Source organism: Sarcophilus harrisii, chromosome 1 (genome assembly GCF_902635505.1).
Source record: "Sarcophilus harrisii chromosome 1, mSarHar1.11, whole genome shotgun sequence".
Classification (NCBI taxonomy): Eukaryota; Metazoa; Chordata; class Mammalia; order Dasyuromorphia; family Dasyuridae; genus Sarcophilus; species Sarcophilus harrisii.
In genome coordinates this window covers 168,383,098-168,455,186 of record NC_045426.1, presented here as the reverse complement: position 1 = coordinate 168,455,186, position 72,089 = coordinate 168,383,098, and the positions used below count along the sequence as shown (strand labels likewise).

The 72,089-nt window shown below is 35.8% G+C and overlaps 1 long non-coding RNA gene across 1 annotated transcript; it reads right to left on the bottom strand.

Annotated features, from left to right (window-relative positions):
• Window positions 1-45,188: 45,188 nt before the first annotated feature.
• LOC116423336 lies at window positions 45,189-60,593 on the bottom strand. The gene is made up of 4 exons (XR_004233905.1): window positions 60,229-60,593; window positions 47,976-48,052; window positions 47,313-47,434; window positions 45,189-45,670 (listed from the first exon to the last, which is right to left on the bottom strand). It is a non-coding gene; the product is annotated as an uncharacterized LOC116423336 (long non-coding RNA).
• Between the last annotated feature and the right edge of the window lie 11,496 nt (window positions 60,594-72,089).

The window sequence follows — 72,089 nt, the reverse complement described above, 5'->3', positions numbered from 1 at the left end:
ATTTAATTTCTCTGAGGCATTTCTTTAAGACTTATCTGCTTGGGTTGATGCCATTTGAGGTTTTCTTGAAAGATATACTGGACTAGTTTCCATTTCCTTCTCCAAATTCATTTCACAGATGAGGAAACTGAGACAAACAGCATTAAGTGGCTTGCCCAGGATCACACAATTAGTGTCTGAGAACAGATTTGAATTTAGGAAGATAAGTGAGTCTTTTAAACTTCTGATTCAGCACTATATCCACTGCGCCACTTAGAGAATATTTTAGACATTATATTTTTCAACCCCCTCTTCCTACTTCATCATATAGGTGAGGAAACTGAAATCTAGAAAAAGCAATCAACTTATCTAGGATCATGCTCTTAGCTAGTGGCAGAATCAAGCTGGCTTTTATTCTACACAGTAGTGTGCCCTTTCCATTATATCACACTGCCAATCAATTTAAGAGTACATCAGTCTGTACTGATACATTAAGTCTTTCAAAATTAATTGGTACTCTATAAATGTGAGATTTTTGTCCAGTGACCAAAAGAATTACCTAAGTTGAGAGAAATGAACTACCTCCAAATCAGCAGTGAAATCAGGAGCAAAAGGCAGTTGCAATTAAATGGAAGACTTGCTCATAGGTTCTTATTGGAGAAGAAAAAATAGGCATTTGAAGAGTTGGCTTCCTTGTGTATCCAAAAACACCAAGAAATACCATTTTGGGAGATTGTTGATCATCCCACATCTAGCCTTATAGCATGTGTAAGCAAAAAGACCACCAAGGAGATAATTGCAGCTTTGCACCAACATCTGGTTTAGAAGATGAAGAGCTAGAGAAAATCAACAAAGAACTTAACCAGATTCTCCAAAATAGAGGGAAGGCAATTCATGGAAGGAAAGTCCTTCTGCAGAGGGTAGGATTTGAGTTGAAATTTGAAAGAAGCCAGAAGAAAATTAGAAGACACTAGTCAGAAATGAAAATGACTATAATTCAGAGGTAAGAAACAATTGGCAATTTATTGATGGAGCAGTCATATCAATTGTTGGTGTGCTGTCAGGCACATTATCTTACATTATATTAGATAGAGTAAAAGTCATCAATTTACAAGAAAGGCTAAAGATGAGAAGAAAATGATTTTAAAAATTTAACAATTCTAATCTGATATGTTTTAAGGAGCCATTAATCTGGAAAAGTAGGAATGGGAAAAAAAGACAACTTGAGCTGTGTTATCACCATTTCCTGTACAGTTTTAATTGATATAAATATAGCCATGGTAAGGAGGTCAAATGATCACAGAAATTGCTTTAGCCATCAAATACTGGATCTTTTGCCAAGTAAAGAAGAAGCATGGTAGCCAAGGACACAATTCATTAGAATCCAAATTGATTGATAAAATAATACAAAGGAGGATGGCAAAAGTTTATAAACAGTATCACCTCACAAACCAGTGAAAATCAAAAGAAACAAAAACAATTCTACTGAAAGCAAGTTTGCCAGTGTGAGACACCAATGGGTTTAATTAGCCCCAAGCATTCATAGATGAATGGCAGGTGACACAGTGGAAAGAAGGCTGTCTCTGAAGTCAGGAAGGCCTGAGTTCAATCCTGACTTCAAATATTTACCAGATGTGTGACCCTGTGCAAGTCATTTAATCCTATTTTCTTCAGTTTCTTTATCTGTAAAATGAGCTGGAGAAGAAAATGCCAAAGTACTCCAGTATCTCTGCCAAGAAAACCCCTAATGGTCATGAAGAGTCAGACACAGTTGAAAAATGACCAAACAACAGCAATCATGAGGACAACAAAGAGATTTAAAGTGGGTGAAATTTGTCTTTATTTCTCTAAAAATCTGTTTTCATCAACAGTGACAGTACATGAACTGATGCTGAGTGAAGTGAGCAGAATCGGGAGAACATTGTACATAGTAATAGCAATACTGTACAATGATCAACTATGAGACACTTGGCTGTTCTCAGCAATGCAATTATCCAAGAGAATTCCAATAGACTTAGGGTAAAAAATGTCATCTATATCCAGAGAAAGAACACTTTGGAAAGTGAATATGGATCAATGCATAGTATTTTCACCTTACTTTGTTGTTGTTTGCTTTTGGGGGTGTTTTTTTCTTTCACCTTTTGATCTGACTTTTTTTTTAATTAAATATTTTTATTTCCTGAATGTAAACTGTTTGCATGTTTGTTTTTTCTTCCCGGGTTATTTTTACCTTCTGAATCCAATTCTTCCTGTGCAACAAGAGAACTGTTTGGTTCTGCACACATAGATTGTATCTAGGAGATACTGTGACATATTTAACACGTATAGGACTGCTTGCCATCTGGGGGAGGGGGTGGAGGGAGGGAGGGGAAAAATCGGAACAAAAGTGAGTGCAAGGGATAATGTTGTAAAAAATTACCCTGGCATGAGTTCTGTCAATAAAAAGTTATAATTATTTAAAAAAGATTTTTATTTCCAAAACATATGCAAGGATAATTTTTCAACATTAACCCTTGCAAAACCTTGTGTTCCAATTTTCTCTCCCTTTCCCTCACCCTCTCCCCTATTTGGCAAGTAATCCAATATATGTTAAACATGATAGAAATATATCTGAAATCCAATGTATGCATACATATTTATATAATTATCTTGCTGCACAAAAAAAAAATCAAATCAAACAGGAAAAAAAGCGAGAAAGAAAATAAAATGCAAGCAAACAACAATAAAAAGAGTGAAAATGCTACATTCTGAACCACATTCAGTTCCCACTGTTCTCTCTCTGCATGTAAATGGCTCTCTTCATCACAAGATCATTGGAACTGGTCTGAATCATCTCATTGTTGAAGAGAGCCATGTCCATCAGAATTGATCATTGTATAATCTTGTGGCCATGTACAATTATCTCCTGATTCTTCTCATTTCACTTATCATCAGTTCATGTAAGTCATGTAAGTAGCTTCTCTAAAATCATCCTGACAATCCTTTCTTATAGAAAAATAATATTCCATAACATTTATATACCATAACTTATTCAGCTTTTCTCCAAATGATGGGTATCCACTCAGTTTCCAGTTTTTTGCCACCACAAAAAGGGCTGCCACAAATATTTTTGCACATGTGGGTCCCTTTCCCTCCTTTAAGAGCTCTTTGGGACACAAACCCAGTAGAAATACTGCTGGATCAAAAGGTATGCACAGTTTTATAACTCTTTGAGCATAATTCCAAATTGCTCTCCAGAATGGTTGGATCAGTTAATAATTCCACCAATAATGTATTAGTGTCCTAGTTTTCCCACATTCCCTCCAGCATTCATCATTATCTTTTCCTGTCATCTTAGCCAATGTGAGAGGTGTGTAGTGGTATCTCAGAGTTGTCTTAATTTGCATTTCTCTGATCAATAGTGATTTAAAGCACCTTTTTTATATGACTAGAAATGGCCCCAATTTCTTCATCTGAAAATTGTCTGTTTATATCCTTTGACCATTTACCAATTGAAGAATGGCTTGAATTCTTATAAATTTGAGTCAATTCTTTATATATGACTTTTCTTGTGCAGCATGACGAATATGGAAATATGTTTAGAAGAATTGAACATGTCTAACCTATATTGGATTGCTTGGTGTATATGAGAGTGGGTGGGGGGAAAGAGGGAGAAAAAGTAGGAATGCAAACTTTTGCAAAGGTGAATGTTGAAAATTATCTTTACATGTATTTGGTCAAATAAAAAGCGTTTTAAAGAGAAATGAAAAGAAAAAAAAAAGAAAAAAAAAGTTCTGAAAGACTGTCTAGACCCAACCAAGGATATACCAACAAAATTTATGCTGGAGGCAACAAAATAGAGACCTTTGAGGAAGCACCTCAGTGGAGAAAAGATACCCAAAGAATGGGGAACATTATTAACAATATTTACAACCAGAAAGGGTAAGAGAAAATTAACAACTTCCAACACATATGCTATTATCTAATCTTTATATAATGATTTTTGAGAATGAGCCTCATGTGTTTTGAGAGTATTCTTGATGAAAAAATGAAAAAGGAATAGAAGATTTTACACACAGTTCTCTCTAGCATATTGCATCTTTATAATGACACAATTGACTTCAAGATGCATGAAATACAGTCTCTTAATGTTGTTGGGTTATTTAATTATAAAAAAGCCTTTGATATGGGGAAAATATAATTCTAAAGGCTCTTTTCTCATAGTTTTTTAAGGTTATTCACAATTCCATGACAATTTTCCCTAGTGATAACCCTGTTCAATGAAATCTTACAATTACTGTCAACTACAGCATTAAAAAAAAAAAAAGGTAGTTGTCTAATTGCAAAACATGTTTGACACTGTCATGGAGTCCAATTGAAAAGAAGATTGTAAATAAATGGTGAGGTTCTCAAATGCTTCTCTTTGAAGATGAAATTGTATTAGTGGTATCAAGCCCTACCTTCTCTTCTGCCAAGGAATCTCACATCACCAAGTGACAGTGGGCATGTCAAATAGCTGTCCTGTAAGCATTTCAAACTCATTATGTTCAAAAAAGGATTAAACATCTTTCCCCTTTCCAATTTTCTCTAGTTTCTAATTTTTCTGTCTCTGTTGAGATCATCTCTATCCTTCCAGTCATCCAGGTTTGCAAACTTGGAGTCATCCTTGACTCCTCCTTGAACCTCATCTTCATATTCAATCAGTTGTTAAGTCTTGTTAATTCAACTTTCACTGCAGCTCTTGGATGGGTCCTCTTTTCTCCACATGTATAGTCATTATTCTAGACCAAGCCATCAACACTTGTCATTTGGATTATTTCAATAGCCTCCTAATTGGTTTGCCTATCTCCAGTATCTCCTCTTTTCCATTTAGTCTCCACCCAACCTCCAATTGATACATTCTTTTAAAAGCACAGGTTTGATCACTTTATTCCACTGGCTTTTTAATACCAATGAAATAAAGTGATCATACCTGTATTTGATCACTTCCTCTTGTCCTTAGGACAAGTAGCTTCCTCTTGTCCTTAGGATAAAATAAAAATTTCTCTTTTGGGCATTTCTAGCCTTTTCCAATCTGTTTCCAGACATATTGCACCTTACTTCCCTTCATCCATTCAATATTCCAGTCAAAATGGCTTTCTTTATGTTGTTCTTCATCTTCACATTTCAAAACTCCTGTCTCTTATTCTATTTCCCACGTTGTTTCTCATGCCTAAAATGCACTCCCTCTTCTGACTTTAAAAATTCCTATCTCATTAAAGAAGGGAAAGGGGCCCGCATGTACAAAAATGTTTGTGGCAGCCCTTTTCATAGTGGCTAGAAACTGGAAATTGAATGGATGCCCATCAATTGGAGAATGGCTGAGTGAGTTATGGTATATGAATTCTATGGGATATTATTGTTCTGTAAGAAATGACCAACAGGATGAATAGAAAGGCTTGGAGAGACTTACGTGAACTGATGCTGAGTGAAATGAGCAGAATCAGGAGATCATTATACACTTCAACAACAATGCTATATGAGGACTAGTTCTGATGGACGTGGCTATCTTTGGCAATGAGAGGATCCAATTCAATTCCAATTGATCAGTGATGAACAAAACCAGTTACATACAGTGAAAGAACACTGGGAAATGAGTGTGAACTACTTGCATTTTTGTTTTTCTTCCTAGGTTATTTTTACCTTTCTAAATCTGATTTTTCTTGTGCAATAAGAGAACTGTATAAATATGTACACATATATTGTATTTAACATATACTTTAACATATTTAACATGTATAGGACTACCTGCCATCTAGGGGAGGGGGTGGAAGGAAGGAAAGGAAAAGTTGGAACAGAAGTGTTTGCAAGGGTCATTGTTGGAAAAATTACCCATGCAAATGTTCTGCTAATAAAAAGCTATAATAATAATAATAATAATTCCTATCCTCCATTCAAACCTAAGTGCTACCTCCTTCCATTGGCTTTTTCTGATCTCTCACTCCCACCTCAGTGTTCTTTGGGAATCACCTTGTATTTATTTATAGTTTGCATTTACTTATCTGTGTACATGTTGTTTCCCTTCAATAGAATGTAAATTTTTTAAAAGCAAAAAATATTTGTCCCTTTTACATTGTATTCCCCAATGCTTATCACATTATAGGTATATAATCAATGCTAGTTGAATGGATAAATGAATGAATGAACATTATAGAGCCTCCTGAAAGAAATCGATGAGTATTCAGAAGGGATAAACCTAGCAATCTATAGTGGAAAATTAAATAAATGAAAAGTGCTCATTGTAGCATTAATAATATGTAATCAGATGGTCAGTCCATTGAGTTAGTACATAAATATCTATATCTGGAAAATAGATTACATATAGACCTAGAACTGGATGAGAGGAAGAGTAAACTGTATTGTATTTGGAGAATAGCACAGTGATTTTGAAGATGTCAAGCTACACTCTGGTGCAATGATTTATTTTCTCATCACAAACATTCTCTCAGAGGGGACATATGATTGTGAATCTTAGAACATCATAATCTTAGGAATTTTAGAGTAGATATAGAGAGGACTTGATGTGAGTCCCAGTCCAATCCTTTAAGTTTATGTATCAGTTAATTAAAGCTTAGAAAAGTTAAGAATTTTGCCCAAGTCACACAAGTAGTAAGCCAAGTAAACATATTGGTGACCCAAGAACACTTGCAAAGTGCAAATAAAATACAACATATTTCTTATGATGATCTATTATAGATAAGATGTTGTTTATAATAACACATAAGATGTTATTTAAAAGATATGATTGAAAAAGGAATGTGATATGCATCAGTGAATGGACTATACACATCAGCAATGTCTGAGATCTACTGAATTATTACAAAATTTTCATTTGTGTAAGAAAAAAATTTACTCCTTGTTAAATGGGTTTTAACATACAGGTCAAAGAGATAATCTGGGGAGCAGATGGTGCTGGGGGCTGAGAGGCATATTTTTCATTTTCATCAGCTTCTCTTATGATCCAAAATGAGTCCCTTAACTCAAAGCTTCTTATAGGGTCATGTAACTGAATGTGGGGGTCACGAAAAATTTGGCAAGAGTAACGAGTTTCTGAATTCTCTGTGTCCTGCAGTATCAAATATTCTAGCAAGATTTAATTCTTTATGTAAAAATAAACAAATACATTCATTTCATTAGTATGCAAATTTGCTTTTGTCTTTAATAAATGTTAACATATGCATAACAAAGAATTGTTTCAGAATAAATTTCTTATGATTTGTTATCAGTAAACGTTTGATTTATTATATATATATTATATGCTTATATGCCCAGGGTCAAGTACAAATTTCTGGGCAAAAAGGAATCATGAGTGGAGAAAAACTAATTCAAAATTACTTCAAAAGTAGATGCTTATCATTTGAGGGATGACTGAATAAGTTATGGTATATGAAAATAATGGAATATTACTGTTCCATATGGAATGAAGAGCAAGCTGATTTCAGAAAAACCTAGAAAGCCGCTATATAAACTGAGTTAAGTGAGCACAACCAGGAGAACATTGTACATAGTTATACAAGATTATGTGATGACTAACTGTCATGGACTTGGCTCTTCTCAACAATGTGGTGATTGAAGGCAATTCCAATAGACTTGGGATGGAAAATACCATCTGCCTCCAGAATGTGAATTGAAGCATAGTATTTTCACCTTTTTGTTTATTTGTTTGTTTTTCATGGTTTTTTTTCCCCTTTTGGTCTGGTTTTCTTGCACAACATAAAAAATTTGGAAATATGTTTAAAAGAATTGCACATATTCAACCTACATTAGATTGTTTGCTCTCTTGGGGAGGAAATGATAAGAGAGGGAGAGAGAAAAATATAGAACACAAAGTTTTACAAAATGAATTTTTAAAACTATTTTTATGTGTATTTGAAAATAATATAATTTTTAAGAAGATTTAAAATAACCAAAATCAATTTAAGATCAAATTTAATTGAAGATCAATTCCTGCTCTCCCTTCTTTCTTCATCAATATTCCTGATTAATATCAAAATTTCATATTTTTGATTTTCTGAAATATTTGGCATTATTTTAATTGCTATCAAATGATATTTTCATTCTGGAATTCCTCCCATTAAATGTCATAAAACACATCCCTAGGTCTTTGCTGAATTTTTGACTCTGGATGAACTTTCTGACAATGAGTAGGCTTGAAACAGGTCTCCATCATTGGAAATGTCACTATTCATGAACAAGTAGAAAAAGAATGGACACGCTGAAGAGAGATACATCCCTTTGCAACAAGAGGATTTTTATTTCCTGACCTTCTCAACTGGCAGCCTTTTTAGTAACACTTTGGTTTAAAATTTGCCTTCAGCATTATTCTTCTATTTTCTTTCCTATGTGCCACTAAGAAATTTTCCTTTTCTGAAGGAAGCCATATGCACGTAAAGCTGTCAGACACTGATCCTTCCAGAGCCACAGAGATTTTTGTTCAAAAGCCCTCACCCTTAAGTCTGATCAAATCTACTTCTTGTCACATAATTCAGGGCATCCTAATATTGAAAAGATCTCATGTTCTCCCAAATGGGTCCCAAAATTTGGAGGGTATTCAAAAAGGCTTAGGGCAGTTTCAAGCTTGAAACTTGATTAGATAGCTGATAAATAGACAGACAGATAGACAAATAGATAGACAGATGGGGCTTCCATATTCTTTACAGCAACAACAAAGCCAGGTAGATAGTGCAGGCATTAGAATCCCCATTTGACAGATTAAAAAAACAGAGGCTCAGACCAGATAAATAACTTGCTTAGGATCATATAGCTACTTAAGCAAGTTCTCCTATTTCCAAGGTTAATACTATTTTTTCTACTTTCAACTAATCCACTTTAAACAAGAGGGAGAGGTGGGGAAAGGGATGGACTGAGTCACTCAAAATGTGAAAAGACCTTGTTAAGACAATTAGCAGGAGGCATTTCTGATGTTTTCCTGGACTCCCAAAGTGCAAATTCAGTGTGTTAGAACCTGTTAAGTGGTACAGTAGATAGAATGCTGAATCTAGAATCAAAAAGACACGAGTTCAAATTCAGCCTACTGCTGTGAGACCCTGAATCAATCATTTAAACTGTGTTTATCTGAGTTTCCTAATCTGTAGAAGTGGGATAATAATAGCACGTATCTCCCTAAGTTGTTACAAGGGAAAAATGAGATAATATTTGTAAAGTACTTTGTAGCCCTTAAAATACCATATTAATTTTAGCTATTATTATTATTACAAAACAAAGTCATGATTGTGCTTATATTATGAGTTTAGATTAGATGGTGTTTAAAGTGGACTTTTTTTAGTAGTGAATTCTACTAATAACTTTAACATTTTTGTTTTTGTTTTTGTTTCCATTCCATAAAACCAGAATCTGGTTTTAACTATAATGGTTGTTAGACATTCTTTGTAACCCTTTCTTACTTCCTACTTATACAAGAATAGGGAAGAACAAACATCATTGAAGGTGTTTTCCCCATGAGAATCAGCCTGTCATCTTTTTCAAAGCATGAGGGGTGTAGAAGACTGACACTTCTTGGCACTTCTATATGTAGTCTAGGGATCTCTGTACATACTTTTCAACTTGGAGTTTGTTAAAAGTATTCTGTGGACAGGCTAACTTTCTTTGTCTCATACTTGGAGCTGCTTCATTGACCCTAAAACAGGAGCTAAAAGAAACAGGATGAGGACATTAAGAGTAGTTTCTCTGCCTTACTGAAATGAAGTTTTCATGTCGATATCAACACTTGCCCAGAGGAGATTCCTTCACTCCAGAAATTCTGAATGCTTTCTACATAAGTAGCACGCTAGGGGGACCATTTTCCTACTATTTTTTTTTTTTATAGTTGAAAGATGTTATTATGAAAATTTGTTCTCTAATTATTTTTAGGGCATAGGACCAGCTAACTCTATCTCTCTTGCAATGACTAAGTAACTGAGATTGTTGTATCCACAGCCATTTAATGAAAGCTAATCCTAATGACTATATTTTATCCTACAGACTTTTCTTTTCTTTCCTTTCTTTCTTTCTTTCTTTCTTTCTTTCTTTCTTTCTTTCTTTCTTTCTTTCTTTCTTTCTTTCTTTCTTTCCTTCCTTCCTTCCTTCCTTTCTTTCTTTTTTTCTTTCCTTCTTTCCTCCATTTCCTTCCTTCCTTCCTTCCACTTATCTTTTTTCACTTCCTTTTTATTTTTATTCTTTTCCTTCTTTCTCTCTTTTATCTTTCTTCTCTCTTCTTTCCTCAATCTCTTTTCCTCCTTTCTTCCTTTTTTCTCTTCCTTTCTCTCTGACTTTCCCTCTATAGATCTAGAAAGGAAGGAAGGAGAAAAACAACAGAAGGGGGGGGGTAGAGAGAGAGAAGCCATATAGAGTTGATTCTGCACTGTTAAAGAGAGGGCAGAAGTTAGGAAAATCTGGCTTCAAATTTCACCTTTGACATCTAGTAGCTATGTGACTCATGGAAAAATTCCTTAACCTCTCTTAGCCTCTGTTTCTTCCTCTGTAAAATGGGAATGTAATATGCAGCTGATCTGTGCAGTAGATAAAGCTCTGGGTCTAGAGTCAGGAAGATCCTGAGTTCAAATTTAGTCTCAGATACTTTTTAGGTATATGACTCTTTACGTCCATCTGCCTCAGTTTCCTCAACTGTAAAATGGAGATAATACTACCATTTATCTGGAAGGATTATTGTATCATATAAGATAATATTTATAAAGTACTTACTAAAACAACAGTGTTTGGCACATAGTAAACACCATATACATAATTATTCCTTTCTTTCCCCTTCCAAATACCTATCTCATAAGGTCATTGAGAAGGTCAAATGAGTTAACAAGCACATTATCAAATGAGATAAAACATTTTGTAAATTTTAAAATGCCATACTTTATAACACATAGCACAAAAAACCAAAATGTAGCTAATGGGACAAAAAGCTAAAATGAATTGGCTTTCTCATGGAGTACTGAAAAATTTATTTGGTGGATCACAACTTGTTGATTTGGAATGAGTAAAGCCTACGGTGTATCTGTGGTATCAGGATTCTGAAATGTCTTTTTCTTTTTTTTCCCATTTTATTTTATTTCCCCCCCCCAATAGCATTTTATTATAAAGGGCCACAGATAATGGGGAACCCTGGGCGAGATATAAGACCCTTTAACCCTGATGACAGTGTCTGGTTCTGCTCCCCATCTGCCCCCAATGGCTCTAAGCCTTCCTGAGAAGTCAAGGGGCATAACGATCTGAGTTGTAATTAAAGCAGAGTTACACTAAGTGGCAAAGAGAGATCTACACACAATAGCAAGTTGTTTATGTGGATCCACGTGTGCAGTATATAGTTAGTGCATGAGCAGTGTGCTATAGTTATGTAAGGGTATTATAGCTATATTTTGGTTTTTTGTTTTTATTTTTTGAGGTAATCAGAGTTAAGTGATTTGGCCAGGATTTCATAGCTAAAAAGTATCTAAGGGCAGATTTGAACTCAGATCCTACTGGCTTTGAGGCTGGTGCTTTATCCATTGTACTATGTGTTATAAATATGTAAGAGGCATGACTCTTAACTCCTCTCCTACAATCAAGGACTCGGGCTGGTGCTGAGATCCTACAGTGAGCTACTCCGGACATTACATTTTATTTTTCCAAATGCACATAGTTTCCAACATTCATTTTTGTAAGATTGTGTTCTAATTTTTTCTCTCTCCCTCCCTTATGTCTCCCTTTCCCAAGACAACAAGAAATATGATATAGGTTAAACATATACAATCCTTTTAAGCACATTTCCTTATTTGTCATGTCATGCAAGAAAAATCAGGCCCAAAGAGAAAAAACCTTGAGAATGAAAAAGAAAAAAAAGGTAAAAATACAATACTTTGATCCATATTCTCTTTTCATAGTTCTCTCTCTGAATGCAGATGGCATTTTCTATCCCAAGTCTATTGGAGTTGTCCTGAATCACCTCTGCAACTTTCTAAATCCACAGATCCTCTGGCTCTTTGACTTCTTTTTTGCATTATTCAGTTATGGTATCCATTAGTTGTGTGCTGATATAATCTATAGCAAATTGCTTTCTGTCTTAGGCAGAGAGGAAATAAGAGAGGGAGGGAGAGAATCTGAAACTCAGAAATTTTGAAAATGAAGGTGAAGGGGAAATTAGGTGGCTCAGTGGATAGAGCATCAGCCCTGAAGTCAGGAGGGCCTGAGTTCAAATTTGATCTCAGATACTTAATGATTCCTGGCTGTGTGACCCTGGGGTAAGTCACTTTAACCCCAGTTGCCTCAGCCAAAAAAAAAAAAAAACAGAAAATGTTAAAAATTGTCTTTATATATAATTGGGGAAAAAAGTACTGTTTAAAAAGAAAAAAATGTATGCTGCCAGGTTAACACCCAGAAGCATCCTCGCTATTTGTGCAGAGGAACTTACTAACAAATTAACAGAGTGAATCAAGACTTTAGAAATCAGCTCAATCTTGAATTTCAAGCTCAAAAATTTGTGTTCAAATGTTCTAGCTTTGCTGCTTATAAGCTCTGTGGCCTTGAGGAGTCACTTTTATTTTTGGTAGGCCTCAGTTCCTTATTTATAGTGGAAGAAAGGCTTCCAAGATCCTTCCCTTGTAGTTATAAAATCTATGATCCCCAAAGCCCTGATTTTTATGAATGGAGAGCCCGATCTAAGATCACACATGTAGAACTGGGACTAGAACTCAGTTCTTTGTACTCTCATCTTAATGGAAAGAACTGGATTTGGAGTCAGAAAGTCTGAGTTCAAATATCTACTCTGTCTCTTACTGACTGTATGACTGGATAAATGCTCTGGTTATTTATCTATAAAATGGAAGGATTATATCTCATCATGAACTGCCTCATTTAGTCCCATTTCTTCCTTAGTACCACTTAAAGAATGGTCTATATATAAATAAATTTGCTCCTGATATAATTTTCATAATAACATAAAAGTATATATAGATTTTATAATATTTTTATAATTATACTTTTATAATACATTGTTTTATTATCTCTTTTGCCATAGAGGATAAATCCAAGCACTTTAGTGCTTAACTAGACTTAACTAGTTTTTTTTCTGACTTCTAGAAAGAGTGGGCAAGAAGGAAGAAAGAAAACAATTATTTATTAAGAATGTCCTGTGTACCAGGCATTGAACTAAGCATCTTACAAACATCCCATTTGATCCTCCACAAAGCAACCTGTGAGGTAGATGTTATTACTGTTCATATTTTATAGTAGAGAAAACAGAGGTAGACAAAGGCTGTCTTTTGCCAAGGTCCACAATTACTAAGTGTCTGAGTTTGAATTTGAATCCAGGTCTTCCTGATTCCAGGTCTAGTACTCTAACCAATTTACCACCTAGCTGCCTTGGAGCAGGAAGAAGTTGCTGTTCCATGTAAATAGCAAAATCTTTTAGCAAAGGGTGAATAAACCCCCATTTGGGAACTATAAAGTTCAGGTTTCCAACCAGAAATGCAATCTCTCCCACTGCTCTCCTCTTCCCCCCCCCCCCACCCCCCAATGATTCATTTCCTTTTTAATCAGTTTCGTCTCATTTACCTTGATTTAGTATCAGCTGAAGTGGTGTCTAGTAAAGCTATGTATTTGCGGATTGTTGGGGGACAGGGAGGGGAAAAGAAGCTGATGTGGATTTTGATACTCTATTATTTATACAAAATATGGCAGCTATATCTTTAAAAACAGAGAGTTTGCATGTGAGATTTGTGCCCACATCTTGTACTATTTTCATTTTATGGAAGGAGTAAAGTTTTTAAAAAATAAATTTGGAAGAATAATGAGAAGTATGCTCAAAAATCCTGTTTGATGAATAATGCTTTGCACGTGTCACTTAGAGGAAGTATTCGAATGCATGTTTCATGGGGAGGAATTCCAAGTCAACTATTGCAAAAGAAAACTCCAGTACACTGTTAAAAAATACCGTGATCCATTCATCTGTCTACAGGAAGAATAAATCACTAAACAAATATTTTAATGGCCTGAAAATACAATCAAAAGGAGCAATTCCCTTAGGTGGTGGGTTTGACTCCTCATTAAAGGGTTTGTTTTCTTTGAGTGTATAGATTGTTATATATCTCAGAATGGCAATGATGATAAATGGACAGGAAAAACACGGCATGACTACATCATGTGAAATGGGCATTCTACATGCAAAATGGGACATAAATAAAGTGAGGGGGTCATATAACAGACATTCACAGCTAGCCAGAAGGATAGGAAAATACCACACAGTCCCAGCACTGATTCTTCCAGGAACCTTCTTGGGACTTTGAAAATATTCCTATTTTTTCTTGTTTTGAAACTTAGAAAAATGATGGGGCAAATATAATTTCCTCTTTTAATAATTTTAAAAGATCATTTTCATTTGCTCATAGCATTCTTTCTCCTTTATGCTATTTTTTCCAATTACATGTGAAGATGGTTTTCACAATTCATTTTCATAAGATTTTAAGTTCTAATTTTTTCTCTCTACTTTTCCCTTTCCCCTCCCCAAGACAGCAAGCAATCTGATATATATGATGTATGTATAATTATATTAAACATATATTAAACAAAATAAACAAATTATATTAAACATAATATTCCATATTAGTCATGTTGTGAAAGAGTAATCAGAAAAAAGGGAAAACCATGAGAAAGATAAAACAAAAAATGAATTATAAATAAATGAAAATAGTTGCTTCAATCTGCATCTAGTCTCCATAATTCTTTTTTCTGCATGTGGATGACATTTTCCATCACAAGTCATTTGGAATTGTATTGGATCATTATATTGCAGAGAAGAGCTAAATCATAGTTGATCATCACACAATGTTTCTATTACTATGTAAAATGTTCTCCTGGTTCTGCTCACTTCACTCAGCATCAGTTTACATGTCTTTCCAGGCTTTTCTGAAATCAACTTATTCATCATTTCTTATAACACAATAATATCCCATTACATTCATATATCACAACCTGTTCAGCCATTCCCCAATTGATGGGCATCTACTCATTTCCAGTTCTTTGCCATCATAAAAGAGTTGTTATAAAGATTTTTGTATATGTAGGTCCTTTTGCCTTTTTATGATCTCTTTGGGATACTTTGGGATCCAGTAGTGAAACTGCTGGATCAAAGAGTATGCATAGTTTTATAGATCTTTGGGCATTGTTCCAAAACGTTCTCATTCTAGGTTGGATCAGTTTACAACTCTACCAAAAATGCACATAGCATTCTTATCTTTTTCTTTGTCAATTTTCATTTAATGCTTGCTAAAAACCATTAACCTGGTAGAGACAAAAGAGATTAATTTGGGACTAAAGAAATAGTTGGAATATTTGGCAGGTTACAAACTTTCCTAAGCCTCAGTTTCTCTATTTGTAGCAGGAGACTATTGTTTGTTGTCAAAGGGTTATATATTTAAAGCTGGAAGAGACTTTAAACGTCATCTAGTCCAAATGAGCATTTTATAGATGAGAAAATAGAGATCCAGAGAGGTTAAATTATTTGCCCAGAATTACACAGGAAAGAAGTAGCAAAGCAAAGATTTAAAACTAAGTTTTCTGATTCAAATCCATCATTCTTTCCACTGTATTTCCTTGTTTCTATCTCAAATATTTATAAGCTTTTCTAGGATCTTCAAAAAAAAAACTCTTTTGCTAATGTGATGAAACATGACCCAGGAAAGCCCTTAAATGGTAGACCATTTGCTAACTTTTGCTTCTGGGCTTACTTTTTCATACCCTTGCTTCAGGAATTTGACCCAATCTAATTCAAGAAATGTTTATTTCATGACTACTTTGTGCCAGGCAATAGGAATGAGTGAAGAATTTATTTTTGTTTTTCACTTAATAGTATTTTATTGTTTTAATTACTTGTAAAGACAGTTTTCAACATTCATTTTTATAAGATTGTGAATTCTAATCTTTTTTCTTCCTTCCTTTCTTCTTTCCTTCCTAAGGCAGCAAGCAATCTGATATAGGTTATGTATGTACATTAAATATATTTCCATATTGCTCATCTTGTAAAAGAAAAATTAGAACTAAAGGGAGAAAAACCATTAGAAAGAATGAAAAAGGTAGAAAAAATATGCTTCAATCCAAATTCAGTCTCCACAGTTCTCTCTCTGGATGCAGATGGCGTTTTCCATCCCAAGTCTATTGGAATTGTCTTATATCCCTGCATTGCTAAAGAACAGCTAAATCTCTCCTAGTTAATCATCACATAATCTTGCTGTTACCATGTACAATGTTTTCGTGGTTTTGCTCACTTTACTTAGTATCAGTTCAACTAAGTCTTCTTTGGCTTTTCTGAAATCAGTCTATTCAAAGATTTTTTTTTTTCCTTAGACCATTTCTTCAGGCATGTGGTTATCTAAATCTATTCCATCACTTAACTTTATTAAGAACTTACTGTGTGCCAGCATTGTGCTAGGCTCTGGGCATGAAAGAAGAAATGAAGAAAGGAAGGGAGGCAGAAAGGAAGGGAAGGAGGCAGGCAGGCAAGATGGAAGGAAGGAAGGAAGGAAAGAGAGAAAGAAACAAAACAAAGGAAAGGAAGAAAGAAGGAAGAAAGGAATGGAGGAAAGAAAAGAAAAGAAAGAAATAAGGTAGGAAGGAGAGAGAAATAAATGATCAAGGAAGGGAAGAAAGAAAGGGAGGGAGGAAAGAAAAAGAAAGGAAGAAGGAAGGAAGGAAGAAAAAGAAAGAAAGAAGAGAGGGAGGGAGGATGTAGTTTGACCTCAAGTAGCTTGCATTCTTATATTCCCCTGAGGGGTACCCTTTTCAGTAGAGTCCTCTTCATTGCACAAACATTTTTAGAAAGCAAAAAAATGGCTTTCTGCAGGACATGGAGTTCTCAGAACACAGATTATACACAGGTAGGTATACAAATAGTATTGTTACTTGTTTTAGCTTGGCAGAAGTTAGCATGGTAATTATGTTTTTGCAGTTGTCTGCTTCCTACTTCACATTTACTTCTCTTCCCAGGCTAATGCTAGAATTATTTTTCTTAGCTCTTTTGGTCACTAAAGAAGCAAAGTCCCTTCTGTATAGGTCTTAGGTCCACTCCTTTTCTAGGTTGGAAATTGTTCTCTTTACATTTGCTTGAATCATGTTTCCGTAACTTGACTGAATTCATCCCAGTAATAACATCTATCCCAAATGATCTTTCTTATTCTGGGCCTAAAGCTCAAAAAATATTGGAGAAGTTTATTTTTTTTCCTCTCCCTGCTCAATCCCAGCTCCTTTTGCTCCAAAGTTTTGCCACTTTCCTAAAACCACATTTTCTCTAAAACAATCAAAACAAAAACAAACTTCTATAGATCTTTCCCCAATCAGTGCTACTTTGACAATTAAACAAAAAATCAATTTTTTGTTGTTGTTCAGTTTTACCTGACTCCTTGTGGGATCATAGCATGCTAATACTGGCCAACATGTTTTCTTGGCCAAGATACTGGAGTGGTTGGTTATTTTCTTGTCCAGTGAATTAATGCAAATAGAAGATGATTTGCCCAGGGATCACACAAATAGTTAAGTGTCTGAGGCCAAATATGAATTCAGCACTTCTTGATTTCAGGCCCAGAGCTTCTTCTGGGAAAATCCAGCTTCAGACACTTAATAACTGCATGATGCTGGTCTAGGCACTAATTTAACCTCTGCCTTAGTTCCTTCATCTAAAAAATAGAGGTAATAATAGTAACTGCATTCTAGGATTACCATGAGGATTAAATGAGATATTCGTAAAAATACTTTGCAAACTTTGAAGTGCCATATGAATATTAACTATTATAATTGCATGGAAAGTCTCTCTAAAGTAGTTAATCTAGCATCTGATCCAGATATATAATCTGTTTCAGAGGCTATATTCCAACTTTTTTCCTTGTGGTAGTACCTTCCAGCTTTTCTTCCATTGCCATAGCCTTAGAGATGCTGGGATAATTGCCCCAGTAAGATGAGGATCAAGAATAAGATATGGAGGTCACTCTAAGCCTGAAAGTGATCTAATCTCAATACTCCCATTGGTTATTTTATAATAAATGTTTAAAGTTCACTTACTACAGAATTTCCCTGAGATTGACACCTTTGAATCAGGGATTCCATGATGCTTGGAAGGAAGAATGGGAGCCTGTGGTGCTACATTCTCAGTTTGTGTGAAATGTCAAAAATGGCCGTATGTAACTTTATGGGTAACTTCCTCAATGTGCCAGCCAGTTTAGGCAAGGATTAATTAAAATATATCCATGAAGTAACCATAGCAGGAATGGCTTGGACCATTGGACACACAGGAGGAGAAACAGGGGATATCTAATGGATCTTTAGAGAAAAGGATGGAGTTAGAAACTGGGACAGGATATAGGAAGCCACAATGACCAGCAGACTTTGGGAAGTGGCTCACAAATAAAACTTCAGCTCATACAAGAATTGTGAGTCCATTTGGCTCTCATTCAGCAATACTTAACTTGGGGTGCAGAAAGTAATCATGAGAGTGGCCTTTTATGATTGGGAGTAATTAAATCTATTGGATGACATATTTGCAAGCGGGGGTTACAGTACCAGCTTTTTGAATTACCTAATACAGAGATTTTGTCAGGTTTCTGAAGGCTTGAGCCATGATAAAGTGAAAAAATATGTGAAAAGTGAAAAAGCCTTTTGTGTCACCAATTTCTGGCACCATAGTTACAATATTGTTGAATGTCAGAGCTGGTAAAGACCTTGGACATCATCCAATATAACCTCATTTTACAGACCACAGAATCATAATTCTAGAGTTGGAAGGGAAGAGATTATATAGTGTAGTACCCTCATTTTACATATAAGAAAATTTAGAGGCAGAAAGGGGAAGGCAACTTGCATAAAGGTCATATAGCTAATCATTGAGAGGTGAGACCAAAAGCTAAATCTTTCAGATCAGCCTTTCTACTACCAGTGTTCATATGAATATGTCCAAAGCCAAGAAATATTCACTGTTTAGACTAGATTAGGGTTTATTTTTCTTTTGTTGTTGTTGTTACTCTGTCATATTATATATGTCATTGTAGTCATGAAATGATAGTTCTTAAGTATGCACAGTGAGGATTTGTTTGCCAGAAGAACTAAATGGACTAAATGGTGAATCAAAAAGCCTCAATAAAAAAACTAATGGAAAATTCATAAATCAGGTATGTGCACTGTCTGAAATCAATTGGTGAAGGCTAAATAAGCAATTATCAACTGAACCTGTTTTATTATCACTTCTTTTCTGTGCTCTGTAAGGGACTGAGAAGGGAGGTACAAAGGTATGTGTCCTGTTTCTTACAAACTTACAGAGAAAGAAGTAAGCAAGGGATTGCTAGGAAAGGGAATCCCAAAGGGAAGATGGAAATTCTGGGAAATCTATGGGATCAAAGGCTACTGGACAAGAGATATCATTGCTAGAAGAGAAGTAAAATGGGGGCCATGTATGGGACTTCCCTAAGAGTGGTACAAAGAAGTTTTTGGACCACAGAAAAGATGGAGGTCATTGCAAAGAAATGGAAACTAAGGATGCCTCTCATGTTGAACAAAGGATAACATATTAGATTATAATTGTGCTATAAGAAATGACAGAAGGGATGCTTTGAGAGAAACTTGGGAAAGTTTATATGCACTGATATGGCCTGAAGTAACCAGTTAGAAGAACAATTTATATAAGGATGTCACCAGTTTAAAGAAAAACAATTTGGAAAGAGTTCTCATCAATGCAATAACCATTCATAATCCCACTTTTTATTTGTCTCAGTTCCTTATCTGTAAAATGGGGACAAACAGGAAAATGAAATGAAAAACCACTCTAATGTCCTTGCAGAAAGGGTTGCATTCAACTGAAAAACAATAATTGGAAAAGAAAAAAAGTGTTTTAAAAGCAAGATGGAGAGACAACTGGCCCTGGAGTCAGAAAGTTGTTTTTGACATCAGGGGAGGTGATGCTTTGACATGCAAGTGAACTGGATTTAAGTGAGGGAGCACTGTGCAAGATCACCTGCCTCACTTTCTCCTTCAGAGCCATCTGGGTCCAGTGGCAAGGTAGAGATTAGGAGGAATGGAAATGCTCCTGGATGAAATAGGAGTCTTTTTAAACTAAGGTCATTAAAGGTCTCAGTTTGCTTGAGAATACATTCATTCACTGATTAAGGCTAGGTAGCAATTAATGATGTCATTTTGGTCCTCTTCAAAAACTAAGGGCAGCAACAATCAAACAAACAAATAAATAGATAAATAAATCGCTGAGGGGAAGACCCTCAGAGTTTTTGACCAAAGCAGAAATGACAGTTATAATCTAAATCTAAATCAACCAGTATCCAAAGATCAAATGGGGCTTGGTCCAGAACTTATTGGTGGATCTAACTTCAAAATCTGCCTCAGACACACAATATTTCCTAGCTGGGTGACTCTGGACAAGTCACTTTATTCCAATTGCCTTACTAAAAATTAAAATAAAAAAAAGCATGATGGAGACCATTGCAAGCCAAAGGGGTAGAACTTGACCCCAGAAGGAAAGGGATAAGAAGTAGACAAGTATATTTGCATAAGATATCTCTCCTCTGCACTCAAACTACTGAGACTTTCCTGGTTAGTTGCTTGAGTCTCTTGTGTTTATTAAGATATAGCTCTTTTGGTGAGGAGGGAGTTAAGAAATAGCACAAATCTGGAGTTGGTGAAGGAGCTGGTATACTAGTCCATTTTCTGTTCATTGCTACTCTGAATAAATAGTCTATGTTTGAATGTTTAGCCTGTTGTTTGCAGACCTGGAATTGAATACCCCTAGGGGAGAGCTAAAATAAGCCAGATTCTGATGTTCCCAGAGAAGAGACACTTAGTGGGGTCCTCAGCTATACCTAATATTTAATTATTGAGGAGCTCCCAAAATTGAACTCTAGTTGAATTTTAATATCCAATATAGAGTATGTGAACAATGCAGAGCAATGGTTATGTGGTCCTCAAAAAGAATATTCTAGAGAAGAGAAGCCAATATTTAGTATCATGCCCTTGGGGGGAAAGAATAAATGACTTGTGGATTTTCATGTTTCCTACTTTTCCCTGCCAAAAGATTGTGTGTTTTTCTTTAAATGCCCTTACTTGTTTCAGAGTTTAGCCCTCCGAGATTCAGGTGTCAGCCGCCTTCAAGCCCTGCCCTCAGCACCACTTTAATCACTCTGCTCAGGCCCCCAAAGCTTTCTCCAAGGACTAAATGAAAACATTGTATATAGGGAAATTTTGTAGGAGGCCATTTGGAAATGGCATTTATTTCCCCACCTGATCAGTTATGAGGAGTAAGCCCAATTGCTGGTCTCTGATGACTGGATTTCATCCCACCTTCCTGAGTCTCATTCTTGACACAGAATGTTTAGGGGTACAAAATAAACAACATACAGAGATCAGATTGAGAGGCTAACCCTGCAGAGGTGATGTTAATAATTTCCTGCTGACTTGGCCAGGACCACTGCTGACTTGGCTAGGGTCACCACAGACCAATTTGATGCCCATGACAACACCAGACCAGACTTCTCAATTTTGTAGGAATAAGATTCAGAAAATTTAGAGCTTTAGAGGGACCTCACCCTCTCCCTCATCTTACAGATGAGGAAATTGAGATCCAGAGAAATCAAAAAGTCACCCAGCTAATAAATAGCAGAATTGAGATTTGAACCCAGGCCCTCTACTTCCAAAGCCAATACTTGCTCCACTGTGCCCTGATTTTTTTATTGCCACTTTGACAGAATTTGACTAAGATTGAACACAATTGGATACTTGTCTAGTAGCCTGTTGGCAGAATTGCCCCTAAATTTTGTTGAGTGGAGCATTTGTCCTGAACCCATTTCAAGCCAGGCCCTCAGAAGGTATGACAGATAGAGTGGTAGACTTGGAGACAGGAAAACCTGTGTTTAAATCATTTTTAACACATTTATTAGATATTTGACCCTATGCAAATCACTTTATCTCTCAGTTTTCTCCCATATAAATGAGGACAACAGAAGCTACCTAATGGGCTTCTTGTGAAAAGCAAATGAAATATGTACAAATTTTGCAATCTTTGAGGTTTTAATATTAGCATTTACCTCCATTAGCATGTTTTATTTAGCTAATTATGCTAATAGCTAACATTTATATAGGCTATGTGGCAGACATTATGCTAAGCATTTTGCAATTATCTCCTTTGCTCTTCACCTGGGAGGTAGGAGCTATTATTATTTCTGTTTTATAGATGAGGAAATTGAGGCAGAGCTCTTGCCCAGTGGCACACATCTAGTAAGTATCTAAAGCCGGATTTGGATCCCGATGATTCTGACTCAAAGTCCACCAACTGACAGTAAGCAAAAGAAGCAAGCAATGGAGAAAAAGCTCCCTAACAGTAAGTGCTAATCAAATCAGAAAGTGCTAGAAGGAATTTTAGTAAAAAATTCATAGTCTATCTCTGATATTGTCTCTGTGATAGTCTCTTGACTGCTCTGTGCCTCAGTTTTTTCATTTGTAAAATAAGAGGGTTGGACTTGATGGTCTCTAAATCTATGGCTCCATAGTGGGACCTCTTAGTTTTGCTGAAGAGAAATCTGAAGTCAGGGAGTTTAGATAACCTGAATAAGTATTCTGTGTTTAACATTTAGGTTGCCATTTGCAGCAGTAGAGTTGAATAACCCCAGGGGAAAACTAAAATGAATCTGGATCTGATTGTCCCTGAGAGGAGACTCTGGGTGGGGATACAGTCATAGAAGGTATTTAGTTATTGAGAAGTTTCCAAGATGGGACTTGAGTTTCCAATGACTTACAGCTGGATAGTGACAAATTTGAAGCTAAAACTGAGGTCTCTCTGCTTCCAATCTATTCCTCTTGTCATTACAACAGACTATTTTGTTCTTGCATATACAATCAATCCATAAAACACACTGGCATCATGAAGAAGAAGCAGAAGTGCCCTTGCCCACTTCCACATACTCTAGTTGTATGTTGCCTTTTTGCAATCTCTTTCCTTGAAAAAATTGTGTTTGAGATTCATGTTACTTTCATTTTGTCTTTATCAAAATGTCCTAGAAGTAGAGTAGGGGAATTGAATGTGGTATGATTTATTCCAAGCATGACACGACCTAAGACAGCTCTGGCTTTTTCTGTACTTTTTACTTTTTTCCAGGGTAAAAGCTTTAAAGAGTAGATCTGTCCTGCTGCTCCTGGAAACTGACTTGTCCAAGGTCACCCCAGCCAAACTTTAATTTTATGGACTTATTAGAAAGCCTTATATTATCTTAGAGATTATTTAGTCCAGCTTTCTCATACTATAGATGAGGACTCTCCTGCTCTCATCTTTTTCTCTCTACACTGTTGGTGACCTCCTTAGCTTTTATGAGGATGTTAGTGGAACATCTCCATTTAAATGATGCCTAGATCTACATATCCAGTTTGAGCTTTTCTCCTGAAGATCAGTCTTATAATACAGACTGAATCATGTTATTTTCACTTTCTTTCTTTTCATTTTTTCCTTTTATTCAAGTCTTCTTATCCAAAATGACTACTGTGAAACTGTTTTACATTATTGCACATGTGTAACCTAATCTGATAGCTTACTGTCTCAGGGAAAGAGAGAGAATTTGGAACTCAAAACCTTAAATAAAAATGATTTTAAAAGTTTTAAAAGAAATATTAACAACAGGAGGAAGGAAAAGGGGAGGTAGGAGGTTCTCTAGCTGAGCTTTGAAGGATCTTATTTCTATTCAGATGTTCCCTAGGTCTCTTCCTCAAGCTTGATATGCTACAGCTTCTTGGAGCCACAAGCAGATATCAAATGTGAATGAGCAGCTCTGAAAAGGGTTTAGCTATCTTCCTACCAAAGGGTGCTGGTCCTCCCAGAACATCCCATATCCCTCACATATCATGTACAGCAGCCACATCTCAGTAAAACTGTTTCAGCAGACAGGTTAAAACCAGATTAAGGGTAATCAATAGGCCTCAACTCATTGGTAAGGTAAGGGGATGTTTACTCCAAAAATGTGAAGACTTCCTCCAGTAGAATGGACAGGTGAGAACATTTTGTTCTAACATCCATGAAAGCAATTGAAGCAGACATCGTGGAGCACTTAGAGCTTACTCATGCATCAAGGATGCCAAGATCATTCTCTGCATCCTAAGCTATCACCAGTCACTTTAACTGGGACTTCTTGATAATGGATTTCAGTGATTTTGGAAGAAAGAGTGAGATTGATGACTTTGTGCCATTCTGTCTCACTTAATTCCAGTTCATATTCGAGTCAAGACATCATTCTAGGATGTCATTGGTCCTTCTTGAAAATGAAGGATGGGTGATGACAACCTCAGCTTTTTAGAATCCTTCAAAACTCAGCCCAAGTATCCCCTCCTTCACCAGGCCTATACTAATTCCCCATTTGTTAAATGTGTACTCCGTAGAAATTAGTCTCTTTATTTTGCATATTTACTTACATGTGTGCTTTGTTTCTTTGATAGAATGTAATCTATTTTTGAGGAGGAGTGGTTTCATTTTTGCCTCTGGACTCACAATGCCTAGCACATAGTAGGCACCTTTTAAATATACTAATTGATTAATTGAACTGAATTAGTCTTCACAACTTCTTATAAATTTTTCATGAATTACAAAATTGATTCAAAGTCATGTTTCCTACTGCTTGCCTAAGATAACCAAATTATCAAGTACAATTGTGGTTGTGAGAAATATTGTAGAGATGTAATTAATAGGACTCAACAATTGAGGCTGTCATAACACAACTCTCATTGTTTAAGATGACAGAAAAAGATAATGATGAAGGTTGGACGGGATGTGGGAAAACTGGGATACTAATACATTGTTGGTGGAGTTGTGAACTGACCCATCCATCCTGGAGAACAATTTGGAACTATGCCCAAAGGGCTATCAAACTGTGAATACCCTTTGATTCAGCAGTGTGTCTATTAGGTCTGTATACCAAAGAAATCATAAAGGAGGGAAAGAGACCAACATGTGCAAAAATGTAGCAGCCTTCTTTGTAGTGGCAAGGAATTGGAAACTAAGTGGATGCCCCTCAGTTGGGGAATGACTGAACAAGTTATGGTTTATGAATGTTATGGAACATTATTGTTCTATTAAAAACAATCAGCAGGATGATTTCAAAAAGTCCTGGAGAGACTTACATGAACTGAAAGTGAAGTGAGTAGAATCAAGTGAACATTGTACATTGCAACAAGATTATGTGATGATTAATTCCGATGGACTTGGCTCTTTTCAACAATGAAGTGATTCAGGCTACTTCTAATAGATTTGTGATGAAGAGAGCCATCTGCATCCAGAAGGAGGACTGTTATATGGATCACAACATAGTATTTTCACCTTTTTTGTTATTTGATTGCATTGTGCTTTCTTTCTCAGTTTTTTTTTTCCTTTTTTGATCTTATTTTTTGTGTGCAGCAAAATTGTAGAAATATGTATAGAGGAACTGCACATGTTTTAACACATATTGGGTTACTTGTCATCTAGGGGAGGGGATGGGGGAGAAGGGAAGGAGAAACAAAATTGGAACACAAGGTTTTGCAAGGGTGAATGTTATATGTTTTGAAAATAAAAAGCTTTATAAAAAATAGTTGCGATTTGAGAGAGATTGTAGAATGTACTTAATCATACTCAACAATTGACAAGAAAAGGAAGTAAGTGTTGAAGGTAACTCTAAGGTGTAGAATCTGGATAAGGACAAAGTTCTCCATTAATAAAAATAGGAAAATCATAAGGAGGAGAAGGAATTACTGATTTGGATAATGTTTTGGGGATGGAGAAGAGATAGGGGTGGGAAGAGATCAAGAATTACTTTTAATTCCTTTTTTTTCCTGAGGAAAAAATAGTTAATGCTTTTTAAAGTGCTTTCAATTCCCTAATTAGCTCATTCTGTTCTCTCCATCTACTTTCTGTTTCTCGGTGCTCTCATCAGGTCCCATGGGTTCAACTATCATCTCTGTTCTCCCAGTTTTACATGTCCAATTCTCTTCCCTCTTTTGAGCTCTAATCTGATATCATTAACTATCTTCTAGAGCATTCTACATGAATGTACTATAGGAATCTCAAACTCAGTGCATTCAAAGCAAAATTTTTTATAATCTTACTCCCTAAACCCACCCTTCCCCTAACTTCCATTTTTATGTCAAAAGTACCACCATTCTTCCAGGCTGCCAGGTTTATAACATCCTTTATAAGGAAGTTTATAACTTCCTTACCTCTCATAGTACATCTTGCATTCCCATTTATTCTCCCTTTCCCTCTCCCTCTCCCCTCCTCTCAAATTTTTCAATGTGAATTCAATTTTTTTATTCTGCCATTATTTGTACTGTTTAGGCCCAAAATCCTGCTCTCACAATTCTCAATTCTGTTTTTAATATTGAAAATCCTCCTCCTATGAGGTCTTCTGCCTCATCAGACATTGATTTGCTTTATCTTGAAATATATGTGTACATATATATATTTACATATATATATATATATATTCATAGATGTTACAATTCTTTTCCTTGATTTAGAAGCTATATTGTCTACTGTTATCAATACCTTCTCTATTACTTATTTGCTTATGTTCATGGATTTTAATTGAATTTTCTTTTTCCTGTCCCTGTTCCTACTATTCCTCAGTTCTCTGGCTAAGACTTTTGTGGTACAGTTTTGTCTCTTTGTTGTTGTTCCCCAGTGTTGCCTAATCTGATCAAGCTTTTTCCTTTTGGTTTTCCATGGCATTGGGAAGTGGGCAGGGTGATATAGATCGAGTTCTGTTGCAAGTCCCTATGCGGTTCTATTGTGGGAGCTTGTGGGTAAAGAGGATGGTGAGACATGTGCAAAAATGTTTGTGGCAGCCCTTTTTGTAGTGACAAGAAACTAGAAACTGAGTGGATGCCCATCAGTTGGAGAAAGGCTGAATAAGTTATGGTACATGAATGTTATGGAATATTATTGTTCTATACGAAATGATTGGCAGGATGATTTTAGAGAGGCCTAGAACATGAACTGGTGCTAAGTGAAATGAGTAGAACCAGGACATCATTGGACACAGCAACAAGATTATAAAATTATCAGTTCTGGTGGACATGGCTCTTTTCAACAATGAGATGATTCAGGCCAGTTCCAATGAGTGTGGATCACAACATAACATTTTCACTTTTGTTGTTGTTGTTGTTGTTTGCTTGCATTTTATTTTCTTTCTCATTTTTTCCCTTTTTGATTTGATTTTTCTTGTGCAGCAAGATAATTGAATAAATATGTATGCATATATAGGATTTAACATATATTTTTACCATGTTTAACATATATTGGATTACTTGCCAAATTAAAACACAAGGTTTTGCAAGGGTTAATGTTGAAAAATTATCCATGTATATGTTTTGAAAATAAAAAGCTTTAATAAAAAAAAGAGAGTGTTAGGGGCTTGTAATTAATTAGACTTCTAAAAAAGGCTTTCTTTCTTCTTAGAAGGAGGAAACAAAGAAGAAAGGATGAAAAATGGAAAGAATGAAGAGAGGAAAGAAGGAAGGAAGGAAGGAAAAAAACAGGAGGGAGGAAGAAACAGAGGGAGGAGGGAGGAAGAAAAAGGCTATGCTTCTAATTAACATATTTTCAAGCATTTGATAACTTTCCAATTTGATAATCAGTTCAATCAGAAATGGGACACAGATGAGCTAAGTTTTGATGAAGGAGAAATGCCTAGATTATGGGGACATTGCTGGAATAGACAGGCTGAGGTAGGGTATGAGGTGAGGCAGTATTTCAGAAAGTGAAGTGATTGCTTCTCTGCTTTCTTTATTCTTAGCTTTCACCTTCAATAACTGTAGCTCCTTAGCTTCATTCAGGAATCCAGAAACAGCTGTTATCACCTATATATCTAACTTTACCATATAGCTTTAATAATGGGTACCTTCATTCCCTGGAACCTCTTTCCATTTAGTTAGTTTCCTCCAGAAGGACTTTTCTTCCCGATCTCCCCTAGTCCCCTCTTTTCTTACCACCCAGATCAACAACTAAGTCCCTGTTTCTGGTTTGTGGAATGCCATACTCAGCTTTTGGAAGTAGTAAGATGATTGACATGTTCTTAACTCAATGAATAATCTCCACTTGCCTCTCTTGGGTAGTCAGTTCTGCCTACTTCCTTTGGCTTCTCTCTATTTGGATTCTTTAGCTGCTCCCTGGGGAATGGCCTCTTAGAATCCTAACATTACAATTTCATAACCTCAAAAACACTTTAACCCTACAGTAATATAAAAAGACAATTTCCACTAATAGTAAAGGAAAGGGCTTATTCTTTTGAAGGTTCCACAGTGGGGAGACTTAGGCAGCTGGAGGAAGTGTACAGAATAAAGGCACCAGGTTCCAGAAAAGGGTAGTTATGGTGAAGGAAAGGGTGCTGAAAGGGAGGGAGCCAAATGGAACAGATGAACTCTTCTGACTGCATAATTCTGCCACTAGCAGGCCCTGCTGGAATCTACCCTGCTTCCTGCATAATCATTATAAGGGTCAGGCCAGAGCTGACAGCATGAGCTGTCATAACTGATGACATGGTCAGAAATGGGAGAGGGAACATGGGGGGAGGGATGCAGGAGGTGGAAATCACAAGCCTTCTGCTTGTCAAAGGGCTTCAGGCATCTTGAGCCTATCAGAGTTCAGAGGTCATTTCACCTCAGAGCTCTGAGTGGGTTGAAGAAGATTAGACCAGAGCACACTGGAATTGGGAGGGACTAGGAGAAGAACATTTTTTTGGCAAACACACCTGTTTTTGCTTTGCCCTTCCCTGTTACTTGGGTCATGGGAAGAAGAGATCTGGCCTCTTCTCTCCTGACCACTGGCAGCTACTATTTACCATTCTTGAGTCTTTCCTTCCTTCCCAAGCTCAAGTCCTTATTCTTCCTGCCTTTCTCAGACCCTTCTGGATGAATAAATGAATGTTGTGGGCACCATGCTCTAGCAGTATATGGAGTTGGAGAAGGAGATGTTGATCCCTCAATTCAATGATTTTAAATAAGAGTTGGCTTGGCTCCAAACTGTTACTGGGTTTATACATGAGCCACTTGGATGATGGGTGAAGATGGCTTTTACCTCGCCTCCTTTTTAAACTCAAAGCAGATCCTTCTGTTTTGTGAATATTTGGGATGGGAAGAAAGTCTGGTGTATTTAGGCTCTATACCTGAGTTTACCTTTTTTTTCTCAATAGTATTTTATTTTTCCAAATAAATGTAAAGATAGTTTTCAACACTCATTTTTATAAGATTTTTATGTTCCATTTTCCTCCTTTTCTTATCTCTCCCCTCCCTAAGACAGCAAACACAATCTGACAGAGGTTATACATATATAATCCTTTTAAACTTATTTCCATATTTTTCATGTTGTACCAAAAAATCAAACAAAAAGGGGAAAATCCATAAGCAATAAAAAGAAAATAAACAAACAAAGATAAAAATACTATACTTTGATTCACATTCAGTTTCCATAGTTCCATCTCTGGATGCAGATGACATTTTCCATGTCAGTTTTATTGAAATTGTCTTGCAGTACTACATTGCTGGGAAGAGCTAAGTCTATCATAGTTGATTATTACATGATCTTGTGCTATACAATGTTCCCATGATTCTGCTTACTCATTCAATATCAGTTCATGTAAGTCTTTCCAGGATGACCATCAGTTGGAGAATGGATGAATAAGTTGTGGTATATGAATGCAATGGAATCCTATTGTTCTGTAAGGATCCACTCAATTTCCAGTCCTTATCCTTACAAAAAGTACAAATATTTTGTACATGTGGATCCTTTTCTCTCTTTTATGATATCTCCAGATACCGACCCAGTAGAGGTATTGCTGGATCAAAAGGTATGCACAGTTTTATAGCCCTTTGGGCATAGTTCCAAATTGTTTTTCAGAATAGTTGGATCATTTCACAACTCCACCAACAATACATTACTGTCCCGGTTTTCCCCACATCCTGTCCTACATTTGTCATTATCTTTTCCTGTCATTTTAGTCAGTCTGAGAGGTCTATACCTAAGTATTAGAAAAGGTTGAAACTCCCTCAGCTTACAGTACAATAAGTTCTGGTGAAGTAGACAGGAGGAAAGAGACTCAATATATACTGGCATGCTCAAAGAAACCATATTTGTTGCCTAGAGAAGTAAATAAGATTGTTCCTAGTTTCCAGACTTTTGATTGAAGCCCACTCTGAGGTGAATAGGTGAAGAAATCATTGCCAAAAGGGTCTCCATGCTGTTTTATAAAAGCTGTTCTCCCAATTATATTTTACTGGATAAAATGGAGAGGCTCAAAGAATATATAGTGAGACTCAGATAAATCAAATGCTTTTAAAGCCTATGCTATTTATGTTTTTAGAGGTCATCATGAAATGTTAGGTTTTGGCTGATTCTTGGGATTTGATGAGTGGCAAATCTTTGGCATAATGGCATAACTCTGGATAGAGTTAGGAAGACCTGAATTCAAATCTGGCCTCAGATACTTCTTAACTGCATGATTCTGGGCAAGTCACTTAACACTGTTTGCCTCAGTTTCCTCATTTGTAAAATGAACTGGAGAAGGAAATAGTAAATTGCTCCAGTTTCTTTGCCAAGAAAACCTCAAATGGGATCACAAAGACTTTGATACTACTGAATTACAAAAGCAAAAAAAATTAAAACAAAAACCCAAACTGAATCTTCTACTTTCTTCCCTGAGTTCAAGCATCAAAGAATGTTGCTGAGAGCAAAGACTTTGGAGTACTTGGCAGTGAGAGAGAGCCAAGCAGCCCACGTCTTCCTTCATTTAGAAAAGAGAATAAGGTACTCATCTTGGGAAGCTCTGCTGAGACCTGGGACAGGTCTCTTTCTTACTACAGCCTAGTTAGGCATTTGACTGGCAGAGAATGCTATATTGAAGAAAGAGGGTTAAACAGAGAGGAAAGAAAAACCAAAAGGGGAAGTGGGTACACAACACTTCTGGGGATAATTGTTCCATCCAGAGAGGTCGAGGCTGAAAATGTGAGGACCAAGAAAAATCTAAATCCCAGAGAGAAAACTGATCCCTGAAGACAAATTTTGAAATAGGTCCAGGTGTGAAGAGAGGGAGGGAAATAAAAGGACTATTTTTCCATATATATATATATATATATACACATACATATATATCTTTAAGGAGCAAGATCTGAAAAATAATAATGTAGATGCTTTGTAAAACAGCTGAAGAAAGGTCTAAGTCGCAGCTATAAGAGAAGGAGGGGGAAAATGGAACATAATAGCTTATTAAAGGGTCTTGAATGTTTATGAGTCCTGGGATAGGGGTAGAAAAATAATAAAATATGCTTTGTGTAAGTTTAGGTTTCAGCTCCATGTATTTGGGAAAGTATTGATCTGAGGCCATTATCCACTTCACTTTTCACCTCAGCCTTGAGTTTATCTGGGTAATTGATACTCTGTGATTTCATTTTGAGTAAGTAGACAAAGTATCAGATTTCTGAATGGGAATATTTGGCCCCATGAATTGTTGGATTTGAGGCAGTTTGCTGGTAAAATTTTGCTTTAAATAAATGTGTGCAAAAACAAACAAAAGTGTTAAAATAACACAATTAGTAACTGGTTTTAACTTCATAACTGCTGAGTGTGCTTACCCATATGACAGAACAGGATGTTGGATTTTCTATGTTTAGCCTAAAAATAGAACAGGGGAGCATTATTGGTTTTTCTGCTCCTGCTTTGGTAGAGTTTGACCTGCTTTGACTTAACTTGTGACCAGTTTTGTTTTGGTATCTGGCTTCTTTGATACATCTCATACTAACAGTAGCTTTTTGTAAATTTCAGGAAAGGATGTAACATTGAACTTCACCTTTCTCTTTGGACTCTATTTAAAAGATCCCTTCCAGCTCTGATACTCTTCAAATCCATAATCTTCTCCATTCTCCTACAATAATTCAACAGGGTAGTGTTAAAAAAATTCATTAGTGAATGTCAGTTTTTAACACTACTCTGTTGAATTTTTAATTAACTTAACTTCTTAATTCTTAATTAACTATGCCAAAGGAGTGAGGAAGTAGCACAATCATTTTAAAACATCAATTTGCCTTTTGTTTTTGAAATGTAATGCATGGGTTACATCCACATTCTCCTTTCTCCTAGTTTCTTTTTCCTCTCCAGATACTTCAGAAGATTTATTTGCATGTATAACACCAACTTCAACAGACTCTCCTACAGAGACTATGATATAATTACTGTATCTTTAAGAGAGAATAGAATCTGTAATGGCTGGTAAAAGCAACAACAACAACAGCAAAACTGGGTCAGGCACAGAGATAAAGAACTAAGAGAATTTCTTTCCTAAGAGAATAAGTTGAGCATTTCCTCAGAGAACTTTAGTTTAATTCTTATCTTGGGAAGGAACATTATGAAGAGAATGCTTGAGAGATTTTGGTTGCTATCTTGAGAGAGCTAAATAGTAGCACTAAGTTTCCAGAGGTGACAATTAAAGATGATTCTGATTGTGATACATTGGAAATAATTATTAATATAAACATTTTGGTTTTAATACTGTTTATACATTGTATCACCAATAAATTTGATATTGTTTAATCCTAGGAGATCAGAGGGTTTTGAAGAGAAACATGAGCTGGTGGGATATGTGGTTTCTCCAGCTTATTTAACAAATAATATTTAAAAACTGGAGATGGGGTTTCAGAGTTAAATGAATCAATGAATAAGTTGTTACAATTTTAGTAATTTATCAGGAAACATCAGAACATAACCCCTGATTGCTTCAAAACATGGAAGATAATAAGGTAACAAGTCAAATAACACTAAGATAATAGAGATTTGGTGTGATCATCAACTAGTTCACAGAATTGACATTTCTATATAAATTGCACATGGCAGTAATCAACACTAAAACCATGCAATACATATAAAAATAATATTAATATTAGCACGTCACAACTGAGAGGATCAGAAGGAGTTTCCAGAAGCGTTCTAGGTAATGGTGGGAAACCAGGCTGGGATTTGAATTTTACAGTGATTTTCTCAAGGTAGATGAGCTTTCCATATTTGAGAACTAACTAAATTTGAAAGTAAATATGGAATATTGAACTTGGAGTAAAGAAAACTTGTGTTCAGATTCTGCCCCTTTCATTTACTAGTTTGTACAATTCACTTAAATCTCAGTTGCCACATTTGTAACTGAAAGTGTTGAATTCGACCTCTTTTTGCCTATAAGGGATATAAATCTATGATCGATATAAGACATCTAGAATTAGATGTCCTATAAGCCTCTAAAACTCAAAATATAATTCATTATTCCCCCAGAAAACTTTTCTTCTTTTGAATTTTCCCATTAGTGTCCTGAAAACCACCCTTCTCATCCTCACCCAGGCTTAAATCCACAGTTCCAAATTCTCACTTATCCAAAACATCCATTGTCAATTTTCCTTGTGCTACTTCCACATGTCTCTCATGCTTTCTACCTGCACAGCTGCAATTTTACTTTAGTCTCTCATCATCTGATGCCTGGATTATTTATTCAAATTGACTTCCTGCCTCAAATGTCTTCCCATTCAACTTCATCCTCCATTCAGTTGCCAAAGTGATTTTTTTGAAAGCACAGGTCTGGCCAGTGTCTAACCCCGACAAACTCCAGCAGCAATTTTTTAACTTTAAAATCAAACAAAAAAATTCTCAGTTTGGTTTTTCAAGGTCTTTATAACTTGGCTCCTTCCTGCCTTTTCATTCTAATAATTTACTACCTTCCATGAATTCTACCTATTTGCTATACAAGATATTCCATCTCCCTTTTTTTCTACCTTTGCACTGGTTATCTCCCATACCTAGAATGCTCTTTTTCTTCATCTCCACCTCTTAGCTTTCCTGGCTTGCCTTAAAACTCAGCTCAAATCCCACCTTCCAAAAAAAGTGTCTCACAGGTGCTTATTTTCAGACATGGTCCATACTGGACATCCTTTATAGTGTCAGTTATGAACATTGTTTCCTTTACCTTGTGATCATCACATATGTTGTTTCATTTGCTTACTTTATTTTTCAAGTTCATGCAAGATTTTCCAATGTTCTCCGAGTTTTTTTGCTATTTTGTATGGTGCAATAATAATTCCATTACATTCATATTACACAATTTGTTCAGCCATTTCCTAACTGATGGGTGCCTGATTTTCTTTCCTGTTTAACATTATGTTAAATAATAATAATGGAAGGTCTCTCCATCAGTGTCATGTTTAGGGGGTAGGAGGACATGCATAGGATAGATTGAAAACATTTGGGTTTCTTAGCTCAGAGAAGAAAAGATTTAGGAGGATTGTTATAAATGCCTTTAATAATATAAAGAGAGACTTCTAGATGGCTGAGTAAATAAGACATTGGCCCTGGAGTCAGGAGAACCTGAGTTTAAACCTAGTCTTAGACACTTATTAGTTGTGTGACCCTAGACAAGTCATTCAATCCCAATTGCCAGAAAAGGAAGAAAGAAAGAAAAAAGAAAAAGCAAAAGAAAGAAGAAAGGAAGAAAAAGAAAGAAAGGAAAGAAGAAAGAAAAAATATGAATAGTATTTTCATTTTTTTGGTTGTTGTTTGCCTGAATTTTGTTTTCTTTCTCATTTTTTCCCTTTTTGATCTGATTTTTCTTATGCAGCATAGTAATTATGAAAATATCTATAGAAGAATGGCACATGTTTAACATATATTGGATTACTTGCTATCTAAGATAGGAATAGGGGGAAGAGAGGGAGAAAAAATTGGAACACAAGGTTTTGCAAGGGTGAATGTTGAAACCTATATATATATACATATGTTTTAAAAATTAAAAAAAAAAGAATGTGAAGAGCTTGTTCTGTTTGGAACATGAATACGATTTAAGGAAAAACTTAATTACAAGAGTTTTCCTAGTTAGTTGAATTCTTCAAGCAGGGACTGAATGACCACCAGTTAAAGATACCAAAGAACAACCTATACACATACATAAGGTTGGACTAGATTGTTGTTTATTCTTCAACCATGACATAATGGTGGTGATGCCATGACATGCAATTGAATTGAATTTAAGTGAGTGAGGGCTCTGCAAGGTCACCTGCCTCATTTCCCCCTCCAGAGCCATCTGGGTCCAGTGGCAAGATATTGATCAAGATGACTGCAGATGGTCCTGGATACAATGAGAAACTTTGGCCTTGTTAAGCTAAGTTCTTCAACAGGACTCAGTTTGACTGAGACCACTTTCAGTGATTAAGGCTAAGTAGCAATTAAGGCAAAGAATCTCCTCTTTCATCTAGTCCAAAGAAATCTAAATGAATGAATGAATCTGGGAGGGGAAGACTCTCAGGAGTGGGTTGTAAGAGACCTCCTAAAGATTGTCTGACACTTGTGTGTGATTGTGAGAGGCAACTTGGTAAGTAAGTAAAGGGTTGGTTGCAGAGCTAGGAAGACCTGGATTCAAGTACCATCATATTGGTTGTATAATTCTGGGCAAATCATCTAATTTCTCAGTAGCCCCATTATAATTTGCAAAGAAAGTTGCTGTTTCATATTTGAGAAAGTTTTCTCATTAGAGGATGTTACCTTCAACAGGGACTATTATGGCTGTGGTTAAAGAGACATCTCAGAATTATGCATTCTTCTTTTCCAGTTCATCAATCCTCTGCTTATGATGTCGTTCTTCCTTGCACTCATAAATGGTAGTTCAGGAAGTTTCTTTTAACTTTCTAGATTTTATGCCAAGCAAATGATGAACACAGAAGAGGCAAAGCAGAAGGGAAATGCTGAATTCAGGAAAATCAAGGGGTTGGAGTGGGGTTAAGGTATTTGAAAGCAAATCCTGAGACTCCAGACTTCATTCTGCTTTAGTTGTGGGTGGAAGTTGGTGGGTTATGGGGGTGGGGAGAGTCATGATTCTGTAAAGTGAGTTTTTCTTAATGAAAAAGATTCAAATTGCTGACAGCTTAAAGTAATTGACTCTATAGAGCCCATAATTAGTCCAATAGTGTAAAAACTCTGGGTTTTGGTGGTGGTGGTAGTAGTGGTGTTTTAAGTACAGTCCTCCCAGTCTCACAGTTTTTGTCCCCTGGCCTGGAATCCTCTGGTTGCATAACCAGGAAAAAAAAGAACAATCTGGGAATGAAATGCAGATGGATTTTCAGCCTTGACTTTGAAATGAATTCAACTCTATCTGGTCCATGATTGGAGAATTGAAAAGAAGATAACTTATGTTATGCTTGGGAATTAAAATGAGAGCAAAGCTTTGGTCTTCTGGGCATGTGAATTTAGGGAAAGGGGAAGGAGGAGGTAATTCTGCATTTTCAGGCAGTGGATTGGCAAGGTGGACGTTGGGTTTTGTTCTAGCCAACATTGGGAAGAGTTGGGGTCTCTTGCTACCTCTGACAAGACCTGGATCCTGGGAAGAGCTTGGTAAAAACTTGAATCTTTAGACACATAATGAAGTTAGTGGCAGTGGAACCTAAGAAAAATGTGGAAGATTGAAGACGGGGCAGTGTCAAAACCTGAGACTGTTCAACCTGTAAGATTTTAACTTCCAGGCTTTGAAATTCTGGCTCAGGAGCCAGGAGTGGATTTTATTTTGAATTTGTTATAATCACTTGGATTCATGGAATTCCTTTCTTCTAAGTCAACAAGCATTTATTAAGAAGAAATAATTCATTCAACTAATTTTCTTTCTAATGTTTCTTTGATATCTGAACATATGTTGTTATTATTTGGAGAGACAGCATGGTATAGTGGAGAGCATGCTGGGCCAGGAGGCAAACAGATCTCAGTTTAAATCCCACTGCTATGTGACTCTAGCTAAGTATTAATCTGTCTGTGTCTCAGGCTATTCCCTAGGATTTATTGTTGTTTGTCTTTTATTCTAGAAGAGGACCATGACATCAGGGAGATAATGTCATGACATGCAAGTGAATTGGATTTAAGTGAGGGAGAGCCATGCAAGATCACCTGCCTCACTTTCCCTCCAGAGCCATCTGGGTCCAGTAACCGTATATAAATCAGTAAAACTGAAGATGGCTTTGGATGCAGTGGGAGATCTTGAACTTTTAAAGCTAAGGTCTTTAACAGGTCTAAGTTTATGATTAAGGCTAGATAGCAAGTGAAACAAAAGGCCGTCTTTTACCTAGTCAAAAAAAATGTCAATTTAGGAGGAGATGCCCCTCAGGATTTCTGACCAAAACAGAGACCATTGCTATTTATATTCACTCAGCTCGAATCAGGGCCAAAGACCAAGTGAGGCTTAGCCTGGGACCTATGGTTGGCCAGTTGATGAGATCCAGAAGGCTCTCCTAAGGCAAGGCCCTAGTTGGCAAATCTCAAAATATCTTGTGAGGCATCAGCAGCCAAAATTCATATTCCTTTGGGCAGAGCACTTCAAGTAAAGGTATGATACACAAGGGAAGGAAAAGTAGAAAGAAAAGAAGAAGACAGAGGAGAGGAGAAGAGAAGAGGTGAAGGAATGGGAGTGGAGAGGGAGCTGTTTTTTTCCCTTAATTCTCAAAGATGACCATGACATCAGGGAAGTGATGTCATGATATGCAAGTGAATTGGATTTAAGTGAGAGAGGACTGTGCAAAGTCACCAGTCTCACTATTTCCTCCAGAGTCATCTGGGTCTAGTGACAAGATATAGATCAGGATGACTAGAAATGGCCCTCCCCTCGGATTTATTTATTATGTCAAAGACAGAGCTTATGTTCCTTTGCTAGCTTTTAGAAAGGTAAAGTCAGCAGGATTAAGCAGCATATTGCTTGGGTAACTGAGAAAGTAAAACATAGAAGACAACACCTAGGTTTTAAGCCTACTACTGAGAAGATGGCAATAAACTTGCTAGTAGAAGGGAAGTTCAAAAAAAGTAAGACCTTTAGGCTAGTTGGTCCTTGGAGATGCCATAGCAACTCTCTTGCCCTATACTCTCAATGGGGTTATTGGAAAAGGTGGGGAGATTCATGGGATTGATCAGGGACACAATTAAATTCAGGAGTGTGTTGAATAGACTCCCACCTCAGACTGGTGCAATTGTTAAATTTTCAGCATGTCATTATATACTTTTGCCCTTGAGTCGTTTTTAGTCCTTCCCCGACCCTATTTGAGATTTTCTTGGTAGAGCCACTGGAATGGTTAGCCAGTTTATTTGACAGATGAAGAAACTAAGGCAAGAAGGGTTAAATAACTTACCCATGATCACACAGCTAGGAGGTGCCTGAGGCCAGATTTGAATTCATGAAGATGAGTCTTCCTCATTCCAAACCCAGTGCCTTATCCACAGCACCACCTACTTGCTTCCTTACACCTTTACCCGACAGAAATTGGCAAATGTTACAAATCAGGGCTTGAGTTATTTCATTGATTGCTTAGACTTTTAAGGAATTGAGAAAACAGTAATGATGAAAATTAAACTTTAAAAATCTCGTGTACATTCTCCACCCCCTCCCCCCCAGCAAAACCAGTTGTTAAATATTTACCTTCACATCACAGTGGACAAAGTGGTTTTCTCCCACTTTTTCTGTGATTTAGGAAGTACTGGAATTATTATTTCACTTTACCCATGAGGCAAAGGAGGCTCAGAGAGGTTATGTAACTTGGCCATGGTCACACAGCTAGTAAATATCAGAACTCAAACCTGAGTCTTCTGACTTGAAGACCACTGCTCTTTCCATTATGCCACCCTACTTCTCAGAGGAGGTCATTCCTTCCCTTGGCTCCAGGCAACTCTCTCCACAAAATAAATTGGGTAAATTCCTTTGATGCCTGATCACTAGGCAGAGTTTCCATCAACAACCGGCTGATTCGGTTTCCTCCCCCACCCAAGAAAACCACATGAAACACAGGTTGTTCCCCAGGACTATGGAAAAATGTTGGCTTGCATTTCTGGCCAGTGTTCTTCAATCCTGGCTCTTCAGAGTTTTTCTGGGGATGCAGCAGTGACTTCCAGGTCTCTACTGTCTCATTTTCCCAAATCAGTAAAACTTTCCCAGGACCTCAGCCCCACCTTTGGCTCTGTCCCGACCCTGCCTTCAGCCTCCAATCAATCTTTATAGACTCATGGGATTCCTCTCCACATGCATTCCCCGCCTTTGGTCCTGTTTGCCTGTGGGAATAATGGACTGGTCATAGCAGATATACTCAGGAGCCCTAATGGGAGGTCAGGGGACAATCAGTTCTTAGTCAAGAGAGCTAGATGTGCCATCCTGAACAGATCACTTGCCATTTCTTGGACTCACACTCCTCATTTATAACTCACTCACACCTCCCCAAAGAGAATAAGGTCACCAATCTAGGAGGGACCTAAAGACCATTTTGTCCAATACCATCATTTTATAGGATAGGAAACTGATTCAGTTTGGTCAAGTTACATGACTTGACCAAAGTAACATCAGAGGGTGAATTTTATAACTTTTTATTGCCAGAATCCATGCTAGGGTAATTTTTTACAACATTATCCCTTGCACTCACTTCTGTTCCGATTTTCCCCTCCCTCCCTCCACCCCCTCCCCCAGATGGCAAGCAGTCCAATACATGTTAAAGAGGTTACAGTAGATCTTAGATACGATATATGTGTGCAGAACAGAACAGTTCTCTTGTTGCTCAGGGAGAATTGGATTCAGAAGGTATAAATAACCCGGGAGGAAAAACAAAAATGCAAGCAGTTTACATTCATTTCCCAGTGTTCTTTCTTTGGGTGTAGCTGCTTCTGTCCATCTTTGATCAATTGAAACTGAGTTAGATCTTCTCTTTGTCAAAGGAATCGACTTCCATCAGAATACTTCCTCATACAGTATCGTTGTTGAGGTATATAATGATCTCGTAGTTCTGCTCATTTCACTCAGCATCAGTTCATGTAAGTCTTGCTAATCCTCTCTGTATTCATCCTGCTGGTCATTTCTTACAGAACAATAATATTCTATAACATTCATATACCCAATTTACTCAACCATTCTCCAATTGATGGGCATCCATTCATTTTATAGTTTCTAGCCATTATAAACAGGGCTGCCACAAACATTTTGGCACATATAGGTCCCTTTCCCTTCTTTAGTATCTCTTTGGGGTATAAGCCCAGTAGAAACACTGCTGGATCAAAGGGTATGCACAGTTTGATCACTTTTTGAACATAGTTCCAAATTGCTCTCCAGAATGGCTGGATGTATTCACAATTCCACCAACAATGTATCAGTGTCCTTATTTTCCCACATCCCCTCCAACATTCCGCATTATCTCTAGCCAATCTGACAGGTGTATAGTGGTATCTCAGAGTTGTCTTAATTTGCACTTCTCTGATTAATAATGATTTGGAGCATATTTTCATATGGCTAGAAATAGTTTTAATTTCTTCGTCTGAGAATTATCTGTTCATATCCTTTGACCATTTATCAATTGGAGACAGAGGGTCAATTCAAACCTAGTTTTCTCACTATAGAAGAAGCAACATTCTTTCCACTGTGCCACACTGCTTCCTCTTGGGTAGATAAATTGGTTATATGCTCTCTATTTATTGGTGGGGAGGGTACATGTAGTCTCTGACCTGTGTTTTATGGGAGTTGGGAATTCCCAATATGGAAACCCTAACTTCTTCCACTGATAGTTTTAGAGAGCTGCCTGAAACACATCAAAGTTAAGTGACTTGCCCAGTGTCTCATTGCTTTGATGCCACATTCAGCCCTCTATCTAAGTTGCCATGCTGCAGCTCTAAAACCATATATGATCAACCACCAACCCATCAATCAGGAGAAATGATTATTTTTGTCTCTCATATTAATAGTCAATTATTAAAACAAGGGAGACTCAAGCTTCTTTTCCATGTCCTATTTTCTTGTTCAATCTAAAAAGGATTGCTGGTTGATGGAAGATGGAATTTACATTCTTCTCATTATGGCTATTGCTACTCCACCTAACTACCTCAGACTTGGTCTGGGGATATAGATTCTTTGTCTAGATTGCCCATAACTAGGTATAGGAATAATCTCTGTCCAATAGTAAAATGATCTCATTCTCAGCACCTCATTGGAGTGAGCTCACCTTTTATTGCAATATTCATTCTCACATTGCTAACCAATAAGATTTGATTGCCACCCTTAGGAACACCCTTCTTTGAACAGGCATATAAGCTGTGAGACCCTGCCATGTTTAAGAGAAAGATGGCCAAATGACCGCTCTTTTATTAAAATTCTGGAATTATTAATTAAATAATTTAATTACTCAGAAATTATGTTTCTGGAATCTTTTGAAATGTTACACAATCTATCAGTTAGCTAACATTTAATAAATACCTATTTTATGATAGGCACTTTGGTAAATATGGGGCACAAAAATGCAATAAAAGAAACCATCCCTTCTCAGAAGAAGAAAGTCCCCAACACTTGGTACCTAAGTGACATGTTGAAAAAATAATACATGGTGAGTCAGGAAGACTTGAGTTTGAATTCTGCCTTAAATAACTGAGCAAGTCTGTCACTATAAAATAGAGATTATAACTCCCTCATAGAGTTATTAGGAGAATTAAACAAAATCATCTATGTAAAGGATCTTGCAAACTTTAAACTGTTGAATAAAAATAAATATTGTTTTCATAATTGTAGAGAATCTCAGATCATATCATTAAACTCTCTCATTTTATAGGTAAAAGAACTGAGGCCAAAAGAAGTCATAAAGATAATAAATGTCATAGGAAGGATTTGAACTATGGTCTACCTTATTCTAGAGTTAAATGCTGGTGTCCCTCTATGGGCTTGAGCTGGTGTCTAATGAATGCTCACTAAATTGTATTGAATTTACTATTATGAGCAAGGCAAGAAAACAAGGGAGTTCTGAGGACCCCAGATTAGCCCCTCCTCTGATTCTGTGGAATGAACTGGCATTCCTCATTGGCTTCTAAAATATTTTTCTTTCTAGTTTCTGAGTGGGTGAGTTGGCAGTATGCACTCAGCCAGGCAGTAGTCACTCTTGCAATTGAACCAGGCTATCAAATCAAGGGCTCTCTTGGGATTCAGAGCTGAACTAGCCAACAGGACAGAGGGACAATTGTCTTGTGTTCTTTCCTCCTTCCTTTGTGTGGCATAGTATATAAGCTCTTGGAAGGAAGGTTCAATAAGACTTGAATCTTGCTTCAGATACTTACCAGCTGAGTGGGTAAGTCACTTAACTTCAGAATGCCTCCGTTTCCTTCTTCAATCAAATGGGGCGATCAATACCACCTACTTCATGGCATTGTTATGAGGATTAAATGATAACAATTTTCAAGGGTTTTGCAATACTTAAAAAATTATATTACATATTATGTACAATGTTATATATATTATAAATCACATAAACACATAAATTCCATGCATATTGTTTTACTGCTCTTTGCACTGTATTTTACAATTTGAAAGCAGATATTGATTTTTACAATTTGGAGGCAATTTGTGGCAAGATCTTTTTGGATCCTGATTCCGTCATCCACTGGATTATCTACCTTTTCCAATTTTGTCCTCTGACATCGATGATGGCAACATGCCATCTGTACCTTTGTCATCATTGATAGAAATATTAAACAGCTGTAGGCCCAGCTTAGCTCTTTGGCCATTTGATGAACAAAGTTAGCCCTTTGTTTATGCCTGTCAAAGAAACTTTTGCTCCAGATTTTACTGGGTGGGGACAAGTAGCCTTATTGCCACCAATATATATCTAGACTCTAGAGGTACCTTGAATTCCCTCTGAAGCTCTTGGCTAGTGTGACCATATCTCTTCTTTACTCTAGTCCACTTTGAAAAATCTTAACCATGTTTCAATTGAATTCCATCTTCCTTTCATTTAATTAAGGTTTTTGTTAAGATTTTTGTATTTTTTTAAAAGCAGAAAAGATTTGTGTACACTGAAGCAAAAAAGTAGAGACATTAAGAAATAAAAAAAGGAGCTATCATCTAGAGATCATATGTGAGCTGGTGACAATGACAGGGCTCAGGCAGACAAAAAGCTGCTAACGGGAGAAGACCTCCAGCGGGCATTCTGATCTGCCATTGATTTGAGAATCCTGGAGTGATGCTGTCAGCTTGGTGGCATTCATCATATGTGAAAGAATCCCTGACACTATACAGTTCTCCACTCTAACCAATCTGGAAACTTTCCTTCCCTTCACAATAGATGACAAGGAACAATATTATGGCAACTCAGAAGACTTCTATTCTAGGTCCAGTTGTCCCAAAGTCCATATGAACTTTGACAAAGAATAGCATTATAACAACTCAGAAGACTTGTATCCTAAGTCTAGTTGTTCCAAGGTTCATATGAACTTAGACTAACTTCTCTGCCTTTCTGGCCCTTCATTCCCAATCTTAAAATGAGATAAAGGGTGAGAGAAATGATCTTTACAGTCCCTTCCATTCTCAGATCCTAAGAACTAATTCACATCCCCCTTGGCTTTAAATCCTTTGTATTTTATGCTTTCTGGGACTTTGTAACCCTAATTCTTTTGCTGTTTGGGGATTCTATTCACATTTTGAACCCCTTGGTGCAGTGTGAGGTTATTTATTGAAAACAGAGGTATTGGATTATGCTGTGCATCATAAATTCTCAAATTCCTGAAGCCAACTGGAGCCCAGGCCCACCTCCCAATGCCCTCTGCACATCTGAGGACTGAATGGGGATCCTGGGAGCCTTAATTGTTTTGGAAATTTGCTGGCCAAATGAAGTGGTGCTGAGAGGCCAGGTCTGAAAAAAAAACATTTTAGAGATATTAATAATATTTGAACTTCGGGATGGGCTTTTCATTTAAAAAAAAAACAACTCTCCAACTGCACTCAATTTGGAGCACTTGGGAAGAGGGGAGGGTAGCATTCCCTCATCCTGCTCCTAACCACACTTTCAGAAAGTGTTTTTGTATTTCTCAGACAAAGGTCTTTTGCAAGAAGAGCAAAGTTCACATGGGTGAAGGATGCAAGGACTCTGGATCTGGAATCTCAGCTTTGCCTCTTATTAGCTTTGTGACTTCAGCTCTTTAGATCTCAGTTTCCTCACCTGTGCAATGTGCTGTAAGATTACAGAGTCTATAATGGATTCTTTGAGAAGTGTTGAGAAATTTTTATCTCAGCCAACAACTCAATTTGAAAAATATGAATTCACTATGATGTACCAGTACTGTTATAGGTACCTAGAATTCAAGGACAATTGTGAAGTAGTCTTGACCTTGATGAGCTTACATTCTACTGGGGAAAGACAACATGTACAGGATCTAGTAAACTGACCAGCAAGGAGATCTAGAAATATTTTTTTTGTCTTCTTTTCTAATTCCATCTAAACTAATGTCCTATAAAATGTAGCTAGATCTTTTTGTAGTAGTAAAAAATTGGAAATTGAGAGGATGCCCACCAATTAAGGAATGGCTAAACAAGTTGTAATATATGATTGTAATGGAATATTACTGAGCTATAAGAAGGAAGTAGGCTGATTTCAGAAAAACCTAGAAAGACTTATATGAATTGATGCAAAGTGAATTGAGCAGAACCAGGAGAACACTGCACATGATAATGGCAATACTGTACAATGATGAACTGTAAGTGACTTGGATATTCTCAGCTATACAATGATCCAAGGCAATTCTAAAGGACTTATGATGGAAAATGTTATCCATCTCAAGAGAAAAAACTGATAGAATCTGAGTGCAGATTGAAGTACACTACTTTTCATTCTCTGTATTTTGTCGTGCATTTTTTCTGTGAGTTTGTATCTTCTTCCAAAACATGGTAATATGTTTTGCACGATTGAACATTTTTAACCTCTTATCAAATTGCTTACTGCTTCAAGAAGGAAGAAAGTGGGGGAGGAAGACAAAGGATTTTGAACTCAAAATTTTAAAAAATTAATATCAAAAATTGTCTTTGCAAGTAACTGGGAGAAAATAAAAATATTATTTTAAAATGTAGTTAGATAATTCTTCTTTCCTTAGATTTTAAATGCAAAGGTCATATGCTCCCAATTCTTCATTTTACAGATAAAGAAACTGAGACTCATATATTTTAAATAACTTGCCCTAGGATCACATAATATCTGGGACAACAATTACAAAACTACAACTCATTGAGCATAAGGAATATGCCTAGTTCACAGACAGAATGTGGCTGCCTTAAAAGGATGCTGAAATTAGCTAATTTTCCTTGGAGGCAAGGTCTGTTTCATTTTTGTATTCTATCTTTAGAGTCTAGCCTTGTGTCCTCCACATAGTAAATATTTAATAAATACTTTTGATTGATTGATTGAGTAATTTCTCATGTAAGACAAACCATCAGTCACAAGCACTTCATGTTTACTCCTTCTGGTATTTTCTTGACTTTGTTTATTATAAACCTAAGCCAGTTCTGGAAGATTTTGCTCTCTAACTCACTTCCCAGTTTCCTGCTCAGCTCTCTGGACCAGTTGCTTTTAGGAACTCCTGGCTTTGACCTTGGCCTGACTTTCTGTTTACCTGATTCTAATTTGGTTATGACTTGTTAATCTTGGATTCCATTCTCAACCTGCAGCTTTTGCTTCTTCAAAGCTGCCTTTGTGAACTGACTTTTACTTCAACCTCATTTCTATTTGCCTGCTTGGATCTTGCTTTGGATTATGCCAATCGATCAGCCCTTTGGTTCCAGGTGTGTCCTGTCTCATGAGGTTTAGCAAGTACAACTTGACTCCTACTTCTTCATCTCGCTCCCTCTCCAGCTCCATAGGAGGTGTGAACCTGGAACACAGCAGTTTAGAGCTGTTTAGACGTCCCATCTGTGAAGTCAATATTCATTTCAGATATTCTCTCCATCACACCATGATCACACTTTCTCCATCTTGTACTCTTCCACTGAGATTTGTGACCCTGAGCCATCACTTGGTATGATGGTTAGACCTTAGTGTGGTAGACACTATATATATATATACACACACATATGTGCATATGCATATATACAGGCATAAGTGCTATATACACACATAAAACTATATGTGTGTATATGTGTGTATAAACATCTGCCAAAACATTCTTCTGGATTGCACTGAAAAACAAGAATATTTGAACTCAAATTTTACCTGTAATAATTATATTTAGCAGTTCTGTGACTTCATCTATAAAATGGAGGTGATAATAAACATTATATATACTTTTTGGAATTTTGTGGGGCTCAAATAAGAGAGAGTACATAAAACACTTAAAAAAACCTTAAAGTACTCTATAGATGACAGATTTTTATCATTATTATTATTTTTTATTATAATACCATTGGAAATCCATTTCACCCCATCTCTCGCAGAACTTCAATATTGAGAAATTTAAAACTTCAGTGGCCTTGGATGAGGAAAAGAGAGTTTTTAGGGCAGATAGAAACATTCTAGAAGTTTTTCTTTTCTGAAGAACACTCACCATAGCTTGGAGGAATCCAAATACAAAAATATTAAGTTGATTCTATTATCTAAGAACAATTGAAACGATATCATTTATCCACTTAGAGACTTAACAGAAACAAACAAAAAAGAAGGGATCCTCTTTGCAGAGATAAAAGTGGAAACAGAGGACAAATATTTCTCTTTCCTTGAGATATTTTTGATAATTTAATTAGATTGTAAGGTCTTTAGAGAACATTCTACATCGTATTTATCTTTGTGTTCTTGGTGCCTGACCTATTTCATTTCATTTGTGATAGGCTTGAGGTAGTTATTCCCTCCACTTACACAGATAGCAACCTATCCATATCTCTTTATCCTGTGTGATTCTTGTCCACAACTTTTCTTTAATTTCCCAGAGATAATCATCATCCATTATTAGAGATTTTTCCTTGATGCTTTTACAATTTTATGGATACTAATGCAAGACACTGCTTGTAACAAAGAACTGAAAACAATAACAGTTAAATGCAAAAGGGCAAATATTGTGATACATGAAGAAGTGATGAATATGAAAAATTCAGAAAAAGTATTAGGTGCCTTTTTTATGACCTGATTAAAAGTAAAGTAAGCAGAATAAGGAAAACAATATAAACAATGACTAAAACAATGTAAATGGACAGGACAGAAAAAAATTAATTGAATGCTATGTAATTATATTTGCTTGACTTCCCCCTAAAAGATAAGAAAATAAGCATTTCTTCCTTCATAGAGGTAGGAGGCTGTGAATGTGGAATCTCATGTACTCTAAGATTCACTTGCTGTATTGATTAATTTTACTTAATAACAAACATTCTCTCATCTTTACATCAATCTTTGGAAGAAGGTGTCATTATCTCCATTTACAGATGTGGAAACTGAGACAGACAAAGCTGACATGATTATACCTTTTATAATATTTTAGTAGTATTTTATTTTTTCAAACACACGCAAAGATAGTTTTCAACATTTACCTTTGCAAAACCTTGTATTCCAAATTTTTCTCTTTTCTTCCCCCACTCCTTCCCAAAACAACATGCAATCCAATAGAAGTTAAACTTGCGATTCTTCTAAAGATATTTCCATATTCATCATGCTGCACAAAAATAATTGGGTTAAAAGAGAAAAAAAAAACCATGAGAAAGAAAAAGCAAAGAAACAAGAAAAAAAAAAAGGTGAATACTTCCATCCACATTCAGTCTCCATATTTCTCTTTCTGGATGCAGATGTCACTTTCCAAAACAAGTCTATTGTTTTTGTCTATTGTAATTGCCTTTAATCACCTCATTGTTAAAAAGAGTCAAGTCCATCACAGATGATCATCATATAATATTGTTGTTACTATGTACAATGTTCTGTTCACTTTACTTAGCATCAGTTCATGTAAATCTTTCCAGACTTTTCTGAAATTGGCCTGTTCATCATTTCCTATAGATCAATAATATTCCATTACATTCATATGCCATAACAATGCATTAATGTGTGAGTTTGTTCCTAATCAGCTTTGGGGCTAATTCATCATCCATCTCTTATACCAGCCTGATATTAGAAACTAATGGCCTATCCAATTGCATGTCTTGAGTTGAGTGATAGATGTTCATACATTGTATTATTCCTTTGTAGCTTGAAAAGCTTACCTCTTTTGATTGGTGATGGATCTCATTGAGGAGCCATCGTGCTATTCCTCAGCTTAATTTATTCCATCCATGATCACCTGCAAATAGAAGCATTTCTCAAACTTCTCCATAGATAGGAATTCCCTCTTCTATTAGGACTTAGTGTAGACTGATACACTGGTAATGGAACTATGAACGTACCCAACCATTCTGGAGAGCAATTTGGAACTATGCTCAAAAAGTTATCAAACTGTGCATACCCTTTGATCCAGCAGTGTTTCTACTGGTCTTATACCCCAAAGAGATACTAAAGAAGGGAAAGGGACCTGTATATGCCAAAATGTTTGTGGCAGCCCTGTTTGTAGTGGCAAGAAACTGGAAATTGAATGATGCCCACTGAATGGAGAATGGCTGAATAAGTTATGGTATATGAATGTTATGGAATATTATTGTTCTATAAGAAATGACCAACAGGATGAATACAGAGAGGCTTGGAGAGACTTACATGAACTAAGTGCTAGTGCTTAGCTGCTAAGCTAAGATGCTAAGTGAAGTAAGTAGAATCAGGAGACTATTATACACAGGAATAGCAAGGTTATATGATGCTCAATTCTGTTGGACGTGACTCTTTTCAACAATGAGATGATTCAAACCAGTTTCAATTGTTCAGTGATAAAGAAAGCCATATATATACCCAGAGAGAGACCTGTGGAAACTGAGTACGGACCACAACATAGCATTTACATGCTTCCTGTTGATGTTTACTTGCATTTTGTTTTCCTTCTCAGATTTTTTTTTCCTTAGATCCGATTTTTCTTGTGCAACAAGATAACTGCATAAATATGTATACATATATTGGATTTAACATATATTTTAACATATTTAACATGTAATGGACTACTTGCCATCTAGGGGAGGGAGTGAGGAGGAGAAGGGAAAAATTTGGAACAGAAAGTTTTGCAAGAGTCAATGTTGAAAAATTACCCATGGGGGCAGTGAGGTGGCACAGTGGATAGAGCACCAGCCTTGAAGTCAGGAGGACCTGAGTTCAAATCTGGTCTCAGATGCTTAACACTTCCTAGCTATGTGATCCTGGGCAAGTCACTTAACCCCAATTGTCTCAGCAAAAAACAAACAAACAAAAAAACCCAAAAAGACACCCATGCATATATTTTGTAAATAAAAAGCTTTAATAAAAATAAATATTTTTTTTAAAGAAAGGATTTAGTGTAGGACATCTCCCCTGAAACTGTTGAACACTTCAGATCTGTTTTATATCTTGTTTAATGGTGATATTGATAGATTATTGAACAGTTATTTTGCAGTTAAAATTTTCATGAAATATTATATGCTACTAATATATATTGCATAGAAAGGAGACATTTTATTTGAAGGGAGTCTTCAAGTCTATCTTTTGCTTTTCTTAATCAACTGCTTTATCAACAGACTGTAGGCACAATGGAAAGGTTAAGAATGCCAAGAGTTCACTTAATGTTTTTAAATGTTCAGACTGTATATACTTTTTGCCCTCTTTCCCTTAATTCTCAGGTCTCAAGTCCCCATTTTTCAATGTAGAATAGAAGTGGATTGCACAGGATTAAGATATATTTTGTATTTTATTTTGTTTGTATGTTGCCATGACCAGGAAAGCAGAGTTACAATGTTATAACAACTAGACAAGTGAGACTTGTCTAAAACAGGGCTTTTTAAACCTTTTCCACTTGTGACTTCTTTTTGTCTGAGAAATTTTTACGTGATCCCTTGCATATAGGTATATAAAATAGATCTACAAATCAAATATTGATTGGTAATAAATTTTATTTTATTTGCATTTGATTTTTATTTTATTTGACATACATATAATTTTATCATTTATTACAGATGAAAACAAATTTACACACTAATGAGAAGGATTGCTTGTTTATTTTTACATAAAGAATTTAATCTTGGCAGAATATTGATACCTTTTACTGCTGCTAAATTTTTTTGTCGCCACCACATTGTTACCCCATAAAGGATTGTGACCCATAGTTTAAGAAGCTTTGGTCTAAAAGGAAAATCAAATGAAATAACTGATGATGAGCATTTTGCAAATTTTAAAATATTTATTATTAATTTTTTAATTATTAGAAATAGCATAAACTTCCCTTTCTTGTTCTGAAGTCTTTCCAGTGATCATTGTATGAGACTGATAATTACTTAAGAATGGATCACTAGAATGTTTTGCATAGTATTACATGTGCTTTCTTAATAGGTGGGGGTGGGGATAAAGGAGAGAATCTAGAACTCAAAATTTTAAAAACAAATGTAAAAACAGGTTTTAAATGTAAATGAGGAAAAATAAAAATATTAAATACATTTTTAAAAAACTGGATATTTAGGTGGCACAGTCAATACAGTACTGAATCTGAAATCAAGAAGACCTGAATTCAAATTCATATGTGGATACTTCCTAGGTGTGTAATCCTGGGAAAGTCATTTAATTTTTACAAGACCACAACTTAATGACCAAGAGGAATATGCCTAGTTCACATCTGCTTTGTTTCCTCATCTCTAAAATGGGGATAAAAATAACATCTACTTTCCAGGATTGTTGTGAGGATCAAATGAGAAATGTGCAAAGCACTTTGTAAATCTGAAAGTATCCTATAAATATTAACTATTTTTATTTGACTTTATTATATCTTTGTGTGTCTAATATCCAACTCAGTGTCTTGCACAGTTTGAGAATGGAATAAATGTTTGTTGAGTTGAATTGAATTATCTAGAGCAGACCTGCCCTTGAAATACTGAAGAAAACCACATGTACCTAAGAAGTGAAGTCAGTTTGGGATCCTGCCAGATGCTGCCAAGGCTAATTTGTTTCTTGTTGAGTATAAAGAGAACTAGATCTGGAGTAACAAGACCTGGGTTCTCAATCCATTTCTGCCATTGGAAATCATAACTCACATTTGTGTTATACTTCAAGATTTCCATTCCTCACTACAGTCACACAAGAGAGATAATATAAGTATCATCCCCACTCTACAGATGAAGAAACTAAGTCTTACAAGATTTGGAAAATGAATGTGTGTCACAGGAACAAGACTCTCAGTCAATAAACATTTATTGAGTGCCAAACACTAGGGATAGAAAGAAAGATAAAAAAGACCATCCCTACCTTCTAAATCTAATGAGATAACATGTAAACAACTATGCATGTACAAGATATAGGCAAGATTAATTGGAGATATTCAACAAGGGAAAGCTACGAGCACTGAGGAAATCAGGAAAAGCTTCTTGTAGATTTTAGCTGAGCAGCAATGATGAGGAGGGGAAGTATTCCAGTCAAAAAGGGACAATTCAGGAAAATGTCTGGAGTTGGGAACTTCTTACTACACCATACTAGCCAAATGTAACCTTAGGTCAAACATTTAGCCTTAGCCCCAATTTACTGGTTTATAATAAATTTATTATTTATTAATAATAATAAATAATAAATTTATTATTATAAATTCCCTACCTACCCCCAAGATTATTGAAAAGTATGCGAAAGTACTCTGAAAACTTAAAAAAAAACTATTCAAATACATTCACATAAAGTGAACAATCATATTCAGATATCTGGTGACTTATAAGAATGCCGCCAGGAGAAAGGCAGGGCTGTGTAATGGAAGAGTGCTGGATTGGAGTCAGAAATTATGAGTTTAATCCCATCTCTAATGCTCATTGACTATAGAATTTTGTGCAAAGCCCTGCTCTTCTTTGAGCACTCTCCTTATCTGAGAAGTGGGTATGATAATAGCATCAACATCATTTGTTGTTTTGAGGATCAAATGAAATCATGTTTCTACTTTATATACCTTAAAGCACCATGTAAATATGAACTACTAGTTTCTATACAAAATTAACTATATATACATGCATGTATGCATGTATACTCCTTATGAGAGCAGGTCTGCCATACATGTATGTATTTATGCATGAATATACACACATACATGTATATAAAAGCCAAAGCCAACATTGAAGGCAGCCCTTAGATCACATCTGGCTCTGCTGCTTATTTATCTGTTATTCACCTATGTGTAACTCTTTGTGACCCCACTGCGATTTTCTTGGCAGCAATACTGCTTTCTGCATCTCATTTTACAGATGGGAAAACTGAGGCAAACAGGGTTAAGTGACTTGTTTAAGGTCACACAGATTTGAATTCAGCCCCTCTCCACAATCCACTGAGCCACCTAGCTGCCCACTTACTTACTACCTATGGGAGTTTGGACAAGTCACTGACTCTTATCCACTTCTTAAACTATGGTTTGTAATCCTATATAGGGTTTTTAAATTGAATGTAGGGATAATGAAAATATGATTTATTATCAGTAAATTTTTGATTTATAAACCTATTTTGTATACCTATACACTCAAGTCACACAAAAATGTCTTGAGCAAAAAGTAGAAAAGTTTAAGAAGTTCTGCTCCAGATCACCATTTCCTCAATCACAAAATGAGAATATTCATTCAATTCTTTCAACTCTTCCACATGATGAGCCAAAGATCTACAGTCTGTGGTGACCATCTACTGTGGCAAAGGACATTGATGGATTTATTTCTCTGTGAGGAGGGAAGCTGTCAACTTTTGATATTGCTTTTGGTTCCTCTCCCAACTCTTCCCAATCTGTTTAGGTTGTAGATTCCAAAACTTAACATGATGCAATCATGGCTTCTCACATCATAGGTGCTTACTAAATATTTGTTTAAATGGAACGATAGACTTCTCAAACCCTGACCAGGGCCAAGTAAAGGGAAAGTCGTCTGGGTTTCACACGCTAGCCTGATCCAGCCATTGCCACATTCACCTCCTGAAATGTATATATCCTACACAGCGCCTTGTATATATTTGACTGTCTCATCTGTGTGTGGTCTGTCATTTCCAAGCTCTGTGCTGAGCTCCCTGGGAGCAGGGACTGTGTCGTCTCTAACCCCCATCTTGTAATGCTTAGTCCAAGGCCGTGCACCTGGAAAAAGGCTCATAAATATGGATAGAAATATGTTTATGAATTAAATGCTCTTTGTTCCTTCACTGACTTTCCATGTAACAGCAGATCTGCTGCTCTCCTGTGTATTAAATTCACCAGCCAGCCAGAGAGCAAAGCAGCATACATCTAGAATTCTGAACTTTGGTATTATATGACAGTCGTGGGTCATGTAGGACTCTCCCCCTTGGAGGTTGCCTTGGTGCTGAGTGGAAAGCTATAAAAGGCAGATTGTGGCTGTATCCTGCCATTTTTTCATTTTTCTGTCTCCATATATATTCCTTATATATTTTCTTCCCCTGCCTGTTCTTTGCTTGCCCCCATCTCCTTCATCTCCTTTCTCCTGATGACTTTTTGTCCCTTTACTTCCCTTTCTGCCTTTTCCTTTGCCTGGGATGATCTCCCACAAATATACACCATCAGTGGGAAAAATGGGTCTATGTATAGACCATTGTACTGGAGAATACTAATTAATTCTAGTATTCACATCAGGAGCACATGTGGCCATGTTGACACCTCTAGCACTGTTGAGCTCCAATATCTTCTCTCTCGTTTTGGGATACTCACCTATTCCTTGTGTCTGTAGCATATCTGTGGGACATATCTCTCTTAGATCTATTCCACAGTTCAACTTGACTCCACAGCTGGACTTATTAGGGCCACTCTTTCCTTGGTGTATTTCCAATGAGTGAAAATTGACCTAAGACAAGGCACCATTGTTGTAGAGTTGAGGGAGAAAGAGAGAAATCCCTTCCCCCCACTGTACTCTCTTCTGAGAGAGAACAGGCATAAAGGGAAAATTTTGGAGCACTGATTCCTTCTAAAGAACTAAGTCACTAAGGTCACTGACTTCTCAGATTTTGTTATTGTTGTTAATATTGCCAGGGGCATGGCTGATTCTTCAGTAGGTCAGTGGCTGGCCACCATTATTATTTTATGGATTTAAGGAACTTCACAGCCTCTAAAGAAATATTTATATTTCTTTACATGTGATAACAAATGTAAAGGTCTTTGCAAACCTTAAAATAGTATGTAAATGCAAACTACTATTATTAGAGGGATTGGTGATATTGCTATATATATATGTATGTGTGTGTGTGTGTGTTTGTGTTACCATTTTGATTGAATGATTTTATCAAATGATTATTCTAAAATAATGATGAAGTAGAGAAGATTAATTGAGTTACAGTACAAAGGGACAAAAATGAGTAGCTAATAGGTGGGGGGTAAATGAGCCAAAGGAATTGAAACTTGAATTCAAATCCAACCTCAGACACTTAATAGTTATATGACTGGGCAAATCACTTAGCCTGTGTGCTTTAGTTTTCCCAACTGTAAAATGAGGTTAATAATAATATCTTCTCTTCCAAAGAGTTGTTGTGAGAATCAAATGAGATAATATTTTTAAAGCACTTAGGACAGTGCTTGGCATATAATCTGTGCTTAATAAATAAATTCTCAAAATTAGGATAGCTAAAGAGAAATTCCCAGTGCTCCTATAGAAGCTGAAGTTCAGATACTCTTAACTCTTGGGTCACTTCTGCCTGGCTGCTATTTAGATGCATTGAGACTGCCAGCATGTGGTTTCCATTCATTTTGCTTGGGGACAATTTAGGAGACCCCATCATCAGGACCCTGGTCCAATCCTAACCTTGTCAAATGGCAAAAGGACAAGACAGGCCAGATGTGGTCTGTTGGCTCTCTTTTATAGCCCAGCATAGCAAGTGGTTCCTCTCTCCTGATCGATCTCAGCAGGAGTTCATAGATTCATCACCAGAACAAAAGATTAGGTCTTCACTTACATGTACCGCATAGGAGATAGGGTCTATCAATTCAGCCAACATCAATGAAACCTGTCTTTTAAGAAGCGCCAAGAGCGCCAAGAGTGCAAATTTAAACTAGGAAAAGAATGAATTATTTTTAAAATATTGTTGAAGAAACTAGATAGTAACAGCATATACAATAAATTTAGGTTTACATATCATAGTAAATTTCATTTGGTTTCCAGAAAAACTTAAGAAAAATACATTAAAAACTTAGATGAAAATAATATGACCAACTTTAGAGGAGATGCCTATTTTATCTAGTGAACAGATAAGTTATAGGAGACAAAAATGATAAATTCTACTTCAAAAAAATAAAAAAAATTACATCTGAGAAAAATATAATAAATATGTAAAAGGAAAACAGTTTATAGAAAAAATTTTTCTGCAAATACTGCAGATATTTGATTCAAAGACCAGTCTAGCTCAATCTAAAGAGCCTCTTGACCAGCAGGTTGACCACTAACTGTTGTAAGAATTATTAAAAGTATTAAAAGAATACTTTAACTGTGGTCAAAACAAACAGATAAAAATTCAAAATGGTTTATGTATGGGAGATCATCCCAGGCAAAGGAAAAGGAAGAAAGGGAAGGAAAGGGACAAAAAGCCATCAGGGGAAAGGAGATGAAGGAGATGAGGGCAAGCAAAGAACAGAGTGTGAGAGTGGTAGAGTTACAGAAAAGTGAATAAGGGAGGTTAGGAATTACACAATTATTAAACTATAAAAATACATTTGTCTTGATTTGCTAAATGTAAGATTTTTGGCCTGTGAGCAAATTGATAGTATTATACAGTATAAAACTGGGTGAATTGAACCACAACCTTGTTGACATTCTTGTTATAAATGAAACTCTCAGGCATAAAGAGTTCCAAACTAAATGGAGAAATACCTCACAAATATCTTGGATGGAGAAATAAAGGAACTGGAAGATTCAATATTATCTTGGGCTAAAAGGCAAAAAACATCATTTCATGAGACATTTGGCCATCTGGTTTTGCTATATTCATGATGAAGATAATTACAGCTTATATATCAATGTCTGCTGAAGAAGATGAAGTAGAGAAATTGATCAGATGATCCAAATCAAGACAAAATATTGCTTATAACTTGGTGACTTCAGTGCAAAGAGAGGCACATGGAAGAAGGGTTAAAAATAAATTAGTAAATATGGTTCAGGATTCAGAATGAGGTAGTATATTGAGATGAATAGAGTTAACTCTATGATTTTATGATCTCTGGACCTGGAGTCAAGAAAAGTCTTTATTTGAATCCTAGCTTCAGCATTTACTAACTTCATGACCATGGACAAGACCCTTAATCTATAAGTTCCTCAGTTTTATCATCTGTAATTTGGGGATATTAATATTTGCAGTGCTACTTTATAGAGTTATTGAGAAGCTTAAATGAGATTACATAAGTAATATACATACTCTGCAAGCTTCAAGGCATTATATTTTAAAGTATGTATGTATGTGTGTATGTGTGTGTGTGTGTGTGTGTGTGTGTGTTATAGTAACCCAGACATATATATGATATCCAAATGTCTAAGCACTAAAATTTTGGAGACATCCTCTATAAATGTCAGCTATTGTTACTTCTGTGAATAATTTAGGATTCTCATATGTATATATCACAAATGCTTTCTTCAAGAAGATACTGGAAAGATGATAGAGTAGGTCAAACTCTACAGATTCCCCCCACAAATAGAACAAATTTGCACTGCAAGGCAAATATAGACTGGTGAAAAATGAAGAAAACTTGGGGCAGAACAGGTATCCTCCAGGTACAACCCAAGATTTAGAGAAAAACCTGGGGCTGGGGATTAACCCATGTGAAATGCAAACACCTCTAAACTGGCTTCACAAAAACATCAAGTGGGGACCCCTGGGGCGAGCTGGGTTTGGTTGGAGCTTCAGCAGGAACCACAGAAACTTTCAACCCCTGGATAGCCTATGGAGTCAGGATCTGAGTATAGGAAGCCTGAGGAAATTTTGGCTGATCAGAAATGCCAGGCCCAGTTGTGCTGCAGATATAGGGCCCTGGGTGAAAAGGAACCAGCACCCTATGAATGCAGAGGCAGGAGGCAGGGATGCTGCTGGCTGGATGCTGGCTGGATGGTACTTACAGAGTGCAAAACTCTTGGTTTGGGGTTCCAGGTTGGAGGGGAAAGCTTAAGTGAAGCTAGAGGCACCCCCATTCCATTATTAAAGGTACTTACATTAATACCTCTTATTTAAAAAAAAAATGAACCAGCAAAGAAGAAAGAAATTTCTTCTACCATAGAAATTTACAATGGGAATAGGTAAGACCAGGGTTCATCTTCAGAAGAGAACATTGAAGTAAAAAAAGCTTCTGTCCAAAAAGTAACATTAAATGGCTCCCTGTCCAGAGAGAATTCATAGAACTCAAAAAAAGAATTTAAAAATCAAATGAATGTCATTGAGAAAAACTAAAAAAAAAAACCATCCAAGAAAAACAAGAAGATTATGAAAAAAAAGTTAACCAACTAGAAAAGGAGAGGGGCAGCTAGGTGGCTCAGTGGATAGAGCACCACCCTTGAAGTCAAAAGGACCTGAATTCAAATCTGACCTCAGACACTTAATACTTCCTAACTGTGGGATTCTGGGAAAGTCACTTAATCCCAATTGCCTTAGCCAAAGGAAAAAAAAAAGATAGCATCTCAAAGATGAAAAAAATTCTTTTAAAATTAGAGTTGGGCAAGGGGAAGCCAGTGAAATATGAAAAACCCAGAAATAGCAAAACAGAGTCTAAAGAATGAAAAAAATGGAACAGAGTGTGAAATATCATATAAGAAAATGACATCTGTATTATATACTTCAACAACAATACTATATGATGATCAATTCTGATGGACATGGCCCTCTTCAACAATGAGATAAACCAAATCAGTTCCAATAGAGCAGTAATGAATTGAACCAGCTACACCCAGCAAAAGAACTCTGGGAAATGAGTATGAACCACTATATAGAATTCCCAATCCCTCTATTTTTGTCTGCCTGCATTTTTTATTTTCTTCACAAGTTAATTGTACACTATTTCAAAGTCCGATTATTTTTGCACAACAAAATAACTGTATAGACATGTATACATATATTGTATTTAACATATACTTTAACATATTTAACATGTATTGGTCAACCTGCCATCTGGGGGAAGAGGATAAGGGGAAGGAGGGGAAAAATTGGAACAAAAAGTTTTGCAATTGTCTGCTGAAAAATTACCCATGCACATATCTTGTAAATAAAAAGCTATAATTTAAAAAAAAGGAAAAAATAGAAAATGACAGATCTGGAGAACAGATCAAGAAGAAAAAAATATAAGAATAATTAGACTACCCAAAATGCAAGAAATAATCAAGAAAATTGTCCTGGAGTGATAGAACTTGGGGGAAAGTAGAAATGGAAAAATCCACTTATTCCAACCTCAATGAGATTTTTTGTGAAAAACACAGAGGAATATTATTGTCAAATTTAAAAATCCCTAGATGAAAGAGAAAAATTTGCAAGAAACAAGAAAAAAACAATTCAAATACACTGGAACTGCAATTAGAATTGTACAAGACTTATCAGTAGCCACAATAAAAGATCACAAGTCCTGGAATCATATCTACCAACAATCAAAAGAACTAGGTCTATGGTTAAAATATCATATATATCAAAATTATCAATAATATTGGATGAGAAAAAAATGGACAGTCAATGAACTTGCAGATTTTTAGGACTTTCTATCAACTAAACTTGAACCTAATAGAAAATTTAACATTAAAGACAATATCAAAGATAAATTTCAAGGAACAAAACATGGACAAATTGTTTATGGTTTTTTAACATGGAAAATGTATACCAAGTGTTTGAGATTGATATTAACAATATGGTAGCTCAAAAGAAAGATTGGGACAGAAGAATAGTAATTATGTACTACAAATAATGTACAGAAGAAGAATAATCAGAGGCATTACTTCTTAAAATCTACTCACGTCGAGAATGGATTAAATAGGCAACACTACATATATTCTATGAAAGGTATAGCACCCTCCAAAATGTATTTAAAAAAATAAGGGGAGAGGGATGGGTGAACTGGGAAGCAAAGGGTGAGGAAGAAGGCAAGGGAAGGATCCATGAGTGAGGAGAAGTTAAGTAATAGCAAGGCAAGTTAAGGAGCAAAATTAAAGCTAAGAGTCAGCAGGCATAGGAAAGATATATGTATGTGTATGTGAGAAGTGTGTGTGTTTGTGTGTGTGTGTGTGTGTGTGTGTGTGTAGGTGTGTGTGTGTGTGTATATATATATATATATATATATATCTACAGATGTATATATAAATATATCCTTTCTTAAGTATAGCCTGCTTGTAAGTGAAGGAGGATGAAAGGGGGAAAAAGAATAAAATTTAAAAGGTACATAGCAGAGAATAAAAGAACAATTTACAAGAAAGTAAAGATGGACACTCATAAATATAATTTCTTCTACTAATAGATACACTTTCTTGAACTGGTAATTTGTAGTTATATATTTTGAATCCACCTTTATATTCTGCTGGGCACATGGCAATATTCACTTTTGTTTTATTTTGTTTTGTATTCCTTTTCTATTTTTCTTTTTTCTTATTCTATTTTTTAACTATTTCAAAGAATACAAAATTAACAGTGCATCAGAAAATATACATATTAAAGAAAATATGAATGCGTGCATATATAAAATTATAACTGTTCAAGTCCAATGCATTTAAATACTTGACCCTAAAAAATGGGAAATGGATACAAGTAAAAACACCAACTCTAATTCTTCTAAAAGAGGAATTTAACCAATAACAAACAAAATGAGGATATCATAAGAAATTGAAACTTCTATAGTTAGAAATCAAATTATATTCTTGCCAAGTGGAGAGACACAGCAGCCTAAAGAACAACAGTTCAGAATGCAGTTATGTATAAGATACAAGAGAATAAGAAATGATTGCAAGCAATATTTCTCCACAAAACAATGAAAAGCAGGGGAAAGGAAAATAACCCTTCTGGAAATTGGGCAGGAAGGAAGAAGCAACATCACACATAGAGGAAAAAGAGCTAGTTTTAAAAGAAAATGAGCTGTTTTCAAATCTTGTCTCTGGTAGACTGTTATCTGCATATCCTTGACCAAATCACTTATGTTCCCTTCATCTCAGTTTCCTCATCAACAAAAAAATGAAAAACTTGCACTAAATGCCTCTGAGGTCCTTTTCAGTTCTTGATCCATATCCCTCTGGAATTATCTCAAGAATATTTATCACTGAAAATGACAAAAGGGTAAGAAATAGAAATGAGAATGACCAAGTATATTCATATATCTATAACAATCTCTTCTATTCACTGATGTCAGTAGGACCAGCGGATTTGAATCTAACATCTCAATACCTGATGTGCTCAGGTTTGAATTACCATTTGTAGAAGATGGAATTAGGAAGAACAGCTGGATTTGATGAAGTATATAGAGAAGGAATCCATGCTGAAGGTGACATGATGTTACAGACATTCAGTAATTAGTTGTCATGACAACTCAAACAATAGAAAATTCCAAAAGGAGAGAAAAGATAGATGATATTATTACCTCTTACTTCCCCACAAAAAAAAGCCATGATCAAAAAGACTTTAGGAATTACTGACTTTTATGCTACTTTGTTATCTCAGAAAATCTTTATGAGATTTGTCCATGTACCCTTTGAGAATATCCTTCACTTAAAAATATATATGAGGAAGGAAGAACTGGGTTTTACAGATGACTCTCTACAGCTAACCACAGTTTCACATTCTAACAATTAGAAGTATAGTAACTGCAAGAATCTAATGTATTTATTTATTAATTGAAAAGAAATAAATAAAAGAAGAAAAGGAAAAATGAAAAAAGAAGGAAAGAAAGGAAAAGAAAAGAAGAAAAAGGAAAGGAAGGAAGGAACAAAGGAAAGAGGGAAGGAAGGAAAGAGGGAGAGAGGGAGAGAGGAAAAAAGAGGGAAAGGAAGGAGGAAAGAAAAAGAAGGATGAAAAAAGGAGAAAAAGGAGGGAAGGAGGGAAGAAGGGAAGAAGTAAGGAAAGAAAGAAGAAAGGAAAGGGGGAAAGGAAGAAAAGAAGGAAGAAAGGGAAGAAAGGAGAAAGGAAACAGGGAGGGAAAGAAAGAAAGAAGGAAGGAAGGAAAAGAAGAGAAGAAGAAAGAGAAGGAAGAGGGGGGAAAGGAAAGAGGGAAAAAGATGAAAGGAAAGAAGGAAGGAAAAAAAATTAACTTTGAGTAAAATGCAGCTGAAAAACTTCAGCAAAACAAAATTCTTTTCCAAGCATAGATTTAGATCATACAAAATTGTTGATATATGCAACTACAGATATAATTTTGTTTGTTGATCCTCTAGTCACCAATATCAAGGAAGGCATCAAACAAGGAAACAGTTTTCACAGATAAAAGAGATTTTTAGATGGTGAGGTTTTCTAGATCAGGACTTCTTAACTGAGGGTCCGCATTTACATTGACAAAATATATTGTAAACCCATTGGACCTGACATCCTTAACACTATGTGAAAACTGTAAGGCATCTTTTCCCTTTTCTAACCTGCAAAATCCCACCTCTTCCCTAGATATGTAGGTTTCTCATAATTAAATGTTTTTTTAGGTTGCTGGGAAGCAATCTGTGGATAGATTTCAGAGGGTTGGTGAACTTTGGTAGGGGAAGAAACACATTTTTATTTCAGTGAAATCAATCACTTTTGTAAGCACACGTATTTTATTTTGTGCATTTAAAGAAGTTATTCTGAGAAAAGAATCCATAAGCTTCACTAGCCTGCCAAAGGGATCCAAGACATAGAAAAAATTAAATACCTATGTTCTCGGTACTTCTCATTTTTAGCTTACATACTACATAGTACCACAGCTGCATCAAAGCCCACAATATTTTAAAATCCCTTAAGATACATGGTCTCCCAAAGGAGTTTGGGGCAGAGAGCAGACATAACTCTCTGTGACCTTCTCTGACTTTGGAAGAACTTCAGAACAGATCTGCTTCAAAGGGGCAGGGGGACAGTCTGCTGAGCCTAGATGGCAGCACAGGGAGCCCAGGGGCAAGGAGCTAGGGCTGGGAGTCAGAGCTTTGTAGCTTGTAAGCACTTGGGAATCTTCAATGAGCCTCTTAGGCTACTCTGTCCTGGTTACAAGCTAGTGGTTTGGCAGATTTGCCTTTTGTAAAAGGCAAATTGTAAACCACTGAACTCTGGAAGAACACCAGACTTAGACACCATCACCCAGCACCAGAAAGCAATCAGGAGAACTGCCCCAGGGCAAATTAAAGCAGCTCTTGCTGCTTTGCAATGAACAGACCTCAAGCATTAAAATAATGACTAAAAAAACAAAAAGAACTCTCACCATAGGCAGCTTTTATGGAGACAGAGAAGAAAGACCTCAAATCCTGAGGTTCCTAAAGGCAAAGCAACTCTAGATAAAGCCCCAAAGGGAGACATGAGCTGGTCCCATTTCACAAGGCTTTCTTGGAAGATTGCATAAAGAATCTTAAAAGGGAGTTGGAAGAAAAATGGGGAAATGAAATGAGATCATTGCAAGAAGGAATGGAAAAAACATATAATGCCCTACAAAAGAGATATGAAAAAGATATCAATTCACCAAAGGAGTTTGTCATACTATTCCACAAAGAAAAAGATAAAAAAAAAAAAAAAAAGATGGAAAGTAACTATTGCCCCAAGATGATCTCAGTTTATTGAGTTAGTCTATCTTGTTGAAACATTACAGATGGACAGTAATCTGAGCTCACAATTAAATAAGAGGAAGAAAGTGTATTGGAAAATAACACAATACTTTTGGTGATTTCCAAAGTGCCCCTTGACACAAAAATTATCTTTTTTCTTTAATGTCAATAATCTCTTGGTGGTGCCATATGATTCTAAATTATGGAATAACATAATTACAGATTTGCAAATTGTTCATTTAGCAATAGAAAAATGCACGGCATGCATAACTAAGTTGTACCATATTACCAATAGTGATATGTCTGCAAGAAGTCATATAAAAAGACATATAAAAAGATGTGGTTCAGTCACAAAACAGTCATGGATAACAGATGAGCAGCCTAAATTGAACTTACATATCTAACTGGTATCTGTGTAATATTAATATTAATTATCTTAAAGCCTCTAACATATTGGATAGATACTCTATAAAAGATTTATAGAAGGACATGGGCAAATATCTTGCAGGATGAGAAGACATGGATGATTAATAACCATGGACCTGCTGAAGCCAGTTTGAACCAGCTTATGAAGCCAATTATTAAATTTTCACTATGGGCTTTTTTATACCTTAAAAATTGGCCACTGCTATGAAAGAGGGCCTGATTTATTATTCTGTTCATTTCTAAACAAAATAATGGAAGAGCTAAAATGTTAATAGTATAGATTAAATTTTAAAGTATATCATATATATCTTTCCTCATCTAGAGATCAGGTTGTTAAAAATTTACTCACATACTTCTGATTATATAGTTTTGCTCTACACTGGTGGAAGAAGTGCTCTTAATAATAAAATCACAAAGCCTTTGAAATATTGAAGCATAACTAATAAAAACTTGACATCTAAAATTTATAAGTAAATAATGCAAATATTCAAAAGAAAGATTCATTCTTTAATGGTTAAAGGATATGAATAAATAATTTGCATGAGAAAGTATAAAAATTACAAAACATCAATTAAATTATTCAACCTCTCTAATAATCAAAGTAATGCAAATTAAAATGGGTCATGGGCACCACCTCACAACCACAGAATTCAGAAAAATAAACAAGAATCATAAAATTCAATGGGGGAAGGGGATACAGAGAAATAGTTATTCTCATACCTTGCTGGGAAAAATTGGTGGAATATTTTGGAGATCAATCTAACAGACACAAGATTTATAAAAATAATCATATGGCTTTGAACTTAGGAATCTTTTTATTGGGAATGAACTCTCAGAATATATAAGCAAAAATTAAAATAAGTATTTCTGACAGTATTTTAACTATTGTAAAAATAAAACAGGAAACAGTATAAATTTCAACAGCTAAGGAAATGCATAGAATTAAGAAGGACAAATATGAGGAACATAAAAAATGTTTGGAAAGATATGTGAAATAAAGTCAAGTGAAGAATGCAAAATTAAATCATACTAATTACATAAAAGTAAAATTTTATAAGTAATTATGAAATGAGTACTCTGTCCTAGGTACCATACTTTCCTCCTCCCCCCCCCACCCATTTAAATTTAATTTAATTTATCTTTATTTAGTTCCAAACTTAAAATGCCTTCAAACTGCCTTCCTCTCCCCTCACATTAGAGAAGGCCACTATTTGATAGAGACATAGAGATAGATATAAATATAGATATAAATCATACTATGCATACTTTTATTTATTAATTATTTCTTTGGAAGTGGATAGTAACTTCTTCCATAGTTCCTTTGTAGTCAATTTGAGTATTTATAATACTCAGAAAACCTAAATTATTCACAATTGTTCTTCCAACAGTATTGCTGTTTCTATATAAAACATTCTCTTGGTTCTGCTTATTTCACTTTCTATTATTTCATACAAGTCTTTTAATATTTTTCTTAAATTCATCAATTCATCATTTCTTACAGCTTGGTAAAAATTCTATCACAATCATATACTATAATTTGTTCAGTTATTTACCAGTTGATTGACATTTCCTTAATTTCCATTTTTTGCCATCACAAATAAAGTTGCTATAAATATTTTAGAACATCTAAGTTCTTTTCCTTTTCCCCTAATCATCTTGGGAAATAGACTGAATAATAATATTTTTGAGTCAAAAAGTAGATAGAGTTTAATAACTCTTTGGGCACAATTTCAGATTCTCTTTAAAATAGTTGGATCATTTTACAGTTCTACGAACAGTATATTACTGTTCCAATTTTTCCACTTTCCCTCCAACATTTGTCATTTCCTCCTTCCGTCATTTTAGTCAATCCAATAGGTGTGAGATGATCTCAAAGTTGTTTTAATTAGCATTTCTCTAATCAATAATAATTTAGACCATTTTTATATGACTACATTTAATTTTGATTCTTTTATTTTAAAACTTCCTATTCATGTTCTTTAATATTTATTAATTGGAGAATGACATATAAATTTGACAGAGTTGTCTATATGTTTGAAATATGAGACTTTTCTGAGAAACTGTTTATAAAATTTCCCCAAACTTGACGTTTTCCTTCTAACCTTGACTTTTATTTGTATAAAACCTTTTTGATTTAATATAATAAAAATTATTTTACATTCCATAATGCTCTCTGTCTCTTGTTTATTCATAAATTCTTCTCCTGACCATAAGTCTGATAGGTGATATGTTCAATGTTTTTCTAATTTTTTTGTGTGTCTTCCTTTAAATGTAGGTCAGGTACCATACTTTTAAGCTAGATTTGAAAATCAAATCATTGGTGGAAAGTTACCTGGATGGTAAAAGTTCCAAAAAGCATGTCCTCTTGGGTTAAGAATGTTTAGCTTGAAGAAGAGAAGACTTAAGGGGAGCATAATAGCTGTTTTCATATATTTTAAAGGTTGTCCTGTTAAGTAGGGAGTATGTGTATTTGGTGTTGGTCTCAAGGGCAGAATTAGGGCCAATGGAATGCAATTTTGGCTTAATATAAATAAGACCTTTCTACTAGAAAGCCTATTCCCCAATGGGACAGGCTGCCTCACAAAATATCTGCCATGTGAAACATAGAATATCCATCTGCCCTTCTGTAAAGGATGTTATTTAAAAAAATTATTGCTGATTTGCACAAGAAGTTGAACTAGATGACCTCTCAAATTCTGTCATTTTAATTAGAACTGGTTGTCTTTTTTCACTTCAATGAAAACAATTTCCCTTGACTTCATGGTTCATAGAAATGATAGTCATTTAAAAGGGACTAGTGCACTTAAGAAACTTACTGCAAAGCATAGGAAATCCCATGGCTGAGTATATTTCTGATTTCATAGGCTTAACCTATGGTGTGTGTGTGTGTGTGTGTGTGTGTGTGTGTGTTGGATTGTGGGATCAAACTAACATTTACATTTTAAAGAAATTATTCTATCCATTTCCTATTAATTGCAGTTGGTTGTGTTTGTTAGATTATTTGACCTATTTTAGTTTAATTTCATTTTAAGTGATATTGTGTAAAATGAAGTTTACCTTTAAAAGAGATGGCCAAGTGACCCTTCTTTTAAATAATCTGTTTGCTTTGTTATAAAATTATAAAATTGCCCCTCCCCCATAAAGTTTACCACATTTAGTAGCATTTTAAATTGCTGAGATGGGCAGTATATTTTTGATGCATTAAATCAGAATGTAAGGATATAAAATATGGGAACCACATCCTTACATACATCTCTTAGTACATACATTGTGGGCACTAAGTAAATATTGAGGCCCTTAATATATGGAAATGTTAAGCAGAATGTATTCTGGGCCAGACCTAACTCCAGCTACTCCAGTGATTCAGGCTGAGAATTAGAAAGCAATGAGACTCTAATAGACCATAAAATGGAATAAGAACAACTTTATTTAGAATGAGGTTAAAAAGAATATATTTCCTAAAGTTAAATAGATTTCTAATTCAGATAAAATGCTGTCCTCCACTCTTCCCTCCCACTCATCCCTATTGATTGGCCATGTGAGCATGTCAAAAAGTGGAAATTCTAAATCCTATGAAACCAACTTCTCATAGATTGAACCTTTTATATATTATATAGAAGGAAAGCAAAACCAATGAAGGTTTTAGAATGATCTCTCTAATCCCTTTAAAAGGAAAGCTGCTCAATCTACATAAAACAGATACTTTTCCTACCACACTTTGTTGTCAGTTTTTTAAACTTTTTTCACTAACTTCTTTTCATCTGAGAATTTTTTACTCAATCCCAGGTCTGTAGGTATTAAAAAAAGGTGTATAAACCAAACATTTATTGATAATGAATCATAACTTCATGACCCCCAATTCAATTATGAAACCCCATTGGGGGTTGTGACCCACAGTTTAAGAAGCTGAGTTCTAGGAGATCTTTCCTTACCAAAATAATCTTTAAAAATCTTAGCAATTAGATAGGAGCTTATTACAAATAATAAAAACATAAAACAAAACAATCTTCTAAAAAAGTACCATTCATACAGAACAGTAAATGTCAGGGGAATTCAGAGGAAGTGTCTGGATGTAATAATCATCCATAATAACCACAATATGTATCAGGAACATCAGATCCATAGCACATCAGATTTTCCAATGCTATCACCAATATCCTCACAAATTCTGGTCTTCCATAGCAAGATAGTTAAGAGATTATTGGCTCTTTCATGAACCTTTCCCAGGGGAAATTGATACCAATCATATTACTAGCCACTAAGTGTTCCTCAGCTCACCAGCCAAACCTCCTTTCTCTTTGGGAACCCCTCAAAGGAAGGACATTATATTTTGGAACATCTGGGGACCTCTATTGGGGGTTACATCCACCTTTTGGTGGGTTGGTAGAGTTAGGAATAACTAACTGTGTTTAAATCCTGTCTCAGACATTTACTAAGCTGTATGACCCTGTAAAAGTCACTCAACTTTCTTTTCCTCAGTTTTCTCATCTGTAAAATGAGCTGCAGGAAGAAATGGCAAATCACTTTACTATCTCTGCTAAGAAAACCTCAAATGATGTCACAATCAGCTGGAGACTACTGAAACAATTCAGTAGCAACAACATAAAGATTCTTCCTCAGTTTCATCCAGTAACTCAAGTTCACCAGCAAATCAGCTTTGCAGTTGAATTCACTATTGTGCAGAAGACAATTTCTCCTCCCATATGTCATGAAAAGCAAAGGACTTCCCAATACCAACCTTATACAAAGTAGTTCAGGCTCAGTTCCAACAAAAAACAGATAGGATAAGTCACCATAGAACTTTTAAAGATTTCTTTTATTCATTCATTCAGCACATACTTATGAAGTACTTATTATGTACAGAGCATAAATCCAGCTGCTGTAGGGCATTTGAAGATGAATTAAGATATACTCCTGGCTTTCACAATAGTTAGATAATAGGTGCTGATCAATCCCACAAGCTAAAACTCAGGACCTTAAAGCAAATGTTTCAGAAACACCCTCTTTTCCTTTGTCAATTACAAAATTTAAAAAAAAACATATTTTCTATGAAAAGGAATTCCTTCGTTCTTCCCCACCCCCCAAAAAATACCCAATCCAAAGGTTGCACATTAATAACAATAACGGTGATGGTTACAAAAATCAAATAAAAGAAATCATGCCAGAATGGTATTTGGGAGACATTCTTATGATGTCTTTGAGGCAAGCCTTTTGTGTCCTCATCAAATTTGTTCATATGAAAGGTGGCTTTGTATGAATGAAAATAGCAAATGTTTTCTGTTCTGGCTAGAAACCTTGAGAATTTCCCCCTCCCAGATTGAAATTTTGTGAGAGTAAATTAAGCCATCTTTTCTCTCAATTCTTACTTAGCCCTTGATCATTGAAAGGGTGTTGCCTCAGACAAACTGAGGCCTGGGAAAAAACCTTAATTTAGAAAGACCAAGGTCTCCCACTGCATCTTGGGCCATTGCCAGTCATCTTGACTTACAACTTGTCACTGAACTTGGATGACTCTGGAGGAGAAAGTAAGACTGAGGACTTTGCTCAGCTCTGCCTCATTTAAATCCAATTCAGGTGCAAGTAAAGACATTACCTTCATGATGTCCTGGTTGAAGGATTGATAACAACATAAAAGATAATAGCATTGGAATGTGTTTTGAGATTTAATTGAAAATGATTTCTCTTTGATACATTAATCCTTAAACACACAAGCTCTTTCCCCCAAGACAGACTAGACAGAGCCTTTCTCTATCAGATCAATCCTTCCACAAAACTTCAGTAATCTTTTGGGAAGCATTGTTTTTCTTTTGTCAATTTGATGGTTATTAGTAAAGATTCCAGTATTGAGATGGGGGGATTCAAACATCCAACGGACAAAATTCAGCATCAAAGAATTTGACCTTGGTTTTATTTCATATGACCCTTTCTCTGTGAATATCTTCTAATGTTATATCTTGGGAAATCAAGAGATGAGTATGGAAAGAACATTGTGTTTATTGGATCTCAGTCTCTCTCTTGTTTTGACAGTGCAGAGTGCTCCCCACCCTAAATTCTATTCTTTGTCTCATCGATTTAAAGATGCACATGCTGAGAAAATAATCCTGAACACGAGCAATTTTTCTTTCACATCTTGAAAGTTAATCTCCTGGCAAAGAGTAAGCATATAAACAGAATGAGAACATGAACATGCCAAAATTAAGAGAGAAAGTTTCTCCTGGCTTTTCTCATCTTTGGGTTTCCAATGAGTCTTTAAGATCAAGTCATCACTAGGAACTGATAGAAAATGTTGGAGACTTGACCTTTCGTATTTTTGCCTGGGCTTCCCTGCAGTCAGTGTGCATTATGTTCCTGAACAGAGATGAAAAATAAAGAGATATTTCTTAGGCAGGGCTAGCAATAATATGCCTTCCACTTTGTGTTCTTAAGAGATCAGGTTCACAATCCAGATGATTCTGAGCAAAGAAGAAATAGAGAACATGCAGAAGTAGAGGCTGCCAGGGGATGTACAATTGATCAGCAAAGATTGATGGAATATCTTTTGGAAAAGGGCTATAGCAGACATTTCCAACATAAAGATCCCAATTCTTCCAAGCTATGTGGTAGTAAATGCTTAAACCAGTAAACAAATTCTCCCCAGTTTGCTTTGATTTTTTGTTATTGTTGCTGTGAATCATTTCAGTCATGTTTGACTTTTCATAACCCCCTTTGGGGTTTTCTTGGCAAAGATAACTGTAATGTTTTGACATTTTCTTCTTCAATTCATTTTATAGATCGAGGAACTGAGGCAAACAGGATTAAGTGACTTGCCTAGAGTCACACAGCTAGGAAGTGTTTGAGGTCAGATTTGAACTCATGATAGAAGTTTTCTGACTCCAAGCCTGGCACTTTAATCTCTGTGATGGCTAGGTGGCCTTAACCTTTCCCAAAAGACTCAGTTAACCAAAAGGAGTAGCACAGATTGCCTCCTACTGATTAAAAGAGAGATAGCAGTGTCCAATGTGTATTTCTCTTCAACTTCCTATCATAATTGTCCCAGCATCTCCATTCCCCCATCACTGAAAAATATGATCTAGAGCCCCTAAACCACCCTAGGCTTTGATAGGTCAGCTTTGGTCTTATTTTCCTTTGTTCCAGTCCTCTATAGCAGCTTCTGGACTTCTCCAGTCATATCTTGTATTCCTCCCATTTTGTAGCTGCCCTTTATAGATTGTTTTCTCCCAATAAAATATGAACTCATTGACAGAATAATATTAAATAAACTAGATCAGAGCTGTGCCCAAAGGGCTATAAAACTGTGCATACTCTTTGATCCAGCAGTGTCTCTACTGGGTCTGTATCCCAAAGAGATTATTAAAAAGGGAAAAGATCCACATGTGCAAACATGTTTGTGGCAGCCCTTTTTTTAATGGCATGGAACTGGAAACTGAGTGGATGCCCATCAACTGAAGAATTTGGCTGAACAAATTATGGTATATGAATGTAATGGAATATTATTACTCATAAAAATAACCAGCAGGCTGATTTCAGAAAATCCTGGAAAGATTGACATGAACTGATGCTGAGTGAAATGAATGGAACCAAGAGAACATTGTATACAGCAGTAACAAGATTTTGTGATAATGAACTGTGATGAACTTAATTCTTTTCAGCAATGAAGTGATTCAAGGCAGTTCCAATAGACTTGTTTTGGAAAGTGCCATCAGCATCCAGAAAGAAAACTCTGGAGACTGATGTGGATCAATGCATAATATTTTCACCTTTTTCATTGTCATTGTTTACTTGCTTGATGTTTTTTTTTCCTTTCCTGTGGTTTTTTTCTTTTGATCTGAAAAATGAAAATTTATTTAGAAGAATCACACACATTTAACCTATATTGAATTGCTTGCTGTCTAGGGGAGCAGGGAGAAGGGAAGAGAGAAAAAAATTTGGAACACAAGGTTTTGAAAGCATGAATACTGATAACTATCTTTGCATGTATTTGGAAAAATCAAATACTACTTAAAAATATAAATTCCTTGAGAACAAAGACTGTTTCCCCTCTCAGTATCCTCAGTGTATAACATAGTTCCTGGCTAGTGCTTTAAAAGGCTCTATCTTATTTGTCTGTCTATTAACAAGTCTGTTTAATCCTTAAGCAAAGAAAATTGAATTCACTATAGCCCCTATAAAGATATTTTACTTTTTAATTATTAGTTAGGTGGAAAAGCTACATAAAGTCCAGACCTGGAGTTAGGATAACCTGAGTTCAAATTTAAACACAGATTTTTATTAGACTGATGACCCTGGGTTTCATTTAATCTATGTTTGCATCAGTTTCCTCACCTGTAAAATGGGGATAATATAACAATTCCCAGGGTTGTTATAAGAATCAAAGGAAATAATATATTTCAATGCCTGGCACATAGTAGGCACTATATATATCCCTCTATCTATCTACATATGTTTATATATATATATATTAGCTATTATTATTTTTTATTTGTTGTTGTCATTCGGTTGTGCCTGACTTTTTGTGATCTGATTTAAGGTTTTCTTGGCAAAGATAATGGAACACTTTGCCATTTCCTTATCAAACTCATTTTACACTGAAGGAAACCGAGGCAGGCAGGGTCAAGTAGTTTGCTCAGGATCACATAATTGGTAAGTGTCTGAGACTGGAATTGAACTTGTTTTCCTAACTCCAGGCTGAGTGCTCTATACCTCTATTGACTTTATCACCTAGCTGCCCATTATTAATAGAGATCAAAATTAGAACTCTGAATAGAGGAGAAGTGATAAGAATAAGTCTACCAGTCACCACCAGTTCATACTGTGTCCTTGAAATTCTACCCATACCTTTTACTTTCTCTTTATTGTGATATGGGAAATCACACATTATACTGGGAGTGATTAGATCCAAGTTTCAGCTGCAACTCTATCTCTATGTAAGTAATTACCAGATTTCTTCAGCTATAAAAGGAAGGGACTGGATCACATGACCTCTAAGGTGCTTTTTGGCTCTGCTGTCCACATCATTGGAGGGAATCCCATCCATGGATGGTAACACTGGTCCAGGTCCAGAAACTCTCAAGTGTTTTACCTTAACATCAGCATACTCATTTTATAAATAATAAATTCTTATTATAGATGAGGAAA